Source organism: Nicotiana sylvestris, chromosome 9, assembly GCF_000393655.2.
Source record: "Nicotiana sylvestris chromosome 9, ASM39365v2, whole genome shotgun sequence".
In the NCBI taxonomy this organism is placed as follows: domain Eukaryota; kingdom Viridiplantae; phylum Streptophyta; class Magnoliopsida; order Solanales; family Solanaceae; genus Nicotiana; species Nicotiana sylvestris.
In genome coordinates this window covers 65,516,140-65,588,228 of record NC_091065.1, presented here as the reverse complement: position 1 = coordinate 65,588,228, position 72,089 = coordinate 65,516,140, and the positions used below count along the sequence as shown (strand labels likewise).

Genomic DNA, 72,089 nt, shown 5'->3' with positions numbered 1-72,089 from the left:
TCATCGCCGGCTGTTTCATGTAATGCTATATTGTGCCATGTGAGTTGTTAACGGCTCAATAATTTTCTATGTGTTGAGATTCTGCGTAACGATGGTGTTATGTGAGCAGGATGACTCTTTAGTTTCAGAGCATACATCGCACCTCAGTTGTTCTTGAGTTTGTGGCTTATGACGCTATATGTCTCCCTAGGGATGGTATTATGCACTTAGCATGCTTGGGACCAATATTCGGTATTTTGTTGTAATGAGCAATTTAGCTCGGTGTGTATCTTCTTATGTGAATTTTATGTGTTGATCGGGTGGCACGCCGCCATGAATGTGTTGTTTGGATCGGTTTGCACGCCGCAACAGTATGATGTTGAGTACATTTTTTTGTATTCTAATTTTTGTGTGTTTTGTTTTCCACTTTCTGAGGAAAGTCCATATTAGCAGCGTGAGTTACGTAGTCCCTTCAGGAGTTCGGGTTCCTTATGTATCACGTTCGAGTTGGTAGCCTGTTGGCATATTGTGGCATCATATAAGACTTTTGATCATGACCGAGGTGGCTTGTTGCCTGAATAGTTCGTAATGGGTGAGACAGGATTATTGGATCTAGGATCAGTGCAGTCGGATTGTATGAAGTATATTAAAGAGCAAAGACCATTAAGTAGTTCAGAATGAGGTAATGGTTCTTATCAGAAGTATAGCCTCAATGTTTTGTTGACTTTGCAGTTGGTTATGAATTTCTACAAGTCTCTTTCATCGTGGCAATATTGTAAGAATTGGAACGAGACTTATACATGTCATGAGGTGCATTGTGAGCATCAGATTCGAGGAATGTCAGTTATTATGATCAGAGAATGTTAATATGGTCCTGTGGAGGATGTGGTGCATGGTGAGAATTCGGCAAAGGTATGCAGTCATGTTCTGGCACACCGTGTAGTGATTGATACGGTGTTCAAATATTGGAAGTAGGCCTCGCAGAGAATTTCGGATGTTGAAACTGGGTTCTAAGCTTATTTGTTGAATAAAGGAGAATATCTTTAGATTTGATCAATTTAATGTGCTCAGCTGAGCTGTGGTAACACGGTTAGGTGCTCAAGGTGTTAAACACTGATTTCGGATAGCTCCAGTACAATACTCAGCACGTTCGAGGATGAACGTATGTTCAAGTGGGAGAGAATGTAACGACCCGACCAATCATTTTGGGATCTAGCACGTCGTTCGACAGTTTGAGGCCGTAAGCAGCTTCACATCAGGAATTATGACTTGTGCGCATGGTCGGAATTGAACTTCGGGAAGTTCAGAGTTGATTTGGAAAGAGAATTCCCATTTCGAAAGCTTTTAAGTTAGAAGAATTGACTAAGATTGGATTTTTGAGTAAACGACCTCGAAATCGGGATTCGAAGGTTCCAGCAGGTTCGTATGATGATTTTGGACTTGGGCATATGTTCGGATCGGGTTTTGGAAGACCCGGGAATGTTTCGGCACCTATTGTGGAAGTTAGCATTTTTGGAAGAATTTCATAAGTTGGGTTGTAGTGCATTTTAGTGTTATCGATGTCTGTTTGGGATTCCGAGTCTGGGAATAGCTCCGCATGGTGATTCTGGTATTGGAAGCATGATCGGAAATGAATTCGGAGGTTTGTAGGTCATTTTGGAGTCATTTGGCTAAAGATGGAAATTTGAAGGTTTTGAGAAGTTTGACCAAAAGTGAACTTTATAATATCGGGGTCGGATTCCGATTTCGGAAGTTGGAGTAGGTCCGTAATGTCAAATATGACTTGTGTGAAAAATTTGGGGTCAATCGGACGCGATTTGATAGGTTTTGACATCGAATGTAGGAGTTTGAAATTCTGAAGTTCATTAAGCTTGGATTGGAGGCCGATTCATGATTTTAGCGTTGTTTATAATTTGATTCCTCAAGCAGGTCCGCATTATGTTATGGGATTGGTTGGTATGATTGGTTGGGGTCCCGGGGGCCTCGGGTGGATTCCAGATGGTTAACAGATAAAATTTGGAATTTGAAGAAGGACTGAAGCAGCTGGTATCTGGTGTAACCGCACCTGCGAGGTTTTGGCCGCAGGTGCGGAGCTGCAGGATCGACCTAGGTGCCGCAGGAGCGGAAGTGGCTGGGTTTAGGCGGGGACCGTAGATGCGGTCATCTTGCCGTAGAAACGGGACCGCACCTGCGTAAGGAAGGACGCAGACGCGGAAGTTGGGGGCCTGGAGGAGAACCGTCGAAGCGGTTAGTGGGTCACACCTGCGCAAGCACAGAAGCGGTCAAGTGACCTCAGGTGCGAAAATGCTGGAGGCAATGAGGTTTTTTTAAATCGGGGGTTGGGTTTTTTTAACCCCATTTCTTCTATTGGAGCCGATTTTGGAGCAACTTTGAGGTGCCATTTTCACCACCAAGCATGAGATAAGTAGTTTATGTTAGTTTTGAGTTAAATACATGATTGTATATGGATTTGAGCATGAAAACTTGTGGAAAACTTGGGGTTTGAGGGAAGACCTAGAAAATTAGTAGTCATGAATTTTGACCACGATTTTGAACATGAAATTGAGAGTAAATTATATATTTGAGTTCGTGAGGTTATGGGTAAACCTTATCTTCGAAAAATTTCGGAATCCAGGCACGTGGGCCCAAGGGAATTTTTGTCAACCTTTCGATCGGTGTTAGGAATTGTTATAAATTGGATTATAATGAGTAATTGAACATATATTAATGGGTTTACATAATTATTGGCTAGTTTTGAAGCGTCGTGCGTCAATTTGAGTCTTCGGAAGGACGTAGAATGCCGGTGATGGATCTTCGGAGCGAGGTGAGTCTCCTTTCTAACCTTGTAAGATGGAATTGTCCCCATAGGTGAATTAATTGGATATGTGCTTCTATTTGTGGGGGTTACATACGTACGAGGTGACGAGAGTCCGTGCGTAGCTACTATTATGCTTAAGTCCGGGTAGTTTAGGACCCAAAAGCATGCTTTACTTGCAATATTTGAAATCTTGTTGTCAATTTAAAAATGCTTAAAACATATCGAACGTGTAAATGAATTTATGAAAGACTAGTCATCGTTTCTATATTTTTAGAAGAGAAATTGCCTTTTGTTGGATAATTGCTCCTTGATGAGTTCTTGATTGATTGTTTGAATGTATTTATATATTGTGGAACGGGCCGAACGCCTCGGTAGATTAAATAGATGCATATATGGTTCGCGCTATTCGACCCTTTAGCAGTGCACAGTTTAAATATTTCTTGGATCGGGCTGTACGACCTCGACATGATTTGTGCATGCTTGTATTGCTTGCCTTGAAATTCATAGATGTTGATATTTGGTTTCTCCCTGGCCTGAGATAAATGTATAAATGATGAAAATGAATTTGGAAATTTCTTATAAACAAAAGAATTGTTTACTTGCCTCATGCTATTTGTGTTACCGTCATTTTTATGAAAATCCTCGATTTAATAAATTATTGGTACACTATCATTGGACCACTAGTAAGTGTCGAAGTCGACCTCTCGTCTCTACTTCTTCGATATTAGACGGGATATTTACTTTGTACACGTTGTTTTTGTATTCATGCTACACTTGCTGTGCATTTTTTGTTGTACATGAACATGTACCTCTAATGGCCTAATGGGCGTAGTAGCATGGATGATACGGAGACTTAGGCAAGCTTCATCTCTCGAGGCGACCCGCATCTAGCATAGTCTCTTTCAGTGTATTGTATTTACTTCCTGTCCAAATCTGTATTCCGGACAGTTATTGTACTTTATTTGATTTCCTAGTGATTGCTCATGCACTTATGACATCGGGTTCTGGGATGATTATGGGATATTTAATATTAAAAGTTGTAAACATTATTATTTATTCAGTGATGATTACCTTTTTACTAGTTAAATTAAAGGAAATTATGGTTCCTAAAAATATTAAAATGAGAGTTTAATTAATTACTCAATGCTGGCTTGCCTGACCGAGGTGCCCGGCGCCATCACGAACTTTGATGGATTTTGGGTCGTGACATGTCTACTCAATAAGTAATGTGCCACGTTAAAACCTTAACTAAAATAAAATCCAGTGGGAAAAAAATCTAGTAAAGGAAAAAGAGTACACATGTTTAATAATACGCCTTTTGGTTGCCTCGTTAAAATCCTTGCAAGGAAAAACCAGTGGGACAAAACCTTGAAAGGGAAAAAGAGTGCAACACGTATTAAACTCTCCCTGATAAGAGAACCATTTCACATCCTTGAGCCTTCGCATCCCGATCTTGTACACTAGCTTCTTGAATGTTGACGTCGGTAGAGACCTGGTGAACAAATCAACTATATTATCACTTGAACATTGATATCACCATTCTTTTGAAGATCATGTGTGAAAAATTACTTTGGTGAAATGTGCTTAGTCCTATCTCCTTTTATAAATCCTTCCTTCAGTTGGGCTATGCATGCTGCATTGTCTTCATACAAAATCGTGGGTAGTTTGTCATATTTCAAACTACATTTGTCTCGAATAAGATGTATTATAGACCTCAACCACACATATTCTCGACTTGCTTCATGAATAGCAATTATCTCAACATGATTAGATGAAGTAGATACAATTGATTGATTAGTCGATTGCCAAGATATGACAGTGCCTCCACAGGTAAATACATAACATGTTTGAGATCGAGCCTTGTGTGGATCGGATAAATACCCAGCATCGGCATAACCAACAGGATCAGGACTGCAATTATTGCCATAAAATAAGCCCATATCAGTAGTTCCTTTTAGATACCGCAATATGTATTTGATTCCATTCCAATGTCTCTTTGTAGGAGCATAGCTATATCTTGCTAAGACATTAACTGAAAAGGTTATGTCAGGCCTTGTAGTATTAGCAAGATACATTAGTGCACCAATTGCACTAAGATATGGTACTTCAGGACCACTCTTCTTGAGGTCGGAATGGATCCTTATTCACATCAAGTGATCGAACAACCATCGGAGTACTTAATGGATGTGCTCCATCCATGTAAAACCGTTTTAATACCTTTTCTATGTAGGCAGATTGATGGACATTTGCTAAATGTTCAATTTGCAAACCGAGACATAATCTTGTGTTTCCGAGATCTTTCATCTCGAATTCTTTTTTAAATAATCAATTTTCTTTTGGAGTTATGTAGGAGTTCCAATAAGGTTTATGTCATCGACATATACAGCAAGTACAATAATTTCCGATGTTGTTTTCTTTATAAAAACACATGGGCAAATGACATCATTTAAGTAGCCTTCCTTTAATAAATACGCACTAAGACGATTATACCACATTCATCCTGATTGCTTTAGACCATACAAAGATCTTTGCAATTTGATTGAAAATATTTCTCGGGACTTTGAATTATTTGTGTTAGGCATTTTAAATCCCTCGGGAATTTTCATGTATATCTCATTATCAAGTGAGCCATAAAGGTAGGTAGTAACCACATCCATTAAATGCATGTCAAGCTTTTCATGGACAACAAAACTAATGGGATAACAGAACGTTATAGCATCCATAACGTTACACCCCAAGTTTTCATACGTGAGAGTACATCGTAAGTCATTGATGTAAGCTCGGAAATGAGATTCTATTTGGAAGAAAATAAAGTAAGTTAATAATGTTACCTTGGAGGTTACAAATATTTAAGATCATGAATAACGATTACCAAGAGGGTTGGAAATCTTAGAAGCTAAACCAATTGAAGAAAATAAGTTTCGTCGAAAGTCGACAAGTTTCGAATGTTATAACATGTACTTTGGGGTGAGACTAGGGTTATTAACATGATAAGGAGGTTATTCTATGAGTTATTTTAGTCGTATGATATTCATTTTCTACATTTTGAAGGCAAGCAAGTTGTGGAACAAGAGTTGGCAAAGGTCATCACAAGTTACATTCATAAATTTGCTGAAATTTAGGTCAAATATATCTGAGAATTTCTCCAAATATACTTGGAATAATGGGGTGTTCTACCTACCAAATTGAAGGTCTACGAGTCTAGTTTCTAACGCATTAAACCGTTTGTCAATACGACATCGGAGTAGAGAGATATTCGCATTTTCGCGAGACCGCGCAAGCAGCTCCCAATGGGACCCACTTAGGCGGTGGTTGACCTACTTCAATTTATAAACGATTTGGACGCCTATTTTTGCTCATTTTTCAACTAAAGTTCGTCTCCAAACTTCTCCTAACCCTCCTAAACATATATCACAAGGGTTTGAAGTGATTCCAAAGTGATTACACCATATTTCAACATCAAAACTTAGTTCTAGTGAAGAACAACACCTCTTTGAGGTTGTGTTGTCATTGAGGATTGTTGTGGGCTGTATTTGGATGAAATTCCAAGTTGTTGCTGCTGTATAAGGTGAGTATAACAACCTACTAATTGTGCTTAAGCTTGCTTGTATGTTGGTTAAGTTGTTAGGATGATAAACTATAAGATAATACTTGGACTAGCTTAAGTCACTTCTATGGTGTTGTATTGCTATTAAGGGTTGTTGTAAAATGAATATAACTTGGATTTTGACTTGAAGTTACTATAGGAGGTATGTATATTGTGTTCTTGCTTGTGCCTAAGGTTATCTTGATATTGATTAAGTTAAATGGATGGGCTAGACCTGAACTAGTGAATAAAGTTGCTAGTTGGGGATAGTTGAAGTTGTGGATTATTTTCGTTGTTATAAATATATGGTATAAGGCTGGAATCATTGATTAATGACTTCATTATCAAGTTAATGATACTTTTATGTTGAAGTAAGAAGTCTATAAGGATTGATAAGGGGTATACGGATTCCAATCGGAGTTTGCCGCTCGTCGTAATGTAGTTGTGACTTGTTGTGGTTATATGGTGTCTTGATATTGATAATTATGTATTGATGGATTGCTCTGGTCATTGTTGTTGGTATATGGTATTGGAGGAGGCCCTTGTTACAATGGAGATGCTGCCCAAATTTACGTAAACGAGCTACTAGCTTAAGTTATAGACTTAGCCTTTGCTCAGCACTGATTTTGAATCTCCTTATACTATGATAGATTGAGTTGACTTGTTTGAAGAGTTGCTTGGAAGGGATTAAGGACTCAACGGGTTTAAGGTATGTTAAGGCACTTTCTTCTTTCTTTTGGCATGGTCTAAAATGAAATGAACATAAACGATACGCTATTTCATAATGACTCTACTCCTAGCAACTAAGGTTGTCCATGTTGTTCTTTCCTTATAAAATTATTCTAAACAAGTGTGTATGATCCTTAAATCCTACTAAGGTTCATATTGATGGTAGGGATGTCCATAATGTTCTTAAGTCACTCCAAAAGGTTTAGAAGATGATTCCATGAGTCTAGCATGCATTATATATAGTATCTATTTTACTCTACCGAGCCGCGCTATAGTCGGCCGGGTACGGCACCTATTGTGCAACCACTGATCAGTTGGGTTTACCGAGCTCCACGTGGCCGGGTACGATTCTACCGAACCTTATGATGGTCGGGTACGCTTTTACCGAGTCCTCTTTGAGGCCGGGTACGATATGATGATGATGCCCACAGAGGCGAATGTTTTAAAAAGTTTATGTATATATATGTATTATGCATTTCATATCAGTAACCCCCAGAGGCACTCTGATGTTACAGGTTGTATCTCCTTTATCTCTCTCTTTACATTACTGTTCTTGTTTATGCTTTCCTGCCTAACATACTCGGTACTTTATTCGTACTGACGTCCCTTTTGCCTGGGGACGCTGCATTTCATGCCCGCAGGTCCCGATTGATAGGTTGACAGTCCTCCTAGTAGGCTATCAGCTCAGCGAAGGTGTTGGTGCACTCCACTTGCTCCGGAGTTGCCTATTTGGTCAGTATGCTTTGGATATGTATTGATTGATATGGCGGGGCCCTATCCCGACCTTTATGATTTTATGTACTCTTAGAGGCTTGTAGACATATGTCAGGTGTATGGATAATTGTATGGCCTTGTCGGCCTATGTTTCGAGTTTACTAATGGTCATGTCGGCCTTATAGGCCCGTATGTCACATATATTAGTTTGTATATCATGTTGGGTCTTCATATGTTGACTATTCCCTTATGTTTTATTCTTGTTATCTCAGGACGAGTTTTCTAGCTCATTTACTCATGATAACATGATAAGAAAGATATGTTACGTTGGTACTCGGTTGAGTAAGGCACCGGGTGCCCGTCGCGGCCCTTCGGTTTGGGTCGTGACAGAAGTGGTATCAGAGCAGTTCTGTCCTAGGGAGTCTACAAGCCGTGTCTAGTAGAGTCTTGTTTATGGGTGTGTTGTGCACCACACTTATAAGCAGGAGGCTACAGGGCATTTAGGTCTGTCACTCTTTCTTCTTACTCTAGATCGTGCAGTAGAGCTCAGTTGTAAGAATTCAAACTCCTAAATTCGACTTTAGTCATAATACAACGATACCTACTTCCACAAAGATAGTTGGTAAGAGATTACATGTGGATGTGAAAGAGTTGAGTCAGAGGAACTCGATTTCACATCATACTTATGATGAGTAAATATGAGGTCTTCAACAGATCGTGTGTGTACTAAGATGTGTATGCTTCTTAATAAGGAGCCTTAAGGCAAGGATATCTATTCACGAATATGGTGAAAATCTATGAGGGATTCAGAAGCTAGATACAAGTTTCAACAAGTAAAAGAAGTAAGGTGAAGAGGGGTACAAGGCACCCAGATAATGAAGATTATCAATATTTTCAAATCAGGCAGAGAAATATAAGCATTTTGGTACCTTCATCAATGATAGAGGTAAGTACAATTGGCCACACCCATCTCAGTTATGTTCTATGGGAGCTAACAAATATTATTTAAGAGAAAGATGGGATATCAGGATCCAGTTGGAGTTAGAGTAACCCAAAAATTGTGGATAGGTTGTTATTATTAACCAATGTTTCCGAAAGATGGTACAAATGTGGTAAAAGATATCCTTCTAAGACACCCAGATGGTGAACTCTAGAGTAGTACAATCAGATACGAATACTGGAATATTCAAAAATTTCAGAATATAGGCAGTGGGATCCTAGAAGGGACAAATATTTACCTTAGTATGACTCTAGCCCCGAGTAAAAAAAAAGAATGTTAGGCATTCTAATGAGATGAAGCTAGGGGAGCTTATAGGGAAAGAACTTTTTGTTGAAGTTTTCAGAATAAAGTGATAGACAAAAAGAATATTATCCGGAGAATAAGAAGAAAATAAATGAAGCATCATGAGTAAGATGTGATATAGGGGTGATAACAGTAAATCAAAATATGACACGATGACAGAGTCTATAGTCAAAGTGAAGGAAAATACAAGAGGTGACAAGCCTTAAGGCAATAAAAGAGTATAAGCCATAAAATCATATTTTTATTTCGAGAAATGAGTTGGTGACTTCAACGTGATTACCAGGAGGAAAGGTTAGACCCCAGAGTAATAAAAATCAGTATGGGCTGGTGAACAAGATAAAACCGAACATGAATTAGGGCCCGGAGGATTTGATAATGGTCGACATCGTGAGAATTTCAAAGATCGTGCTCCAAACAATAATAGAATAGACAACAGACGAATAACCTTTAAAGGTTATTTAGGAAGTCGCTTACCTAAAGCAAGCACTCTGAGCAGAGTTAATCTTAAGGGACTAAATGTGCCAGTTACCGTAGGTGTCACCTTCGTGCGTAAGAAATTTAGTTATCCCTGGTACAGAAGGTTACCATAAGGTGATTAAGGTTCATTGATAATGTGAAAAGACGCCGAATATGAAAAGGTAAAACAAGTATAGGTAGATCGTCGTAGTACTAAATCTTAGTACTCCCCTGAAGGGGGGAATATGGTGTGATATGGTATTAAGTCGGAGTTAAGCGGTTCAGTTAACTATGGAATGGTAAAGGAAGAATGTGGTAAAAAGGAGAAAGGGATGATGTTGCATTTATTCAGTTCCTGCAGATATGTTGCGAATCCAGAACATTATACAAGCACGACACCGGGGAGAGGCAGTAAAAGTTTCCGGCCAGGATGTTATTGATAAATAAGTATGAATGGACATTTGATACATCTGGAGCTAGTGGTGAGAGATAAGTTAAGACAAAGGATATATCCCAAGAGGGATTATGCAGAATATATATATATATATATATATATATATATATATATATATATATGAGAATGGACCAACGAGTAATTAGTAGTTGATTTAGGAAGAGCCCAGTTATGGCTAGACAAGAGGTCACGGATAAATCAATAGATCATGCAAGATAAATGTAGTGAACTGCAGCATAATGAATTTAGTCTCGCAGATACAAGATCGCAATCATTTGAAAAAAATTCAGATAGGAGTTGAGGCAATTAAAGGTACCACTTTTAAAGGTTTATGAAAATAAGAGAGAGTGTCACTAAGGAGACAATAAAAATTTGAGCTTAGAAGTAACCCTACGAGCACAAAGGCATAAATTTATGTAACTAAGGATTATTATAGGCAAGTAAGAATAACGAAAATTACCTTCGGGTGTACGATATATCAAGCTCGCAACTTTACAAGAGCCAGAAGGTCTCCCTAAGTACTACAATGAAAGACTAGTTGAGGAAATAAGGAAGAAGGTTTCCACCTAAGCATAGTGAGCTAGAGAGTAAATGATCCTGTAACAACAGTCTCACTACAATATTGTATACACTCCATAAGAAAGTGGCACCTATCATGGCTAATGAATGGTAAAAAAAGAAGCTATCAAAGGTGATGTTTGAGATCATATAAGGTACAAGAAATTATAGTATTCGTGGGCAAAAAGGACAAGCCAAGTATTCATGCAACAAGTGATAGAACGACCATCAAAAGTAATTGCTTACATTTAAGGACAACTGAGAAGGCACAAAAGGAAATTTATGGTGCTATCAAGTTAAAGGAAGGTTGGGAGTAGTATAAATAGATCGGTGTAGGTCCTAAGGTAAAGTATTGTAGAGCAACAAGGTTTTAGGTAGATAGGAGTAAGGATATGAAAAGATGAGTGAGAAGGTGACGAGAATATGTATGTCCTCGGGATTAAACCCATCAAAACAAGGGAGCTGATGATTTCCATATGAATAAAAAACTCTATACAGCCTGAATGAACCCAGAGGAGTCTAAGACTAGGTGCATTTAGAAGAGATGGAATGTTGCCCTGGCGGTAGAATAAGGGTGTAATTGTGATAGATAAGAGGATGATTCTTAGGCCTTTGATTGAGTAATGATTTAACGAGAAAGGGATTTCATTAATTGCACGGGATTAGAATACCCCCATAAGATGAATCGCGTTGGGATGCAATGAAATATGGTTATTGAAGTATAGTATTATCCCTAGGTGGATCAGGAAAATCACTTCAGATGTTCCCCAATAAGATGTGAGCCCTAGTGACAGTGTATTACGTAAGAGGTTGCAAGTTATCAGTGATAGATTATAGATCAACATTAAGGTGAATAAACAATAGATGGGTACAAGTTCCAAAGTATGAGATGAGATTTGTTTGTTATTCTTAAGATGAATAAAAATGAGGAAGCACTAAAGGACTTAGATTTATACATATAGGATAAGCAGCGAGAGAGTAACCTGGAGTTGGGTAGCAAGTCTCGGTAATTATAAAACGAAGTAAGTTTTATGGTATAGTATAACCTGCCTAGATGTAGTAAATCCATAAGGATAGATATGCAAGGCTATGAAACAAGAGATAAGCAATAGTCTTAAGTTCGATAAAGTACCAAGCGAAAGACATCAATACACCTATAGATGCCTAGAGGGACAGCTTTTCATAATTCTGTATATGTTCATACGGTGAGGCTTATAGATTGGCTAAAAGATGGAGGAAAAAGGGAAGACGAGTCGCTAGGCACTCATATAAGGACACAGTCGTACATACTGCATGATATAAGGTAGCAAATGTTACGATGTTGGAAAAATTCCGACCACATGTCATGGCGTGACAAAGAGGCCTAAAAGGGGGGAATGCCCAAGCGTTTGGATTTATTCACAAAACTGTTGCTTAGATGGCAAGATGAACATTAAAGTATTCGTAAGAGCCATAGTTTATGAAATTGATAAGTGCATCAGTCAACATTCGAGGACGAATGTTCCAAAGGGGGGAATGATGTTACACCCCAAGTTTTCATACGTGAGAGTACATCGTAAGTCATTGATGTAAGCTCGGAAATGAGATTCTATTTGGAAGCAAATAAAGTAAGTTAATAATGTTACCTTGGAGGTTACAAATATTTAAGATCATGAATAACGATTACCAAGAGGGTTGGAAATCTTAGAAGCTAAACCAATTGAAGAAAATAAGTTTCGTCGAAAGTCGACAAGTTTCGAATGTTATAACATGTACTTTGGGGTGAGACTAGGGTTATTAACATGATAAGGAGGTTATTCTATGAGTTATTTTAGTCGTATGATATTCATTTTCTACATTTTGAAGGCAAGCAAGTTGTGGAACAAGAGTTGGCAAAGGTCATCACAAGTTACATTCATAAATTTGCTGAAATTTAGGTCAAATGTATCTGAGAATTTCTCCAAATATACTTGGAATAATGGGGTGTTCTACCTACCAAATTGAAGGTCTACGAGTCTAGTTTCTAACGCATTAAACCGTTTGTCAATACGACATCGGAGTAGAGAGATATTCGCATTTTCGCGAGACCGCGCAAGCAGCTCCCAATGGGACCCACTTAGGCGGTGGTTGACCTACTTCAATTTATAAACGATTTGGACGCCTATTTTTGCTCATTTTTCAACTAAAGTTCGTCTCCAAACTTCTCCTAACCCTCCTAAACATATATCACAAGGGTTTGAAGTGATTCCAAAGTGATTACACCATATTTCAACATCAAAACTTAGTTCTAGTGAAGAACAACACCTCTTTGAGGTTGTGTTGTCATTGAGGATTGTTGTGGGCTGTATTTGGATGAAATTCCAAGTTGTTGCTGCTGTATAAGGTGAGTATAACAACCTACTAATTGTGCTTAAGCTTGCTTGTATGTTGGTTAAGTTGTTAGGATGATAAACTATAAGATAATACTTGGACTAGCTTAAGTCACTTCTATGGTGTTGTATTGCTATTAAGGGTTGTTGTAAAATGAATATAACTTGGATTTTGACTTGAAGTTACTGTAGGAGGTATGTATATTGTGTTCTTGCTTGTGCCTAAGGTTATCTTGATATTGATTAAGTTAAATGGATGGGCTAGACCTGAACTAGTGAATAAAGTTGCTAGTTGGGGATAGTTGAAGTTGTGGATTATTTTCGTTGTTATAAATATATGGTATAAGGCTGGAATCATTGATTAATGACTTCATTATCAAGTTAATGATACTTTTATGTTGAAGTAAGAAGTCTATAAGGATTGATAAGGGGTATACGGATTCCAATCGGAGTTTGCCGCTCGTCGTAATGTAGTTGTGACTTGTTGTGGTTATATGGTGTCTTGATATTGATAATTATGTATTGATGGATTGCTCTGGTCATTGTTGTTGGTATATGGTATTGGAGGAGGCCCTTGTTACAATGGAGATGCTGCCCAAATTTACGTAAACGAGCTACTAGCTTAAGTTATAGACTTAGCCTTTGCTCAGCACTGATTTTGAATCTCCTTATACTATGATAGATTGAGTTGACTTGTTTGAAGAGTTGCTTGGAAGGGATTAAGGACTCAACGGGTTTAAGGTATGTTAAGGCACTTTCTTCTTTCTTTTGGCATGGTCTAAAATGAAATGAACATAAACGATACGCTATTTCATAATGACTCTACTCCTAGCAACTAAGGTTGTCCATGTTGTTCTTTCCTTATAAAATTATTCTAAACAAGTGTGTATGATCCTTAAATCCTACTAAGGTTCATATTGATGGTAGGGATGTCCATAATGTTCTTAAGTCACTCCAAAAGGTTTAGAAGATGATTCCATGAGTCTAGCATGCATTATATATAGTATCTATTTTACTCTACCGAGCCGCGCTATAGTCGGCCGGGTACGGCACCTATTGTGCAACCACTGATCAGTTGGGTTTACCGAGCTCCACGTGGCCGGGTACGATTCTACCGAACCTTATGATGGTCGGGTACGCTTTTACCGAGTCCTCTTTGAGGCCGGGTACGATATGATGATGATGCCCACAGAGGCGAATGTTTTAAAAAGTTTATGTATATATATGTATTATGCATTTCATATCAGTAACCCCCAGAGGCACTCTGATGTTACAGGTTGTATCTCCTTTATCTCTCTCTTTACATTACTGTTCTTGTTTATGCTTTCCTGCCTAACATACTCGGTACTTTATTCGTACTGACGTCCCTTTTGCCTGGGGACGCTGCATTTCATGCCCGCAGGTCCCGATTGATAGGTTGACAGTCCTCCTAGTAGGCTATCAGCTCAGCGAAGGTGTTGGTGCACTCCACTTGCTCCGGAGTTGCCTATTTGGTCAGTATGCTTTGGATATGTATTGATTGATATGGCGGGGCCCTGTCCCGACCTTTATGATTTTATGTACTCTTAGAGGCTTGTAGACATATGTCAGGTGTATGGATAATTGTATGGCCTTGTCGGCCTATGTTTCGAGTTTACTAATGGTCATGTCGGCCTTATAGGCCCGTATGTCACATATATTAGTTTGTATATCATGTTGGGTCTTCATATGTTGACTATTCCCTTATGTTTTATTCTTGTTATCTCAGGACGAGTTTTCTAGCTCATTTACTCATGATAACATGATAAGAAAGATATGTTACGTTGGTACTCGGTTGAGTAAGGCACCGGGTGCCCGTCGCGGCCCTTCGGTTTGGGTCGTGACAGAAGTGGTATCAGAGCAGTTCTGTCCTAGGGAGTCTACAAGCCGTGTCTAGTAGAGTCTTGTTTATGGGTGTGTTGTGCACCACACTTATAAGCAGGAGGCTACAGGGCATTTAGGTCTGTCACTCTTTCTTCTTACTCTAGATCGTGCAGTAGAGCTCAGTTGTAAGAATTCAAACTCCTAAATTCGACTTTAGTCATAATACAACGATACCTACTTCCACAAAGATAGTTGGTAAGAGATTACATGTGGATGTGAAAGAGTTGAGTCAGAGGAACTCGATTTCACATCATACTTATGATGAGTAAATATGAGGTCTTCAACAGATCGTGTGTGTACTAAGATGTGTATGCTTCTTAATAAGGAGCCTTAAGGCAAGGATATCTATTCACGAATATGGTGAAAATCTATGACACTGGAAGATTGTCCAATAGGGACATCAATACGGATCAGAACATTCTCTGTAGGGATATGTGATTTTGTTATTCTTTTCAAATCCGTAAATGCATCTGGCATTTGATTTGCTATTCTCTGCAAATGAATAATATTTTGCACCTCGTTTTCACAAATAAAGGCACGTGGATCAAGATGAGACAATGATGGATTTTTTCACAAAATTTTCCATTTGGTTTCACCATTTTCTCCCCTAATTTTGGGAAAAGTGTCTCATCGAATCGACAGTCTGCAAACCGTGCAGTAAACAAATCCCCCATTAATATTTTGAGGTAGGGAATAATGGAGGGTGATTCAAAACTAACATATATTCCTACCCTTATTTGAGAGCCCATTTTGGTGCGATATAGTGGTGCTACAGGCACATATACTGCACATCCAAAAAAATTTAAATGGGATATATTATGTTCATGATCCAAAACTAATTACAATGGGGAATATTTATGATAATTTGTTGTTCTGAGATGAACTAGCATTGCTGCATGCAAAATGGCGTGACCCCAAACAGAAGTGGGCAACCTCGTTTTCATGAGTAACGGTCTTGCTATCAATTGTAGATGTTTAATTAAAGACTTTGCGAGACTATTTTGAGTGTGACCATGAGCTACATGATATTCCACTTTTATCCCAATTAATAAGCAATAATCATTAAATTCTTGGGATGAAAACTCAATGACATTATCAAGTCTAATAAACTTAATTAGATTATCGGGAAATTGCACCCGTAATCAAATTATTTGTGCCATTAATTTTGTAAACGCAAGGTTGCGAGATGACAATAGGCACACATGAGACCATGTAGAAAATGCATCTATTAAGACCATAAAATATCTAAACGACCCACTAGGTGGGTGAATAGGTCCACAAATGTCCCCTTGTATGCGTTCTAAAAACGCAGGGGACTCAATTCCAACCTTTGTTGGTGATGGTCTAATAATTAACTTGCATTGATAACAAGAAGTGCAAGAAAATTCATTATTTAAAAGAATCTTTAAATTCTTTAATGGATGCCCATTTGAGTTTTCTATAATTCATCTCATCATAATTGATCTAGAGTGTCCCAATCGATCATGCCAAAGTACAAAAGTATTGGAATCAGTAACCTTTTGGTTTACAATAGAATGTGCCTCAATTACACTGTGATGACCCGACCAGTCGTCTCATGAGTTACCTCTCTGTTTTCCCCATTTCTACTTCTTATTGCTTTGTCTATCGGTTCTATATGTGATCGGGTTGGTTGGCTCGGGTTCGGAAAGGATTTGGTAAGGTTTGAGATGCTTAGTCTCTTTTGAGGAAACTTAAGTTGGAAAAGTCAACTAGATGTTGACTTATGTGTTAGAGGGCTCATATGTGAGTTCATATTATTTGGTTAGCTTCGGGAGGTGATTTGGGACTTAGAAGCATGATCGGAATGAGTTTTGGAGGTTCAAAGTAGATTTAGGCTTGAATTAGCGAAGTTGGTATTTTGGCGGTTTCCAGTTGATAAGTAAGATTTTGATATATGGGTCGGAATGGAATTTCCAAAGTTGCAGTAGTTTTGTTGTGTCATTTGGGATATGTGTGCAAAATTTCAAGTCATTCGGACATGGTTTAGTTGGGTTTTTGATCAAAAGCGTAATTCGAAAGATTTTGAAAAACTTAGGCTTGAATCCGATGTGTTTTGGTTGATTCGATGTTGTTTGATGTGTTTTGAAGATTGGTACAAGTTTGAATAAGGTTATGGGATATGTTTGTGCCTTTGGTTGAGGTCCCGGGTGCCTCGGGGTGATTTCAGATGGTTGACGGAGAAGTTTGGAATTTTGGTGAGTTGCAGATTTTTGTTGCTTCTGGTATTTCCACACCTGCGGATTGGGGACCGCAGGTGCGATCTTGCAGATGTGTGGAAGGGAGCCACAGAAGTGGAATGGAGCTAGGGAGGTAGGAAACCGCAGAAGCTGTTAGTGGACCGCACCTGCAATGGCACAAGTCCGGCTGGTGCATCGCAGGATCGGGGCAGAATAAGTGAAAACCGCAGAAGCGGTTCTTTGGCCGCAAATGTGGTACCGCAGAAGGGGGTATATGGCCGCACATGCAAAAATGCCTGGTCTAGAAGGTATAAAAGAAGGTATAAATTGTGTCCTTCGCAATATTTGAGCTATTTCACCATTTCTAAGTCGGCTTTGGAGCTTTTTGGACGATTTTGAAGAGGGATTTCAAGTGAACTTTCATTGAGGTAAGGATTTTGGACCTAAAACTCGTTCCTATGGTATTATTTCACAGATTAGAGCCATAATTAATGGAAATTAAGGGTTAAAATTGGGGAAACTTGGGCTTGGTATTGGAGACCTAGACTTGAGGATTTGAGGGACCTATTGTGGTCGGATTTTGGTACTTTTGATATGTATGAACTCGTGGGGAGATAAGGAACCCATTGATGTGAATTTTATCGAATTCCGAGGTGTGGGCCCGTGGGTCGAGTTTTTGTAATTTCAGAATTTTTGTTGTATATTGATTATTATCGCTTGGGCTTCGTTCCCTTAGCATATTTTGACGCTGTGATTATAGAATCTGGATAGATTCGACGCGAGTGGAGGCCGATTTGAGGGGCAAAGGCGTCGCGGGCTAGAGTTTGGACTGGATTGAGGTGAGTAATGATTGTAAATGATGTTCTGAGGGTATGAAACCCCAGATTGCATATCGTTTTGCTATATTGAGGTGACGCACACGCTTGATGACGCGTGTGCGGTCGTGCACTGTTGGGGTTGTGACTTAGTCCATCCCAAATGACTATTTTACCACGTATTTGACTGAAATCTATTTGCTATCATCATTATTTGGGCTGAATGCCATATTTGGGCCTCGCACCAACTATTTGAACCCTTTGGGGATTTTTATTGATATTTCCTCACTGTTTTGACTTTTTACTTGAACTCAGTCATGCTATACTTCACTGTTTTCATACTCAACCATGTTTACTATATTTTAACACTTAAATGATATTTTAAATGATAATTGACCTGAGAATCATGTTTTACTACTTCCGAGTGGCTTGTGAGGTTTTTGACTGAGTAAGTCCGATGACCTATTTGTGAAGAAATACTGATTATGATTATGAGGCCGAGGACCTGAGATATGTACGCCACGAGGTGGCTTGTTGGTATGAGGCTGAGAGCCTAGTGACGACGCCATGAGATGGCTTGATATTGCGCTTGGGCCGTAAGGGCCCCCTCCAGGAGTTTGCACACCCCCAGTGAGCGCGGGTACCTATTGTGATGTGAGATATAGCCCGAAGGGCTAGTGTTATTCTATGATATTGCCCGAAGGGCGGATTTTGTTGACATTGTGCCCGAGGGGCGAACCTTTATGTGTTTATCTTCCCTTAAATGCCTGTCATTTACATGATTAATTGTTCAAAAAGTCTTTCATGAAGTTTAATTTGAACTAAAATGACTTTTACATATCTTTTACTGAGTTATTGTTTTTACTGGTTTTACTGCTTCATTATAGCCTGTAATGTGCCTTGCGTGATTTTCTGCTTTCAGTCTTTATTTATGATTATTACTCACTCAGTTGGAGTACTCACTTTACTCCCTGCACCCCATGTGCAGATTCAGGCGTTGCTGATCCTACCAGTGCGAGTTGAGAGTTCCCGGCAGACTTCGGAGTCCATAAGGTAGCTGCTTGGCGTCTGCAGTCCAGTGTTTCTATCTCTTTACCATTCTATCTCTCATCAGACATTTCGTAATAGCTTATAGACTTTTCAGACTTGTATTAGGATTGATAGATGCTCATGACTAGTGATACCCCGGTATCAGACTGTGTGGGGTTGTATTCTGCAAATTATGCTATTATCTGCTACTTTGAGATTCTATTTATTATGTTTTAGACTTATTTCTTATGGTTTAACTGTTAAAAATTAAAATAAGAAGTGTCAGTTGGCCTTGTCTTCACGAGAGGCGCTATCACGACCGGGACCGAGTTTAGGGTCGTGACATGCACTAATTCTTGTCCAATACAGGCCACAAGATAAAGATGGGAGCTTCTCAATAACCCTCTTTTGGCCAGAGACATTCTTGGTAATGACGAGATATTCAAAATTATTCTCATCTATTATCTCAATATGATATCCATTTCGTCTTTAAAACTCAACAAATTCCTCTTGGACTTGGAGGAGAACATTGCATTCTTTATGATAAGTATTGTTCCCTTAGGCAGAGTTATAGTAGCTCTTCCGGAGCCTTCAATTAATTTACTACTACCAGAAATTGTAGTAACATCTGCCTTATACATACTTAAATAAGAGAAATATTTCTTCTCTTTGAATATTGTATGTGTCGTACACGAATCAATTAAACAAATATTTTTACAATTGAACTTTGGTCCAAGTTTACTTTGAGAGATATCCACATTTGTTTGATCCATTGAATAAAGACTGTTGAATGTTTTCTAATCTTGATTCACAGTTGAAAGGTCTTCTAGATCTTGATCAATTGTTGTTTGCTAATTCTTCTCTAAGAGGTAAGGGAAGACAACGAACACTACTGACTTACGTACACAACCTTTCAGCATAGGCGCAATTGGATATTGAAAACATAAAACATGTTTCTATACATATAAAGCCAATTGTCAAACAATGTAATATTGTAGTCAACTGGATATTGAAAACTTAAACGTGTTATTTATTAACCAAAATTATACATAGAATGTTACAACTTCTATTGTTCAACTCCGGTAACCTTTTTTTTACATCACAATTACTTTAATAAATAATATATTAATCCTTGAAGACTAAATAAATTGAAACATCGCTTGCAATGAATACTAGAACTACATTTAATCAAAACGAACTAACACTATTCCATAAAATAAATAAAACTAATGACTACTACTCATGTAAAGAACTGTGATTACATGATGTTTATTCACTAACTACTACGAATAGGCAAAAATAAAATTTAAACTATTCAATCATCTTTAACCGCGGATCCATCACTTATCAAGTGGTCTATTTTCCCATCAGGGTGCTCAAAGAAGTCTGCCACATCCAAGTGGGTGATGTTAAAATCATTGTCAGCGACAAAATTGGCTTCAGGGTCTTTAGTCTTTAGAGATGCTTGATAAAGCTCAACCAAATATCTTGGTACATGACAAATATTTGCCCAATGCCCTTTTCCACCGCAACAATAACATTCAGTTTCTGAACCATTTGCCTTTGGCTTCTCATCTTTCCCTTTCCACTTTTAGTGGTTATTTTTCTTTGGGGGTGATTAACTCCAGGAAAATTTCTTCCTTGTCCACGGCCATGACCACGACCACGAATAGGGCCACGACCTTTTTCACGCTTAGCATAATGGGAATATACATCATCCACTTCAGGCAATGGTGTAGACCCAGTGGGTCAATTTTCGTGATTTCTCATGAGCAATTCGTTATTTCGTTCAGCCACAAGGAGAAGAGAAATCAACTCAGAGTACTTCTTGAAACCTTTCTCTCTATACTGCTATTGCAGGACCATATTGGAGGCATGAAACGTTGTATACATTTTTTCAAGCATGTCATAGTCAGTGATAGTATCTCCATAGAGTTTCAATTTAAAAGTAATTCTGAACATCGTAGAATTACATTCAAAAATAGACTTAAAGTCTTGAAGCCTCATGTGAGCCCAATCATATCGTTCTTGTGGAAGAGTGACCAATTTTAAGTTGTCATATCTTTTCTTTAATCCATTCCACAAAACAAGTGGATCTTTTGACTGTGAGACATTCTATTTTTAACCCTTCATCAAGGTGATGGTGCAAGAAAATCAAGGCCTTAGTACAGTCTTGGGTGGATGCTTTATTTTTGTCTTTAATGGCGTCTCCAAGACCCATTGCATCTAAATGGATTTCAGCATCCAACGCCTATGTCATATAGTTCTTGCCCAAAATTTCAAGGGCAACGAACTTTCTTTTCATAATATAAGTTATAATTAAAAAGAGGAGAAAAGTTATACCTTAATCTTCTCAAAGAGCTTCTTGAGACGGTAGAGTCTCGTGCTGATAACGTGAAATAAAACAATAAAGAAAAAGAACAATATTACAGAGAAAGAGGGAGAGAGAATTCATATTGAATTTTGGAATGATTTACAATGGGGTAAGACCTCTCTATTTATAGGAGAAAAATAACTTAGTCACAAAGTAAAACTCTCTAAAAGATAGACATTCACTCTAATTATAATTCTATCCATAACACAAATAATAATATTAAGGGAAGTTAAACGAACAAAAAAAAAGAGTCAAGATTTACACTTAATTTTTCCGAAATGGGTGCCAATATGTATTCGTTATTTTAATCTTTTTATAAGTTTAGTGGAATAAATTTTTCTGCAATAAAAAAAAGAGAATTAAGGGAAAATATATAAGTTCCCCTTAAACTTGTTCCGAAAACTAGGTTATACACTGCAACTTTACCGAAAATTATACACCCCTATTCTTATTTGAAATGAAATAAATGCCACCCTAAAATTATAATACTAGTATTACAATATGAGGTGCTTTACACACGCGCTACATCATTGCCACATCAGCGCCACGTTAGAGCCACATAAGAAATTATCAAAATTTTGATTTTTAACCTTTTCGATTCTTTTTGTCTATTCACATTTTTTCCTCACTCTTTATTTAATACATAAATAATCTCTAATTAATTATTAAAATTCCTCTTAATTATATTTTTGTCACAAAATTCTCATCTGCAGATACGCTACAAATTTAAATCCCTTCGATCTTGGTTTATTCTCCTCCTTTTTTGTTTCGTTATTGTATTGGTAGAAAAAGGACATGACACGTGGACTGTCAACAAGCTAACGGGACATGACACATGGAACGTCGATGAAAGGACAAGTGGCATTCTCAATTAGGCGAGTTAAGAATGCAGAAAAGGCACAGGAGAAATACCCACGGGTTTAGGTTGAGGACAGAACCGGATTTGACAGCTGTTAAAGGAGAAACATGAACGAAATGAATGAAGGCTGCAAGAAGGGAAGATACACGAACCAGAAGTAAATAAGGAAGGAAAATCGGTACGGTTACAATGAATCTTTAGTCATAAATATATGTAACGACCCGACCGGTCATTTTAAGAATTAACGCCCTGATCCCCTATTAATTGCTTTCCCCGTATTTATTTCTACTATTTTGATATGCCGGGATGTTCGATTTTGAGTTTTGGAGAGTTTTGGGACACTTAGTCCCTAAATGAGAGCTTACGTTTTGAAAATTTGACCGTAGTCGGAACAATGTGAAGACAACCTCGGAATGGAATTTTGATAGTTTCGTTAGCTCCGTTGGGTGATTTCGGGCTTAGGGGTATATTCAGATTGTGTTTTGGAGGTCCTTAGCTAATTTAGGCTTGAAATGCTGAAAGTCAAATTTTGAAGTTTCCGGTTCGATAGTGAGATTTTGATCGGAGGGTCGGAATGGAGTTCCGGAAGTTGGAGTAGTTCCGTAGTGTTGAATGTGACATGTGTGCAAAATTTTAGCTCATTCAGACGAGGTTTGATAGACTTTTTGATCGAAAGCGTAAATTTAGATTTTTGGAGTTCTTAGGCTTGAATCCGTGGTTGATTCATCATTTCGATGTTGTTTTAGGTGTTTTAAGGATTGGTATAAGTTTGGAAAGTGGTATTAGACTTGTTTGTGTTTTTGGTTGAGGTCCCGGGGGCCTCGGGATGGTTTCTGAAGGTTGTCGGAAGAATTGGGAGTCGTTTGAGCAGCTTCAGCTGCTCATCTTCTGTCATAACCGCACCTACGGTTGGGTCCTGCAGGTGCGTAGCCGCAGAAGCGGCGGTATCATTGTAGAAGCGGAAAACGGGAGAACCAGTAGGAGTCGCAGAAGCGGGAACTTCATCGCAGAAGTGGTACCGCATCGGCGTATAAGGAGTTGCAGGTGCGGAAAGCTGAGTTTAGTGATTTGTCGCAGATGCGACCTTTGTTCAGCAAAAGCGGCACCGCAGGTGCGGTTCCATGACCACAAAAGCGGATTAGCTGGGCAGAACATATAAATAGTTGCCTTCGTGAATTTGCGTTATTTTCACCTCTTTTCAAATGGGAAGAAGCCTTGGGGAGCATTTTCAAGGGAGATTTTAAGAGGAATTCATTGGGGTAAGGTCTTTGGTGCTTAAAATCGTTATTGAGGTGATTTTTATCATTATAAGCATGAAAATTTATGGAAAATCAGTGGTAATTTGGGGGTTAGGGCTTGATTTATTAGATACATTTGAGTGATGATTTGAGGGACCATTTGAGGTCTGATTTTGGTACTTTTGGTATGACTGAACTCGTGAGAGTGTGAGGATTCTGAAAATGTAAATTTTACCCGATTCTAAGATGTGGTCCTGAGGGACGTTTTGGTCATTTTACCTAATTTCGCGTATTACTTAAAGCGCTATTTATATTATGAAATTGAATTGAATAGATTTTGGCCATTTGGAGTTGAGTACTCGAGGCAAGAGAGTGGTTTCACATTGATTTGAGCTGGTTCGAGGTAAGTGACTTACCTAACCTTGTGTGGGGGACATTCCCCTTAGGATTTGGTATTTGTGGTAATTGAAATGCCTTGTACGTGAGGTGACAAGTGCGTACTGTGATGACTCAGCCAGTCGTCTCATGAATTACCTCTCCGTTTTTCCCCTTTCTACTTCTTTCTGCTTTGTTTATCCATGTTATGTGATATCGGGTTGGTCGGATCGAATCCGGAATGAATTTGGTAAGGTTTGAGACACTTAGTCTCTTTAGAGTGAGTTTAAGTTAGAAAAGTCAATCGGATGTTGACTTGTGTGTTAGAGGGCTCGGATGTGAGTTCCGATGGTTCGGTTAGCTTCGGGAGGTTATTTGGGACTTAGGAGCGCGATCAGAATGAGTTTTGGAGGTTCGGAGTAGATTTAGACTTGAATTGGCGAAGTTGATATATTGGCAATTTCCGGTTGGTAAGTGAGGTTTTGATCTAGGGTCGGAATAGAATTCCGAGAGTTGCAATAGTTCCATTGTATCATTTGGGATGTGTGTGCAAAATTTCAGGTCATTCGGACGTGGTTTGGTTGGGTTTTTTATCAAAAGCGGAATTCGGAATTTTTTTAGAAACTTAGCTTGAATCCGATGTGTTTTAGTTGATTTGATGTTTTTTGAGGTGTTTTGAAGATTTGAACAAGTTTGAATAAGGTTTTGGGATGTGTTGATGCCTTTGGTTGAGGTCCCGGGGGCCTCGGGTGAGTTTCGGGTGGTTAATCGGGCCAATTCATGAAGTTGGAACCTGCAGAAAATTGCAGGTCAGTGCTGCAGAAAAGTGACCTTCGCGTTCGCGAGAGGGCCCTCGCGTTTGCGAAGAGTCAGCCGAGGAAGGTGGGAATTAAGCCTTCACGTTCACGATGAGGTCTCCGCATTCGCGAAGGGCTGGGCATAGGTGCATTGCATTTGCAGGTGTGTAGTCGTGCTCGCATAGAAGGAAATGAGAGGCTGAGCTTCAGTGGAATTAACTCATTGCGTTCGCGAAGGTCCGTCTGGGTAAAGCATCGCATTCGCGAGGGTTTAGTCGCGATCGCGTAAGAGGAAAATTGGTTAAAGTTAATTTGTGCTTCGCGAACACGAGGCTATGACCGTGTTCGCGAAGAAGGAAATTAGGCTTGGGCAGAAGGTTTAAAAGGTCGTCTTGTCCGCGAATGTGGGGTTATTTCCTTCCATTGTTGGTCGTTTTTGGAGATTTTTGAAGGGGATTGAACAGGGATTCAAGGGGAATCACTTAGAGGTAAGATTCTTGGACTCAAAACTCAATTCTAATGTGAATTCCACCTAAATAATCATGGAAGATAAGCCAAAAATTGAAGAACTAGGGCTTGGAAATTTAGACATTTGATTGAGGATTTGAAGGACCATTTGATGACGAATTTTAGAACTTTTGATATGTATGAACTCGTGGGGAGATAAAAAATCTATTGATGTAAAAATTATCGAATTTCGAGACGTGGGCCCGGGGGTCGGGTTTTGGTAATTTTGGGATTTGTGTCGTATTTTGATTATTTTTGCTTGGGATTCGTTCCCTTAGCATATTTTGACATTCTCTTCTGATTTTGGATAGATTTGACGCGAGTGGAGGTCAATTCGAGGGGTAAAGGCGTCACAAGCTAGAGATTTGACCGGTTCGAGGTGAGTAATGATTGTAAATGAAGTTCTGAGGGTATGAAACCCCGGACTTGCACATCGTTGTGCTATATTGATGTGAGACACACGCTTGATGACGAGCGTGGGGTTATGCACTGTTGGGAATTGTGACTTAGTCCGTCCCGGATGACTATTTTACCGTGTATTTGACTAAAATCTATTTGCTATCATCATGATTTGGGCTAAATGCCATATTTGGGCCTTGTGCCAACTATTTGAACCCTTCAGGGATTTTTACTAGTATCTACTCACTGTTTTGACTTTATACTTGAACTCAGTCATGTTATATTTCACTATTTTCGTACTCAGCCATGTTTACTCTATTTTAATACTTAAATGAAAGATAATGCTTGGGCTGAGAAACACTTGTTTTACTATTGCCCGAGTGGCTCGTGAGGATTTTAACTGAGTAAGGCCGAGGGCCTATGTTGTGAGGAAACATTTGATACCGATTATGAGGTCGAGGGCCTGAGATATGTAAGCCACGAGGTGGATTGATTGATATGAGGCCGAGGACCTAGTGATGATGCCACGAGGTGGCTTGATATTGCGCTTGGGCCATAAATGGCCCCTCCAGGAGTCTGTACACCCCAAGTGAGCGCGGGTACCCATTGTGATGTGAGATTGCCCGAGGGGAGGATTTGTTGATACTGTGCCTGAGAGGCGAGCCTTTATGTGTTTACTTTTCATAATTGACTGTCAATTACTTGCTTAATTATTGAAAAGGCTTTTCATGAAACTACATTGAGTTAAAGAATTTTACCTATCTTTCACTGGTTTACTGTTTTAATTGTTTTAGTGCTTTATTATAGAATGCTTTGTGCTTTACGTGATTTTTTGCTTTCAGTTTTTATTTACATTTGTTACTCACTGAGTGGGAGTACTCACTTTACTCCCTGCACCCTGTGTGCAGATTCAGGCATTGCGAATCCTGCAGTGCGAGTTGAGAGCTCCTGGCAGATATCGGAGTCCACGAGGTAGCTGCTTGTCGTCCGCAGTCCCGTGTTTCTCCCTCTTTATCATTTCTATCTCTTATTAGACATTTGTAATAGTTTGTAGACTCTTCAGATTTGTATTAGATTTTATAGATGCTCATGACTAGTGACACCCCGGTTTAGGGTTGTGTTGGGTTGTTCTTCCGCACATTTATGATATTATCTGCTACTTAGTATTATTAAATCATGTTTTAGGCTGTTTTTCTTACTGTTTAACTATTTAACATTGAATTGGGAATAGTTGGGTGGCCTTGTCTTCACGAGAGGTTCCATCATGACCAGGTCCGGGTTTAGGGTCGTGACAAGTTGGTATCAGAGCCTAGGTTACATAGGTCTCACGAGTCATGAGCAGGTTTAGTAGAGTCTCGCGTATCGGTACAGAGACGTCTGTATTTATCCTCGAGAGGCTACAAAACCTTTAGGAAAAACTTCATATTCTTGAAATTCTTGTCATGCGAATTTGTTGATCCAAGAACTAAACTTCTAATATTCTATTCTCTCACAGATGGTGAGGACATGTGCTACTGGTCAGGATGGACGACCACCAGTACCACCAGCTGTGGCCACCAGAGGCCGAGGACACTGCCGTGGTCATGGTAGCGGCAGAGCATCTAGGGCAGCACCTGCAGATCCACCAGCTGCCCCAATTCAGGATAAGGTCCCAGTTATGGACGCTCCTATAGCACCATCTCAGGCACCAGATGTGCCCATTGTGATTCCAGGTCTTCAGGAGGCCTTGGCTCAGATCTTATCAGTTTGCACTGGCCTAGCTCAGGCGGTTTCAACCACTACAGTAGCAGCTACTTCTCAGGCAGGGGGAGGCAATCAAACTCCTATCGCTCGCACACTTGAGCAGGTCGTGTAGGGACTTCAGACGCTGGGGGCACATCCAGCCCAGCCGGTTGCAGCTGCTCAGGACTATGTAGTTCCTGCTATGCCAGAGGATGAGCAACGTAGGTTGGAGAGGTTTGGTAGACTGCAGCCTACAACCTTCAGTGGTGCAGAGGGCGAGGATGCTGCGGGTTTCTTAGATAAGTGCCAGAGGATGCTTCGTACAGCGGGTATTCTGGGGACCAGCGGGGTCTCTTTCACTACTTATCAGTTTTTGGGAGCTGCCTTTACTTGGTGGGAGGCTTTTGAGAGGCATAGACCTATTGGTGCAACACCCCTTACCTGGCAGCAGTTCTCCATTCTCTTTCTGGAGAAGTATGTGTAGTAGTCCCGCAGAGAGGAGCTGCGTAGGGAGTTTGAGTGGTTGTATCTGGGAGAGATGACAATGATGCACTACGAGATGAGGTTCTCTGAGTTAGCTCGTCATGCTGTTTGGATGGTCCCGACGTATAGAGAGAGGATTAGGAGGTTTGTTGATGGCCTCACTTATCAGCTTCGTATTCTTAAGACCAGGGAGAGGGTGATTTGTGCTACTTTTGAGGAGGTTGTGGATATTGCCCGTGAGATTGAGTCTGTTTCTCACTAGGAGCGAGAGGAGAGGGAGGCCAAGAGGCCTTGAGGAACTGGTAGTTACAGTGGTACTCCTTCGAGAGGTCAGTTTCAGCACGACAGAGGCCGTCCATTCAAGCATGCTCAGCCAGCTCACCCAGGTGGATTTCGATGTCATTTTGGGCATGGATTGGCTATCTCCGTGTCGTACTATTCTGGACTGTCATGCTAAGACAGTCATATTGGCTATACCTGGTGTGCCACAGATTGAGCGGCGAGGCGTGATTGATTATGTTCCCAGTAGAGTGATCTCATTCTTGAAAGCCCAGCGTGTGGTTGGGAAGGGTTGTCTTTTATATCTAGCCTTTGTGAGGGATGTCGGTGCTGAGACTCCTAGTATTGATTCTGTTCTAGTTGTGAGGGATTTTCCCGATGTGTTTCCTACAGACCTGCCGGGCATGCCACCGGACATGGATATTGATTTTGGTATTGACCTGGTGCTGGGCACTCAACCCATTTCTATTCTGCTGTATCGTATGGCACCAACGGAGTTGAAGGAATTAAAGGAGCAACTTTAGAAACTCCTTGATAAAGGGTTCATTTGGCCTAGTGTGTCACCTTGGGGTACGACGGTTCTATTTGTGAAGAAGAAGGATGGCACTATGAGGATGTGCATTGATTATATGCAATTGAACAAGGTAACAATTAAGAATAAGTATCCTTTGCCTCACATCGATATTTTATTCGACCAGCTTCAGAGAGCGAGAGTGTTCTCCAAGATTGATCTCCGTTCAGGTTATAACCAGTTGAAGATCAGGGACTCGAATATTCTTAAGACAACTTTCAGTACCCATTATGGTCATTATGAGTTCTTGGTGATGTCTTTTGGGCTAACTAATGCCCCAACAGCGCTCATGTATTTGATGAATAGTGTGTTTCAACATTATCTTGACTCGTTTGTCATAGTCTTCATTGATGATATTCTGGTATATTCGCGTAGCTAGGAGGAGCACGCAGAGCATTTGGGAGTTGTGTTGCAGAGATTGAGAGAGGAGAAATGTTATGCAAAATTCTCCAAGTGTGAGTTTTGGCTCAGCTCAGTGGCATTCTTGGGGCGCGTGGTGTCTAGCGAGGGTATTCAGGTTGATCCGAAGAAGATAGAGGTGGTTTAGAGTTGGCCCAGACCATCTTCAGCCACAAAGATTCGTAGATTTCTTGGTTTGGCGGGTTATTATCGCCATTTTGTTCAGGGATTCTCATCTATCGCATCGGCCTTGACCAAGTTGACTTAGAAGGGTGCTTCATTTGTATGGTCGGACGAGTGTGAGGAGAGCTTTCAGAAGCTCAAGGCAGCCTTGACCACAGCTCCAATGTTAGTTTTGCCATCAGCTTCAGGTTCATATACCGTGTATTGTGATGCTTCGAGATTTGGGATTGGTTGTGCATTGATGTAGAAGGGTAGCGTTATTGTTTATGCTTCTCGTCAGTTGAAGCCCCATGAGAAAAACTACCCTGTTCATGATTTAGAGTTGGCTTCCATAGTTCACACATTGAAGAGTTGGAGACATTACTTGTATGGTGTGTCTTGTGAGGTTTTTACTGATCATCATAGCCTCCAGCACTTGTTCAGGCAGAAGGATCTTAACTTGAGGCAGCGGAGATGGTTGGAGTTGCTAAAGGATTATGATATCACCATCCTGTACCATCGGGGAAAGGCTAATGTGGTGGCCGATGCTTTGAGCCGAAAGGCGGTGAGTATGGGGAGTTTGGCATATATTCTAGTTGGGGAGAGACCTCTTGCAATTGATGTTCAGGCCTTGGCCAATCGGTTCGTAAGGTTAGATATTTCAGAGCCCAGTCAGGTATTGGCTTGTGTGGTTTCTCGGTCTTCCTTATATGATCGCATCAAAGAGCGCCAATATGATGATACGCATTTGCTTGTCCTTAAGGATAGAGTTCAGCATGATGATGTAAGAGATGTTACTATAGGTGATGATGGGGTGTTGAGGATGCAGGGCCGGATTTGTGTGCCCAATGTGGATGGGCTTTGGGAGTTGATTCTGGAGGAGGCCCATAGCTCGCGCTATTCCATTCATCCGGGTGCCGCAAAAATGTATCAGGATTTGAGGCAACATTATTGGTGGAGGAGAATGAAGAAAGACATTGTGGGATTTGTAGCTCGGTGTCTCAACTGTCAGCATGTAAAATATGAGCATCAGAGACCGGGTGGATTGCTTCAGCAGATGGATATTCCCGAGTGGAAGTGGGAGAGGATCACTATGGAATTTGTAGTTGGGCTTCCACGGACTTTGAGGAAGTTCGATTCTATTTGGGTGATTATGGATCGGCTGACCAAGTCCGCGCACTTCATTCCTGCGTGTACTACCTATTCTTCAGAGCGGTTGGCAGAGATTTATATTCGGGAGATTGTTTGGTTGCACGGTGTCCTAGTTTCCATCATTTCAGATAGGGGCACTCAGTTCACATCGTAGTTTTGGAGGTCTGTGCAGCGAAAGTTGGGTACTCAGGTTGAGTTGAGCACAACTTTTCACCCTCAGACAGACGGGCAGTCTGAGCGCACTATTCAGATATTGGAGGACATGTTGCGTGCTTGTGTCATTAATTTCGGAGGGTCATGGGATTAGTTTCTACTGCTTGTAGAGTTTGCTTATAACAACAACTACCAGTCGAGTATTTAGATGGCTCCATATGAGGCTTTGTATGTGAGGCGGTGTAGATCTCCAGTTAGTTGGTTCGAGCCCGGTGAGGCTAGGCTATTGGGGACAGACTTGTTGCAGGATGCCTTAGAGAAGGTGAAGGTGATTCAGGAGAGGCTTCGTACAACGCATCCAAGGCAAAAGAGCTATGCTGATAGGAAGGTTTGGGATGTGTCCTACATGGTTGGCGAGAAGGTTCTGTTGAAGGTTTCACCTATGAAGGGTGTTATAAGGTTTGGGAGGAAAGGGAAATTGAGTCCGCGGTTCATTGGGCCTTTTGAGGTGCTTCGTAGGATTGGGGAGGTGGCTTATGAGCTTGCTTTGCCACCCAGCTTGTCGAGTGTGCATCCGGTATTTAATGTTTCTATGCTCCGAAAGTATATTGGGGACCCGTCTCATGTTTTGGATTTCAGCATGGTTCAGTTGGATAATGATTTGATTTATTATGTGGAGCTAGTAGCTATTTTGGGTCGTCAGGTTTGAAAGTTGAGGTCGAAGGATGTAGCTTCAGTGAAAGTGCAGCGGAGAGGTCGGCCCGAGGAAGAGGCTACCTGGGAGACCGAGCAGGAGATGCGGAGAAGATATCCTCACCTGTTTGAAGCTTCAGGTATGTTTCTTGATTCGTACACGAACGAACGTTTGTTTAAGTTGGGGAGGATGTGACGATGTGGCCAGTCGTCTCATGAATTACCGCTCCGTTTTCCCCCTTTATGCTTCTTTATGCTTTGTTTATCCATGTTATGTGATATCGGGTTGGTCAGATCGAATCCAGAATGAATTTGGTAAGGTTTGAGACACTTAGTCTCTTTAGAATGAGTTTAAGTTGGAAAAGTTAGCCGGATGTTGACTAGTGTGTTAGAGGGATCGAATGTGAGTTCCGATGGTTCAGTTAGCTTCGAAAGGTGATTTGGGACTTAGGAGTGTGATCAAAATGAGTTTTGGAGGTTCGGAGTAGATTTAGGCTTGAATTGGCGAAGTTGATATTTTGGTGATTTCCGGTTGGTAGGCGATATTTTGATCTAGGGGGTCTAAATGGAATTCCGAGAGTTGCAGTAGTTCCGTTGTGTCATTTGGGATGTGTGTGCAAAATTTCAGGTCATTCGGACGTGGTTTGGTTGGGTTTTTGATCAAAAGCGGAATTCGGAAGATTTTTAGAAACTTAGGCTTGAATCCGATGTGTTATAGTTGATTTGATGTTGTTTGAGGTGTTTTGAACATTGGAACAAGTTTGAATAAGGTTTTTGGATGTGTTGATACCTTTGGTTGAGGTCACGGGGCCTCGGGTGAGTTTCAGGTGGTCAATCGGGCCAATTCATGAAGTTGGAACCGGCAGAAAATTGTAGGTCAGTGCTGCAGAAAAGTCACCTTCGTGTTCGCGAGAGGGCCCTCGCATTGGCGAAGAGTCAGTCGAGGAAGGTAGGAATTAAGCCTTCGCGTTCACGATGAGGTCTCTGCATTCACGAAGGGCTGGGCGTAGGTGCATCGCGTTCGCGAGTGTGTAGTCGCGTTCGCATAGAAGGAAATGAGAGGCTGAGCTTTAGTGGAATTAACTCATCGCATTCGCGATGGATGGAATGCATTCGCGAAGGTCCGTCTGGGTAAAGCATCTTGATCGTGAGGGTTTAGTCGTGATTGCGTAAGGGGAGAATTGGTCAAAGTTAATTTGTGCTTCGCGAATGTGAGGCTTTGACCACGTTCGCGAAGAAGGAAATTAGGCATGGACAGAAGGTTTAAAAGGTTGTCTTGTCCGCGAATGTGGGGTTATTTCCTTCCATTGTTGGTCGTTTTTGGAGCTTTTTGAAGGGGATCGAAGAGGGATTCAAGGGGAATCATTTGGAGGTAAGATTGTTGGTCTTAAAACTCAATTCTAATGTGAATTCCACCTAAATAATCATGGAAAATAAGCCAAAAATTGAAGAACAAGGGCTTGGAAATTTAGACCTTCGATTGAGGATTTGAAGGACCATTTGAGGTTGGATTTCAGAACTTTTGATATGTATGAACTCGTGGGGAGATAAGTAATCTATTGATGTAAAAATTATCGAATTCCGAGACGTGGGTCTAGGGGTCGGGTTTTGCTAATTTCGGGATTTGTGTCGTATTTTGATTGTTTTCACTTGGGCTTCATTCCCTTGGCATATTTTGACGTCCTCGTTTTGATTTTGGATAGATTTGATGCGAGTGGAGGCCGATTCGAGGGGCAAAGGAGGCGCGAGCTAGAGATTTGACCCATTCGAGGTGAGTAATGATTGTAAATGATGTTCTGAGGGTATGAAACCCCGAACTTGCACATCGTTGTGCTATATTGAGGTGAGACACACGCTTGATGACGAGCGTGGGGTCGTGCACTGTTGGGGATTGTGACTTAGTCCGTCCCGGATGACTATTTTACCGTGTATTTGACTGAAATCTATTTTCTATCATCATGATTTGGGCTGAATGCCATATTTGGGTCTTGTGCCAACTATTTGAACCCTTCGGGGATTTTTACTGGTATCTCCTCACTGTTTTGACTTTATATTTGAACTCAGTCATGTTATATTTCATTGTTGTACTCAGCCATGTTTACTCTGTTTTAATACTTAAATGATCTTTTAAATAATGTTTGGGCTGAGAAACACATGTTTTACTATTGCCTGAGTGGCTTGCGAGGATTTTGACTGAGTAAGGCTGAGGGCCTATGTTGTGAGGAAACATTTGCTACCGATTATGAGGATGAGGGCCTGAGATATGTACGCCACGAGGTGACTTGATTGATATGAGGCCGAGGGCCTAGTAATGATGCCACGAGGTGGCTTGATATTGCGCTTGGGCCGTAAGGGCCCCTCCAGGAGTCTGTAGTCCCCCAGTGAGCGCGGGTACCCATTGTGATGTGAGATTGAGCCTGAGGGGATGGTACTGTTCTATGTGATTGCCCGAGGGGTTGGTACTATTCTGAGATGTTGCCCGAGGGGTGGATTTGTTCATACTGTGCCCGAAGGGCGAGCCTTTATGTGTTTACTTTTCATAATTGACTGTCAATTACTTACTTAATTATTTAAAAAGGCTTTTCATGAAACTACGTTGAGTTAAAGAATTTTACCTATCTTTCACTGGTTTACTGTTTTAATTGTTTTACTGCTTCATTATAGAATGCTTTGTTCTTTACGTGATTTCTTGCTTTCAGTGTTTATTTACATTTGTTACTCACTGAGTTGGAGTACTCATTTTATTCCCTGCACCCTGTGTGCAGATTTAGGCATTGCGGATCCAGCCAGTGCGAGTTGAGAGCTCCCGACAGATATCGGAGTCCACGAGGTAGCTGTTTGACGTCTGCAGTCCCGTGTTTCTCCCTCTTTATCATTTCTATATCTTATCAGACATTTGTAATAGTTTGTAGACTCTTCAGACTTGTATTAGGTTTTATAGATGCTCGTGACTAGTGACACCCCGGTTTAGGGCTGTGTTAGGTTGTTCTTCCGCACATTTATGATATTATCTGCTATTTAGTATTATTAAATCATGTTTTAGATTGTTTTTCTTGCTGTTTAACTATTTAACATCGAATTAGGAATAGTTGGCTGGCCTTGTCTTCACGAAAGGCGCCATCACGACCAGGTCCGGGTTTAGGGTCATGACACGTACTTGTGCTAATTGTTGAAAATCCTATTTCCACTACAGTAGCTTTAATTGTGTTTTCCTTTCCTACTTATTCTACTTGAAATTTAAGCCTGCTTTTAGCTTAGAGAAGCATGTTTAATTGATTTAATTGCCTTATTGCTTGGACTTCCTTATTTGTATTATGTGAAGCATGTTAGGTTAGAATTACCTGTTTTACTTTGGTACGAAATTGAGTATTTTTTGTGTTATTGCTGTGTGTTTTACTTTGGGACTACGAGACGACATCCCGAGAGATCCCCTGTATGTATTTATGATTTAATTTGAGGTGTGGGATATCGAGAGATCCCCAGCACGTATATTGAGGATACCAAGAGATCCTCGGGATACCAAGAGATCCCTAGCATATATTGAGGATACCAAGAGATCCTAGAGATACCAAGAGATCCCTAGCATATATTGAGGATACCAAGAGATCCCTGACATAGATTGAGGGTACTAAGAGATTCTCGGTATAGTGAGAGATCCTCGGTTATTTTCTTTGCGAAGAGTGGTATTCCTGGCGATTGTTTTGCCTTTGTTTCAGTTGTAGCTGTCCTAATTATCCTGTATTAATTCTTATTGTTATCTTTCAACTGTAATGCTTTATCTTATACTGTCACACCTTATATTTCATTTAATCTCAGTAGGGACCTAACCTTCCTTGTCACTATCCGACCGAGGTTAGGCTTGGCACTTACTGAGTACCGTTGTGGTGTACTCATGCCCTTTCTTCATGTTTTTCATGTGCAGATCCAGGTACCTCCACTCAGACTTATCACGCTTGAGACGAGGCATTTGTAGAGACTCTGAGGTATATCTGCCGCATCTGCAGACCGAAGAGTCCCTTTCTACTCTCCCTTTTAATTATTAGCCCTTCTGTACTATCTTTCCTTTGTTAGATATTCTGGAGTTAGATACTTGTAGACATTCAAAGGCTTGCGATCATGAGATTCCGGGTTTTGGAAAATGTATTAGTTTTTGAGAGTTGATATTGTGTATGCCGAGCGACACTTTTAAATGCTGTTTTATTTCACTATTTTGGTTTTTAATTGTTTCTTCCACAAATTGGTTTATTTTACGCATTGTTAGGCTTACCTAGTTGTAGAGACTAGGTGCCATCATGATGGTTCACGGAGGGTGAATTGGGATCGTGACAAGTTGGTATCAGAACTCTAGGTTCATAGGAGTTATAAATCACAAGCCGGTTTATTAGAGTCTCGCGAATCGGTTCGGAGACGTCTGTACTTATCTACCTATGTAACTGTTAGGAAAATTCCATTTCATTTGATTTCCTTGTCGTGCGAGATTGATGTCACAATTCTAATGCTTCTGTATTCTATTCTCTCACAGATGGTGAGGACACGTGCTACCCGAGATGATCAGGCACCCGCGCCCCCTACTGCAGCCGTCAAAGGCCGGGGCTAGGGTAGAGGCCGAGGACGCGCACGTGGTGCAGCTAGAGCACCTGCGCGAGCTGACACTGAGGTACCACTAGCAGTTCCAGCTGGAGTCCAAGCACCCGATACGCCTACTGCTACTACTACTCCAACACTTCAGAAGACTCTGACACAGTTCATGAGCATGTACACCACTTTGGCTCAGGCAGGATTGCTTCCCTTGTTGCAGCTACATCTCAGGATGGGGGAGGAGCACAGATTCCCACCGCCCGCACTCCTGAGCAGCAGTGCATGTCGAGCAGGTTCCCAAGATTATTCCTGTACTGCCTGCAGTTCGATATCAGCCGGAGGATAGAGTAGCGGTTTCTGAGGATGAGCAGTTGAGGCTTGAGAGGTTCAAGAAGTACAAGCCTCCTATATTTAGTGGTCTAGCATCAGATGATGCTCTGGGATTTCTAGATGAGTGTTACCGTATTCTTCGTACCATGGGTATATCATGATTGAACAGGGTTTCCTTCACTACTTTCCAGCTTCAAGGAGCCGCCTATGAGTGGTGGCGCACCTATGAGTTAGACAGTTCAGATGAGGCTGCTTTACTGACTTGGACTCAGTTTTCATATCTGTTCCTGAGAGAGTATGTTCCTTAGAGCCTTAGAGATGCATGGCGCGCAGAGTTTGAGAATTTGCGCCAGGGTGCTATGATTGTGCCAGAGTATGCTGTCTATTACACTAGTTTGGCTAGACATACACCAGCCTTGGTTTCTACTGTTCGCGAGAGGGTTCGCCGGTTTATTGAGGGGCTTATTCCCATCATCAGGTCTAGCATGGCTTGTGAGTTGGAGATGGATATTTCTTATCAGCAGGTGGTGAGCATTGCTAGGAGGATTGAGGGTATGCATGCTAGGGAGAGAAAGATAGGAGAGGGAGGCCAAGAGGTCTCGAGAGTCGGGCCATTATTCTAGTGCTCGTGCCCAGCTATAGGTCGTCATGGTAGGGGTTATATGAGTCGCCCAGTTCATTCAGCTCTTCCAGCAGCCAGTGTTATTCTAGCTCCTCCTAGGCCTCAAGAGCCTTATTATGCACGTCTGGTATCTAGCGCGCCTCCTGCGCGGGGTGCTTTCAGAGGTCAGTTTGGCAAACCTGGCCTGAGCCTGTCACAACTGCCACATCCTCCCAGAGCTTGTTTTGAGTGTGGCAACACACGCCATATGGTGAGGGATTGCCCTAGACTTGGTAGAGGTGTGCCTCCACAGGCTTCTCAGCCACAGCGCGCCTTACAGAGTTTTCAGGCTATGGTTACAGCTCCAGTTGCTACCCCACCTGCTCAGCCAGCTAGAGGTGAAGGTTGGGGAGGTAGAGGTCACCCTAGAGGGGGTGGCCAGGCCCGATACTATGCCCTTCCTGCCCGTACCAAGCCTGTTGCCTCTGATTCTGTCATCACACGTATTATACTAGTTTGTCACAGAGATGCATCGGTTCTATTCAATCCAGGCTCCACTTACTCTTATGTGTCTTCTTATTTTGCGATGCATTTGGGTGTACTCGGGGTTCTTTGAGTTCCCCTATTTATGTTTCTCCTCCTGTGGGAGATTCTCTTGTTGTGGATCACATTTATCGGTTGTGTTTGGTTGTTCTTAGTGGTTTTAAGACCAGAGCCAATTTATTGTTACTCAGCATGGTAGATTTTGATATTATCTTGGGCATGGACTGGTTGTCACCCCATTATGCTATTCTTGATTGTCACACCAAAACCGTGATGTTGGCTATGCTAGGTGTACCGCGTGTTTAGTGGAGGGTACTTTAGATCACACTCCCAGTAGAGTTATTTCTTTCCTTAAGGCTCAGCGAATGGTTGAGAAGGGGTGTGATGCGTATTTAGCTTATGTGAGAGATGTCAGTATTGATACCCCTTCAGTTGATTCAGTCCCAGTAGTATGGGATTTTCCTGATGTGTTTCCAGCTGATCTTCCGGGCATTCCGCCTGATAGAGATATTAATTTTGACATTGATATGTTGCCATACACTCAACCCATTTCTATTCCTCCGTATCGTATGGCTCCTCCTGAGTTGAAGGATCAGTTACTGATATTGGGCTAGATTTATGTCATTTGACGATTGTTTTGCCCTAGCTTGATTATGTTTCAATGCTCTAATATAATCAAATGATGAAAAATGAGCTCTAAATTGTATTGTAGGAATTAAGAGCTTATATAAGGCCTTAAGGATGTGATTGGAGCTACATTGAAGCAAGAAAGACCCCTAGAAGTTGAGTAAGCAAGACGACGAGAAAAAGAATCGACCAAATGAAGGCCTGTACTAGCACGACGATTAGCGCTTCCACTAGCGCGACCGCACTAGCCCAGATGGTCGAGGCAGAATGGTAAGGCTACTAGCGCGGCCATTAGCGCGCCCACTAACGCGGCTGCGCTAGCCCAGTCCCGGAAAATAATTCCTAGGGGTAAATTTGGAAATATGGGGGGCAAATTCACTTAACCTATAGAAGGTCAAGCTCGCCCAAGGGGTGTGTGTGCAGCTTTTGATAGCTGAGAGCAAGAAAAGGAAAGGTAAGAGGCAAGGAGGAGTATTCTACATCAAGTTCTTTTCTTCTTCCTTTTGTTTTTATGATTTGTAATGAATTTAATTATTGTGATGAACATCATTATTATGAGTAGCTAACTCTTTTAATCTATGGTTTTGGGTGAACCCGTTGTGGATGAACTTGATGTTATATTAATATAGTTTGAATTGGTTGTTAATCTCTATTTGTTCAACTACGTTTTGATTTTGGTTAGTTGAAAGGATCCTCAATTAGCCGTTCCTATTTATTATATATCTTCTTGAGAGAGAGTGCATATTTAGGTAATTATTTGAACAACATCACTCCCGGAGTATAGGCGAGAGTCATAACCGAGGGTTTGGAGGTTGTAGTAGAGATAACGATACCTCGGGTGCGATCTAAGTGAACTGTAATGCGAATCTCGCTAGTGTAGCTTGAGAGAGTGCGTCTAGTAAATTATCATAATTACTTGAGAGAGAGTTATGATAGCTGGAGAGTTCATGATTGATAGAGACAACTAATTCATAACTATAAGAAACATACGACTAAGGAATTTAACAACGGGGGAAACCATTACCTTAGACCTTTATTCCAATTGTCTACAACTGCGTAGTAGTTAATCTTTGTTTTATTGATTCTGTTAGTTGGAGTAGTGACCATAACACCACTTGTTATTTACAAAGTTTGACAAGGTCGACTCATAAGAATTTAGTACTTTAAAGGCTTCTCTTGATACGTTAATTCCCTGTGGAATTCGACTCGGGGCATAATACCCCGGATTATATTTGCAACACCCGCTTAGTCTTTTAATAGACACAGTTGAGCATGATCAAATTTTGGCGCCGTTGTCGGGGAATTAACGGTATTATCAATTACGATTGAAAGAAGTACAAAAATTCTTAGTGTAGTTAGTTCTCTCTATACCCAACTTTTACATTGAAATTTTTAACATTTATCGACTTAGTTGCACAGGTGCATGCCTAGAAACTCATCGAGAACTGGTGAAGTATTTGAAGCATTACCAGATCCCGAGATATTTTTCAAGGCCTTGAACCGGGCCAACCAAAAAAAACAAACAACAACAAACAACTGACCCATTAGAAATAGAAATGGGAGATCACGAAGAACACCCAGCTGTACCAATAGCGCCAATGACACCTCTTGTGCCAGAGGCAGCTCTCTATGACTGGGCATAACCCACAACTAAAAATCTGGCCACCTCGATTTTAGCCCGCAGATACAAGCTGAATCCTTCCAAATCACGAATAATATGCTGCATTTGTTGCAAAACAAGGGATTATTTTCGGGGTCACAAGTCGAAGATCCTCAACAACATTTGAAATATTTTCTGTCAATCTGCAAAACCCAAAGGCAGCCCAATGTAACTCCAGAAGCTATCAAGTTGCTATTATTCCCGTTTTCAGTGACAGGAGCTGCTCAGACCTGGTTAAACTCACTCCCCATAAATTCCATAACAACTTGGGAGGAGTTAGTCAGGCAATTCGTGAACAAGTTCCACCCTCCAACAAAACCGCGCAACAGATTGATGACATTTTGAGTTTTAAACAGATACCAATGGAAATATTGCTTGAAACATGGGAGCATTTTAAAGGGATGCTGGTCATATTTCCGCACCATGGCATTCCAGATTTGATGTTAGGATAGCGGTTTTACATAGGATTGTCAGATAGCGTGAAGAACATTGTTGATGCTTCAGCCGGTGGAGTATTTTTGAGTAAAACATGGAGAGAAGGTCAAGGTCTGCTTGACAAGATGGCGCTGAATTCGGATGGATAACAAGAAATGCACCAATCACTCCAGTGGTGCACTCAGTGCTATTCAATGGCTAAAAATATGGCCACCTTATTGACACAGATGAGCATAATCACCAAAAAGGTGGAAAAGTTAGGGCAAAAGAAGCATTTACATATTGTAGATACTACTAATGGGGGCTTGTGCACATCTTGCATTAGTCAGCCAATTGGTAACCAGTGGAAAGCAGAACACGATCATCAGTATTACCCTGAAGATATGAACTATGTGACTAATTATGGGGGCTAGAGACAGGGTAGCCAGAGTTGGGGCCATCAGAATCAACAGTACAGGCCATCCCAATCATAGTTCAACAGTGGGAATGTGGAGGGTATGAGACCCCCCAACAATATAGCACCTTACCCAAGGCCACATGGATACAGTAATCAGAATCAATAGTAGGGGTATCACCCTCCTCAGCAGCAGTATAGTAGAAGGCAGGAAGATGAGTTTGCTAGACTGGAAGCAATGATGCAACATGTTATTGAGTCTAATGCAAAGATTAGCGAGAGAGAAGATGCACATGATTCAGCGATCAAAAATATTGAAATGCTGATGGGCCAAATTTCGATTTTCTGAACAATTGCCCTCATGGAACACTACCTGCAGATACCCAGGTAAATCCAAAAGATCAAGTCCCGAAGCAGATGATGGCGATGAGCCTACGGAATGGCAGAGATTTGGATGTCGAGCAAGAAAGGGCTCGAGAAGCCAGGGAGGCTGAGATACTTATATCAGTGCCCATAGAGTTGGATGAATCAACGAAATTGACAGAGGTGATAGTCCAGCCTGCCCAGGAAGAAAGTAGCATTCAAATGGAGACCAAGAAAGAAGCTGAGATAGCACAGGAACAAATGGTTGATGTGGCAACTGATAAAGATCGAAGCCAAATGATTGGAAAGAAGAGACCTCCTACACCATTTCCTCAGAGGCTAGCTAAGTACCAAAAAGAGGAGCAATACAAGAAGTTTTTGGAGATGCTAAAACAAATCCAGGTAAATATTTCCTTGATTGATGGTTTGAAAAAGATGCCTGGGTATGCAAAAATGATGAAGGACTTAATGTCCCGAAAATTTGATTTCCAAGACTTGGCCACAGTTACTCTTACTCAAACCTGTAGTGCAGTGGTGACCAGACCAATTGCGGAAAAGCTATTTGACCTAGGGAGCTTTACAATCCCATGCACTATTGGTGATTTTGCCTTTGCTAAAGCACTGTGTGATATAGGGGCCAACATTAATCTTATGCCCCTGGCAATTTATAAGAGGTTGGGTATTGGAAGAGCTAGACCCACCTCTATGTTGTTGCAGCTGGATGACAGGACGGTAAAGTGACCCTCTGGTATTCTGGATGATGTGTTGATTCAGGTAGGGAAATTTGTGTTCCCTACAGATTTTGTAATCTTAGACTGTAAAGTGGATGAAGTGATTCCCATAATTTTGGGAAGACCGTTCCTGGACACGGGTAGAGCTTTAATTGATTGTGAAACTGGGGAGTTAAAGATGAGGTTGAACGATGAAGAGATAACATTCGGCGTGTAGAAATCTATGAGGCGACCAAGTGAATTCGCCAATTGCTCTCTTATTGATGCCATGGATGTAATCGTAGGGACCGATGATGAACTGCTGACTATTGAAGACCCCCTCGCTGCGTGTTTAATGAATTTAGATGAGGTAAAGGGAGATAAACTGGCTGGATGGGTGATGGCATTAAAGGGTAGAGGGTTCTGGGATAGAACTCTCGAATTTGAGCCCTTGTACCTGGAAAACAGAGAAACTCCTCCAGCCAAGCCATCAATCGGAGAACCACCAAAGCTGGAATTAAAGCCATTGCCAGCCCATCTCAGGTATGAGTTTCTTGGACCTAACTCCACATTACCTGTTATTATCTCATCTAGTTTGTTAGATGTGCAGGCTCAACAACTCTTGCAGGTACTTAAGGAATACAAGACTGCCATTGGGTGGACCATGGAAGACATAAAGGGGATCAGCCCTGCATACTGTATGCACAAAATTTTACTGGAAGAGGGATACAAACCTTCCAGGGAACACCAAAGAAGGCTGAACCCCAATATGAAGGAGGTAGTGAAGAAAGAAGTGACCAAGTGGTTAGATGCAGGAATCATTTTCCCAATTTCTGATAGTAGCTGGGTTAGCCCAGTTCAATATGTACCTAAAAAGGGTGGTGTGATGGTAGTTAAGAATGATAACAACAAATTTATCTCTACAAGAACCGTCACAGGCTGGAGAATCTACATGGATTATAGAAAGCTAAATCTAGCCACCCGGAAGGACCACTTCCCACTTCCTTTCATTGATCAGATGTTAGATAGATTGGCAGGGATGTCACACTTTTGTTTTCTGGATGGATACTCGGGCTACAACCAGATTTCTATTGCCCCGGAGGATAGGGAAAAGACTTCATTTACTTGCCCTTACGGAGTGTTTGCCTTCAGGAGAATGCCATTTGGTCTTTGTAATGCACCTGCAACATTCCAATGGTGCATGATGGCCATTTTCACAAACATGGTGGAAGACATTATGGAGGTCTTCATGGATGATTTTTCAGTGGTGGGAAATTCGTTCGATGAATGCCTAGCAAATTTAAACTGTGTACTGAAGAGGTGCATCGAGATGAATCTAGTGTTGAATTAGGAGAAGTGGCACTTCATGGTCCAAGAAGGAATCGTCTTGGGGCACTTAGTGTCGAGTAAAGGGATTGAGGTGGACAAAGCCAAAGTCGACGTGATAGAAAAACCTCCACCTCCCACATCAGTCAAAGCTATTCGTAGCTTCCTGGGACATGCCGGCTTCTACCGGCGATTCATCAAGGATTTTTCCAAGATCACCAATCCCCTCTGTAAGTTGCTCGAAAAGGATAACCCATTTGTGTTTTCTGATGATTGCAGGGTGGCTTTTGAGGAACTAAAGAAGCGGCTAGTCACAACACCGATTATAATTGCTCCCGACTGGGAGCAACCGATTGAACTCATATGTGATGCTAGTGACTACGCTGTGGGAGCCGTGTTGGGATAGTGCAAGAATAAGGTAATGCACCCTATTTACTACGCAAGTAGGATGTTGAATGGTGCTCAGCTGAATTACACGGTAACTGAAAAAGAAATGTTGGCTGTCGTGTTCGCCTTTGATAAGTTTAGGTCTTACTTGATCGGTTCAAAGGTGATCGCGTACACAAATCACGCAGCCATTCGGTATTTAGTTGATAAAAAAGAGTCCAAGCCGTGCCTAATTCGTTGGATGCTACTTTTGCAAGAGTTTGACTTGGAGATTCGTGACCGTAAGGGCACGGAGAACCAAGTTGCTGATCATTTGCCACGCCTTGAAAGTGTTGAAAATGCAATTCAGTCTGAGGATATTTTGGAAACCTTTCCAGACGAGCAGCTGCTAGCCACAAGTGTGGACGATGTGCCATGGTATGCTGATATTGCAAACTATTTGGCCTGCGATATTGAACCATATGAACTCTCCTATGCTCAAAAGAAACGATTTTATCGTGACTGCCGAAACTACTAGTGGGATGAACCGCATTTGTTTAAAATTTGTATTGACAACATGTTCCGGAGATGCGTCCTCGAGATAGAACAATGTTCTGTTTTGTAGGCTTGTCACGCTTCACCTTATGGAGGACATTTTGGAGGAGTTCGGACAGCAGCGAAGGTGTTAGAGGCCGGGTTCTACTAGCTAACAATCTTTAAGGATGCTCACCAATGGGTAAAGGGCTACAACAAATGCCATAGAATAGGAAACATATCCCGTAGACATGAGATGCCCATGAATCCAATTTAGCAAGTTGTGGTGTTCGATGTCTAGGGAATTAATTTCATGGGTCCCTTCGTCAGTTCTTACGGCAATAAGTACATACTTGTTGCAGTAGATTATGTATCTAAATGGGTGGAAGCTGCAGCATTCCCCACCAATGATTCGAGGGTAGTGGTGGGGTTCTTAAAGAAGAATATATTCACCCGATTCGGGATTCTGAGAGCCATCATTAGTGATGGAGGCACACACTTTTGCAACCGTGTCTTTGAGAAGTTACTAGCCAAATATGACGTGCACCACAAGGTGGCAACCCCGTATCACCCTCAAACAAGCGGATAGGTAGAGGTCTCAAACCGTGAGATCAAGAGTGTTCTCACTAAAACTATAAATGCCACAAGAACTGATTGGGCGAAAAAGCTTGACGATGCGCTCTGGGCCTATAGAACTGCATTCAAAATACCTATCGGTATGTCACCGTACAAGTTGGTATTTGGGAAGGCCTGTCACTTGCCTGTAGAGCTAGAACATCGAGCTTGGTGAGCACTAAAGCAATTGAACATGAACCCTGATGAGCCTGGAGAAAATCGACTGACAAAGTTGCATGAGTTGGAGGAATTCAGATATCACGCCTTTGAAAGCACGAGACTTTACAAGGAAAGAATGAAGAGGCTGCATGACAAACACATTGTGGACAGAAATTTTAAACCCGGAGACAAGGTATTATTGTACAATTGGAGGTTGAGATTGTTTCCTGGTAAGCTTAAGTCCCGATGGTTTGGGCTGTTCAGGTGATTGAAGTGTTCCCGTTAGGGGATGTGGAGATAACCAGTGAAGGTAACACTAACACCTTCAAGGTTAATGGACAACGACTCAAACTATATGTGGGGATGGATGAACCGAAAGAGCTGTCCGTCGTACTTCTCGTTGAACCACAAAGGTCGAGTGAGCCTTAAATGTGATTGATCTACATCATGCCACGACGTTAACTAAGGCGCTGGTCGGGAGGCAACCCGATGGTAGTAGTAGTGGTTAATTGTGAGTTTTTGAAAATGCTAACCAATGCAGGTGACAATGGGCGGGTGATAAGGCAATCGAAAAATGGAAAAATCAGGTGAAAAGTTTAAAAAATTTTGAAGCCTCCTAGCGCGGCCGCGCTAATACACGCGCTATTGGCCGTGCAACTAGCGCGATCGCACTAGTGAACGCGCTAAATTGCCAAAACTTTCTTCCTGGACTGCGCTAGTGAACGCGCTACTGGTCGCGCTACTAGCGCGATCGCGCTACTAGCCGCGCTACTAGCGCGATCGCGCTACTGGCCGCGCTACTAGCGCGATCGCGCTAATGGCCGCGCTAGTGAACGCGCTAAATTGGCAAAACTCTCTGCCTTGGACGTGCTAGACTAGCGCGATCGCGCATCTGAATGCGCTACTCAGGGACTTTTTTTTAAAACGTAAATTTACACATGTTCTTATTTTTTGTATCATTCAATTTTTTTTTTCTTTCTTCAGTCCAAATTCCCCCCCTCATCTAATAACCCACATCTAACAAACCCCCCACACACCAAAACACACGCCCTAAAACAATTCACAAAACCCTCCCCAATTTCTCACAACTCAAATTATTTTCTTCTTCCACGCCCTTCTTCCAGAAAATTTTCATCTTCATCTAAGTCTCCAACAACATTCCCCTTTAACCCTATTATATACTCCTCACTCTCACTACAGGTATGTTATTCTTGTTTCAATTTTCTTTCTTTGTTTTCGCATAATCTTTGCAGATTTTTATGTAATTAAGTGTGCTTTATTTTATATAGTTATTTCTTTATTTGTTTATTAGTAGTAGATTTGGTAATAATTATTATAGTATTTGTGGGGGTGCGAATTGTAAAGTGTTGTTTTACTTGAATTGGGATCTTTGGAAGAATTGGTGGTGGGTTTATGTTGTATATTACTTGAAATAAGTTGTGAGTACCTAATGCCCACAAGGTGTTTGTAAAAAGGCCTCAGTGAGTGTCGTTATGTAATTGTGACCACATATGCGTGTGAAGTCTGAGTAACCGCAGTGCGTCACAATTTTTGGTGTTGGGAATTACTTATTTGTTACCGTTCTTCAGGTACAGTGGCTCCAGCGAAGAAACAATGCACAACCGGTCCATATTCTAGCAGACAAGCAAGCTCATCCAGGACACGTAAGGCTTCCACTGAACGCCCTTTCGATAATACCAAATTTGTCTCGGCTAAAGCTCAGGACCGCTTTGCTGAGAAGGCTTCTAAAAAGCCAATTCCTGAGAGGGGTATTGACGTCCGATTGCTCCAACAACATTGCCCTCACATGTACGACGAGCTGATGAGACGTGGGCTACAAACTTTCATAAATGAGCCCGGTGAGGGTAATGTAATGGTTGTGAGAGAATTTTACGCCAACACACCTGAAAATGACAATGGAATCGTCACAGTACGACGGAAAGCGGTGAATGCCTCTGTTGAGGCGATAAGGACGGCATACCAGTTACCCCCTCCTATGATTGATTATGACGACTTCTATGAGTATGGCCATAACCCCACACAGGAAAAGTGGCCAAGATTCTTTGAAACAATCTATGCACCGGGGAAAGATGTAGTTTGGATGCAATATGGTGCGAAGTTCCATTCCTCCGCGCTCACTTTTGAAGTGAAATGCTGGTTGTATCTGATCAACAACCATTTGATTCCATCCCACAATACTATAGAGGTAAATGGGCCCAGAGCTGCTTTGAATTGGTGCTTCGTCAATAGGTACAACTTCGACGTCGCTAAAGTAATACATGACGAGATGTTCATCCGCAGCCGAATAAAAAGGTATGGATTTATCTTCCCTTCTTTAATAACTCAACTTTGCAGGTATGCTCGAGTGCCCGAAAATCTAGCTGCGGATGGGCTCGTGAAAAAGGACCACAAGTTCCGAGCGGACAAAGTAACCACGGGAAAAGAGCCAGCAACAACAGAGGAAGAGAGTAGTGGAAGCTCTAACGACTCAGACATTGAGGATGAAGAAGAGGAGAATGTGAGGATCGAACCCCAGTCCCCGGAGCACCCTGTAGTAGCTGCAGTGACATCTAGGGCATCCACATCTTCACAGCCATGCAGGAGCACCCGCATGACCAATTTGGAACAAGAGATGGCTGGGTTACGTACTTCAGTCACAGATTTAGGTACCCGTGTTAAGGCCGTGGCTGATAGACAGGTGAAGTCTGAAAAGAAGTTCTTGGGCTGGTTGAGAGCTCTGGGTCGCGCGTGCAACATGAACCCAGACACCATCTCCAACCAGGAGTGAGCCATCAGGGAAGTACCTCTACCTCACTACTCTTTAATTTTTAAAGCCATGGGGACATGTCTTCATTATAAGTGTGGGGTGGGGATACTTCATTGTATATATGTAATTGTAACCTTTGACTAGTTGATTTTGGTTGGTTTTGTTTTGTTTTGATTGTTTTGGTGGGTTAGCTTTGATTGCTTTAATGATTAAGTAGGAGTTGATTAGTTTAAAATAGGTAAGTAGCTTGAACTAAGTCGAGCATAAAAAAAAATTGAAAATGAAGACTCTTCCTGATGACGGATCCTTTAGATAATTTTCTTGGGGGAAGTTAGTATATAAAAAAAAACAATTTAAAATTACAAAAATATTTTTTTTATTATTATTTTCTCTTTTTTAGGTAGTGTAGTAACTCCCCCTTGATTTTTCTTTGGGCCACGGTTCTTTTCCAAGGGTTTAACTTGAACCGGGTATAGGTAGTTTTGTATTCATTTTGTTTTCTTTTTAGTTTTTAAATTAGGATTCATGGGCTAACGAGCTGAATTCGAAAAGAAAATCCTCTAGGGTTATTACACCTGAACACAATAGACACTAGAGTGTAACGCTTATTCTCAGTAGTTGATTCTTGCTAAAGTGCCTTAAATTGTATATTCGTCACTGACTTGAATACTCAAAAGAGAGTGTGTTAATAAGCCAATCTTGAATGAGTCATGTGCCATATGTGTGAGTTTTATTGTATTCCATGATTTACATTTGATGCCTAGAACTTGCCCTGTGTGTTTGCAAAGCAAAATAGTAGCTTCATTCAGTCTTAGAAGTGATATAGACAATTTCTTATTGAGCCAAACTTATAAAATAAACCCACCTAACTGCAATACATCTTAGTTAACCCCGTTGATCCTATAAGCCTATTTCTTTGGCAACCACATTGCAAACCTTACCCAATTGTTTGAATAGCCTTCTATTGAACCCTCTTTCCTCACATAAGCACTTGAATAGTATTGAGAATTATGCAAAGGCAAAGGTGTGGGGTGGGGTTTGGTTTTTGAGTGGAACCACTGAATTTGAAAAAGGTGTAGAATTTTGTCGCATATGAAATAAAGCACCACCATTAAAAAAAGAGAGAATAATATAGTGGTTGAGAAGTGGTGGTTGGCTATAATTGCACCTAATGGATGGGGTTGTGGTAAATAAAAGAACGGTGGTAAAATGTTTGGTTGACAAAAGTATGGTTTTGAATGTTAATGTAATTGTATTAAAAAGTGCTTAGGGAGGTTAGTCACTACACCAAATATATCCTACCCGTCCCTTAACCTACATTACAACCAAGTGAAGTCCTATTGATCTTAGACTGAGTGGCTCAATTAGTAGAGTAGTACACTACGGGCAAGCTTATGGTGCATCTTTGTGACATGTGAATGTTCTTTTTGAGTGTGAGTGAAGTTTATCTATCTAAGTTCATAATTGTTCTAAATATCATTATATGTGGAACTACTCTCTTTGTGTGAAAGTGAGGGCATGTGATTCATGAAGGAAAGGCACGTCCTGACTTCTGTGTAGAGTAGCTTGAGAAAGTATGAATATTGCACGGCACGTGAGAGTCAACTTTTGAGGCTAAGATTGTTCACTACTAGGTGTAACTCATGTGATATGTTAGTGGTGTAATGCGTTAGGGAAGAATGCATAGTGAAGGAACCTTCATAAAAGGTGGTGGATTGCTCGAGGACTAGCAAAGATTTAAGTGTGGGGTGTTGATATTGGGCTAGATTTATATCATTTGACGATTGTTTTGCCCCAGCTTGATTATGTTTCAATGCTCTAATATAATCCAATGATGAAAAATGAGCTATAAATTGTGTTGCAGGAATGAAGAGATTATATAAGGCCTTAAAGATGTGATTGGAGTTGCATTGAAGCAAGAAAGACCCCTAGGAGCTGAGTAAGCGAGACGACGAGAAAAAGAATCGACCAAATGAAGGCCTGGACTAGCGCGACGATTAGCGCGTCCACTAGCGCGACCGCGCTAGCCCAGATGGTCGAGGCAGAATGGTAAGGCTACTAACGCGGCCATTAGCGCGCCCACTAGCACGACCGCGCTAGCCCAATTCCGGAAAATAATTCCTGGGGGTAAATTTGAAAGTCTAGGGGGCAAATTCACTTAACCTATAGAAGGTCAAGCTCGCCCAAGGGGTGTGTGTGCAGCTTTTGATAGCTGAGAGCAAGAAAAGGAAAGGCAAAAGGCAAGGAGGAGTATTCTACATCAAGTTCTTCTCTTCTTCCTTTTTTTTATGATTTGTAATGAATTTAATTATTGTGATGAACATCATTGTTATGTGTAGCTAACTCTTTTAATCTAAGGTTTTGGGTGAACCCGTTGTGGATGAACTTGTTGTTATATTAATATAGTTTGAATTGGTTGTTAATCTTTCTTTGTTCAACTACATTTTGATTTTGGTTAGTTGAAAGGATCCTCAATTAGCCGTTCCTATTTAATATGTATGTTCTTGAGAGAGAGCGCATAGTTAGGTAATTGTTTGAATAACATTACTCCCGGAGTATAGGCGAGAGTCATAACCGAGGGTTTAGAGGTTGGAGTAGATATAACGATACCTCGGGTGCGATCTAAGTGAACTGTAATGCGAATCTAGCTAGTGTAGCTTGAGAGAGTGCGTCTAGTAAATTATCATAATTACTTGAGAGAGAGTTATGATAGCTGGAGAGTTCATGATCGATAGAGACAACTAATTCATAACTATAAGAAACATATGACTAAGGAATTCAACAACGGGGAAACCATTACCTTAGACCTTTATTCCAATTGTCTACAACTGCGTAGTAGTTAATCTTTGTTTTATCGATTCTGTTAGTTGGAGTAGTGACCATAACACCACTTGTTATTTACAATGTTTGAGAAGGTCGACTCATAAGAATTTAGTACTTTAAATGCTTCTCTTGATATGTTAATTCCCTGTGGGATTCGACTCGGGGCATAATACCCCGGATTATATTTGCAACGCCCGATTAGTCTTTTAATAGACACAGTTGAGTGTGATCAGTTACAAGAATTGCTTGATAAGGGTTTTATTCGGCCCAATGTATTCTGTGGGGGTGCTCCTGTCTTGTTTGTGAAAAATAAGGATGGTTCTATGCGTATGTGCATTGATTATCGCCAGTTGAACAAAGTTACAGTGAAGAACCGTTATCCTTTTCCTCGTATTGATGATCTGTTTGACCAGCTTCAAGGTGTACGAGTGTTTTCTAATTTGACTTGCGCTCAGGCTACCATCACTTGAAGATTCGGGAGCCAGATATCCCGAAGACTGCTTTTAGGATTTGATATGGTCATTTTGAGTTCCTTGTTATGTCATTTGGGCTGACCAGTGCCCCAACAGCCTTTATGCATTTGATGCACAGTGTAGTCCGGTCGTATCTTGACTTGACTCATTCATCATTTTCTTTATTGATGATATTCTGGTGTATTCCCGGAGACGGGAAGATCATGAGAAACACCTGAGGACAGTGCTTCAGACTTTGAGAGAAAAGAAGTTATATGCTAATTTCTCGAAATGTGAGTTTGGTTGGATTCCATGTCATTCTTAGGCCATGTGGTATTGAGTGAGGGTATTCAAGTGGATCTGAAGAAAGTAGAGGCTGTGCAGAGTTGGCCTAGACCATCCTCAGCTACAAAAATCTGCAGTTTTTTGGCTTGACGGGTTATTACCGTCGTTTTGTTGAGGGGTTTTCATTGATTGCAGCCCCTATGACCAGGCTGACTAGAAGGGTGCTCCGTTCTAGTAGACATAAGATTGTGAGGAGAGCTTTCAAAAGCTCAAGACACCTTTGACTACAACCCCAGTTTTGATATTGCCTACAGGTTCAGGGTCTTATACTGTCTATTGTGATGCCTCGAGGATTGGCCTTAGAGCGGTTTTGATGCAGGACGGTAGGGTGATTGCCTATGCGTCCAAAGAGTTAAAGGTTCACGAGAAGAATTGTCCTGTCCACGATTTTGAGTTAGCTGGCATTGTTCACGCCCTGAAGATCTGGTGTCAATATTTGTACAGGGTTCCTTGTGAGATTTATACTGATCATCGGATCTTGCAACACCTGTTCAAGCAAAAGGATCTAAATTTGTGCCAGAGGAGATGGTTAGAGTTGCTGAAGGACTATGATATCATTATTTTGTACCACCTGGGCAAGGCCAATGTGGTGGCCAATTCCTTGAGTCGCCGGGCAGAGAGTTTGGGGAGTTTGGCTTATTTACCAGCATCGGAGAGGCCTATGGCGATGGATGTTCAGGCCTTAGTCAGTCAGTTTGTGAAATTGGATCTTTCGGAGCCCAGTCGGGTTCTAGCTTGCGTGGTTTCTCGGTCTTCCTTATCTGATCGTATCAGGGAACGTCAGTATGATGACCCTCATTTGCTTGTCCTCAAGGGCAAGGTTCAGCATGGTGATGCCAGAGATGTGACTATTGGTAATGACAGGGTATTGAGGATGCATGGTCGGATTTGTGTACCCAATGTGGATGGGTTTCAGGAGCTGATTCTAGAGGAGGCCCATAGTTCGCGGTATTCCATTCATTCAGGTACCGCGAAGATGTATCAGGATTTGAGATAGCACTATTAGTGGAGGCGGATGAAGAAAGATATAGTTGGATTTGTAGCTCGGTGCCTCAACTGTCAGCAAGTGAAGTATGAGCACCAGAGACTGGCTGGGTTGCTTCAGCAGATAGAGATTCTGTAGTGGAAGTGGGAGCGGAACACCATGGACTTCGTAGTTGGGCTCCCACGGACTTTGAGGAAGTTCGATTCCATTTGGGTGATTGTGGATTGGCTGACCAAGTCCGCACACTTCATTCCTGTGTGTACTACCTATTCTTCGGAGCGATTGGCGGAGATTTATTTCAGGGAGATTGTTCGTCTGCATGGTATTCCAGTTTCCATCATTTCAGATAGAGGTACTCGGTTCACATCACGGTTCTGGAGGGCCGTTCAACATGAGTTGGGTACTCGGGTGCAGTTGAGTACATCATTTCACCCTCAGATGGACGGACAGTCCGAGCGCACTATTCAAATTCTTGAGGATATGCTCCGTGCGTGTGTGATTGAGTTTGGAGGGTCTTGGGATCAGTTCTTGCCATTGGCAAAGTTTACCTACAACAACAACTATTAGTCCAGCATTAAGATGGCACCGTATGAGGCTTTATATGGCAGGCAGTGTAGATCCCTGGTGGATTGGTTCGAGCTGGGCGAGGCTAGATTATTGGGCACAGACTTGGTTCAGGATTCTTTGGAGAAGGTTAAGGTGATTTAGGATAGACTCCGTACAACCCAGTCCAGACATAAGAGTTACGCAGACCAGAAGGTTCGTGATGTTTCCTATATGGTTGGAGAGCGGGTTCTGCTTCGGGTTTCTCCTATGAAGGGCATCATGAGATTTGGGAAGAAAAGAAAGTTGAGTCCAAGGTTTATTGGTCCTTTTGAGATATTGCGGTGTGTTAGGGAGGTTACTTATGAGCTTTCCCTACCTCCCAGCTTGGCAGGAGTCCATCCAGTATTTCATGTTTCGATGCTCTAGAGGTATCACGGTGATCCGTCGCACGTGTTGGATTTCAGTTCTGTCCAGTTGGAGAAGGATCTATCCTATGTTGAGGAGCCAGTGGCAATATTGGACAGGCAAGTTAGAAAATTGAGGTCAAAGAACATTTCATCAGTAAAGGTTCAGTGGCAGGGTCAGCCGGTCGAGGAGGCGACCTGGGAAACCGAGCAAGATATGCGCAACCGCTACCCTCATATTTTCTCTACTTCAGGTATGTCTCTATGCTCGTTCGAGGAAGAATGAATGTTTAGGTGAGGGAGGATGTAACGGTCCAGCCGGTCGTTTTAAGAATTAATACCCTGATCCCCTACTTCAGGTATGTCTCTATGCTTGTTTTACCGGGTTTTGAGTTTCGGAGAGTTTTAGGACACTTAGTCCCTAAATGACAGCTTAAGTTTTGGAAATTTGACCATAGTTAGAACAGTATTAAGACGGCCTCGGACTGGAATTTCGATGGTACCGTTAGCTCCATTGGGTGATTTCGGGCTTAGAGGCATATTCGGATTGTGTTTTGGAGGTCCGTAGCTAATTTAGGCTCGAAATGTCGAAAGTCGAATTTAAAGTTTTCGGTTTGATAGTGAGATTTTGATCTGAGGGTCGGAATGGAATTCCAGAAGTTGGAGTACCTCCGTAATGTTGAATGTGACGTGTGTGCAAAATTTAAGGTCATTCGGACGAGGTGTGATAGACTTTTTGATCGAAAGCGTAAATTTAGAGTTTTGGAGTTCTTAGGCTTGAATACGTGGTTGATTCATCGTTCGATGTTGTTTTAGGTGTTTTAAGGATTGGTATAAGTTTGGACAGTGGTATTATACTTGTTTGTGTTTTTGGTTGAAGTCCCGGGGGCCTTGGGATGGTTTCGGAATGTTGTCGGAAGAATTGAGAGTCGTTTGAGCAGCTTTAGCTGCTGATCTTCTGTCATAACCGCACCCGCGGTTGGGTTCCGCAGGTGCTTAGCCACAGAAGCGACGGTATCATTTCAGAAGCGGAAAAGGGGAGAACCAGCAAAAGCCGCAGAAGCGGGAGCTTCACCGTAGAAACAGTGCCACATCTGCGTACGGGGAGTCGCAAGTACGGAAAGCTGAGTTTAGTGATTTGTCGCAGATGTGACCTTTGTTCCGTAGAAGCGGATTAGCTGGGCAGAACATATAAATAGTTGCCTTCGTGAATTTGAGTTATTTTCACCTCTTTTCAAACGGGAAGAAGCCTTGAGGAGCATTTTCAAGGGAGATTTTCGGAAGAATTCATTGGGGTAAGGTCTTTGTTCCTTAAACTCTTTATTGAGGTGATTTTTATCATTATAAGCATGAAAATTTAAGGAAAATCAGTGGTAATTTAGGGGTTAGGGCTTGATTAATTTGAGACTTTTGAGTGATGATTTGAGGGACCATTTGAGGTCCAATTTTGGTACTTTTGGTATGACTGAACTCGTGAGAGTGTGAGGATTCTGAAAATATAAATTTTACCCGATTCCGAGATGTTGGCCTGAGGGGCATTTTGGTCATTTTACCTAATTTCACGTATTAGCTTAGAATTTCTTTGTAGAATCAATTACTTGAAGTTTTATTTATATTATGAAATTGAATTGAATAGATTTGGCATTTGGAGTCGAGTACTCGTGGCAAGAGCGTGGTTTCAGATTGATTTGAGTTGATTCGAGGTAAGTGGCTTGCCTAACCTTGTGTAGGGGACATTCCCTTTAGGATTTTGTATTTGTGGTAATTGAAATGACTTATACGTGTGGTGACGAGTGTGTTCTTGTGCTAATTGTTGAAAATCCTGTTTCCACTACAGTAGTTTTAATTGTGTTTTCCTTTCCTGCTTATTTTACTTGAAATTTAAGCCTGTTGTTAGCTTAGAGAAGCATGTTTAATTGAATTAATTGCCTTATTGCTTGGACTGCCTTATTTGTATTATGTCAAGCATGTTAGATTAGAATTACCTGTTTTACTTTGGTACGAAATTGAGTTTAATTGAGTATTCTTTGTGTTATTGCTGTGTGTTTTACTTTGGGACTACGGGACGGCATCCTGGGAGATCCCCTGTACGTATTTATGATTTGAGTTGAGGTGCGGGATACCGAGAGATCCCCAACACATATATTGAGGATACCAAGAGATCCCTAGAATATATTGAGGATACCAAGAGATCCCGATCATATATTGAGGGTACTAAGAGATCCTCGGGATACTGAGAGATCCCCGGTTATTATCTTTGCGAAGGGTGGTATTCCTGATGATTGTTTTGCCTCTGTTTCAGTTGTAGCTAACCTTATTATCCTGTATTAATTCTTATTGTTATCTTTCAACTGTACTGCTTTATCTTATACTATCGTACCTTATATTTCATTTAATCTCAGTAGGGCCATGACCTTCTTCATCACTACCCGATCGAGGTTAGGGTTGGCATTTACTGAGTACTGCTGTGGTGTACTCATGCCCTTTCTGTGCATGTTTTTCATGTGCAAATCCAGGTACCTCCACTCAGACTTATCACGCTTGAGACGAGGCGTTTGTAGAGGTTCCGAGGTATATCTACCTCGTCTGCAGACCGAAGAGTCCCTTTCTACTCTCCCTTTTAAGTATTAACCCTTCTGTACTATCTTTCCTTTGTTAGATATTCTGGAGTTAGATACTTTTAAACATTCAAAGACTTGTGATAATGAGATTCCGGGTTTTGGAAATGTATTAGTTTCTGAGATTTGATATTGTGTATGCCGAGCGGCACTTTTAAACACTATTTTATTTCACTATTTCGGTTTTTAATTGTTTCTTCTGCAAACTGGTTTATTTTCCGCATTGTTAGGCTTACCTAGTCGTAGAGACTAGGTGCCATCACGATGGTTCACGGAGGGCGAACCAGGGTCGTGATAATGTATCAGTTACGGTAACATATATTAACGAAAAATCAATACAATTAAAATCATTAGTGAGCCCAATTAAGTGTAGAACCGTTATAACTGTATGATCTTATATAAGGACAAAGATCTCATTTGTAATGACACTGTAGACAACAAATTTGCATCAGGAAAATAAAATCAAGATCAAAAATACTGCAACAATCATAGTATTTTGTTTTAAATATTTGAGTGTTACAATCTTTAAGATTACTCTAATTCTACGTTTCCAATATAAATTCAAGGGGCCTTTGAGCTTGATCTTGAATTGTAATTTGATTTATCCATCACGAACACTTTGATTGTTGCCACAAATTTTATGACGAACAAGTAGCCTTGATCTTGAATGCCTTGTATTTGATTTGACTTCGTTCTTAATCTTGAATACTTGATTTGTTCTTCGTTCTTGAGCTTGAACTTGATTGTTCTTCGTTCTTGAGCTTGAACTTGATTGCTTGAAGCTTGAAACTTGTCGAGGAATTTGCAACGTTTGATCCACGAGCTCTTTCTTGCTTCTTGTTATAACTTCTGGTATCTTTTATGAGTTACGAAGACCCCTATTTATAGTTATGGAAGGGAGGAGTCATGATAAGAACAAACTCTTTCCGACCAATCAAATTGAAGTGTGACATGGCCACATTTGATTGGCCAAAACATGTCACTTGCACACGTGGCGTGATTTTATTGGCTTTTTAGTGTGACTTGGCATGCCTTATCATTTTGACACGTGGCATGATCCTATTGGCTCTTTCGTTTGACTTGGTGCGCGACGACATTTGACACGTGGCACCAAACTAGGCCTCTAGGAAGATGTCATCTTGGACTTAATAAAATGAGCTCATCACTTTAGCCCACTGAACTTGGACTAATTTATTAAGTCCATCTATATATAGTTAATTCAATTATATTAGCCCAATAAATTTATTTGGACTAATACATCATGAATTTAAAATATAGTCCAAATTAATTTATGAATTTAATTTTGCAAATTTTATATGCCTACAAATACCCCGTAATTTAAGATTTGTTAGGATTTGTTAGGATGTAAATGTATTGAACTCCAAAAACAAGGCTTGAAGTAACACGTTAAAGCAACCAGACTTAATACACTTAAAAATCTTTCATTCTTTTTGAAAGTTTCACGTGTCTCCCTAAGTTGATGAGCTAATAGCTTTAAGCTTCAAGTAACTTTGTCCTTTTTATTTAAAAAAAAGGAAAATTAAAATCATTACACCATTGTAATGAAAATTATTGCCAAGGTCAAAGTTGACTAGTCATGTGCCACGTGAGTTTGGTCACATGGTGCAAAGTCATAATTCTGTTATTTCAACTAAGGAGACAGGCGTCGCATGGGAAAGAAATAAAGAAGTCCAATTCCCACAACAACTCTATGTCCACTTTAAATCCTATTTGAAATTGGAAAATTTTGACCGCCTCAGAGTAAACACTTTCTATCCCTCGAGATAACTCCTCCAACCAGCCGTCATTCAATTAGTATATATAGCAGCATCGTCTTCAACCATTAACATCAAGACGCATTCTTTGCATCAACTCTCAAGTCCGATTTGCGAAGACCGGAGAGGTAACAAACTTTTTTTTTTTCTGCATTTTTTTGTCCTTTTTTTTGTTTTTTTGTTTTTTTTTTGTAGGCCAAAAAAAGAAAAGCCGTTGAGTGCCAAGTTGACTGGCAACTCCATGACGTTCCATCGAAGGATAAATCCGCAACAACTTATAAACAGTTAAATCCGCAACAACTTATAGACGGACGGATCTTGCAACAATTTATAGATAGATTAATTTGCAACAACTTATAGACAGATAAATTCATAACAACTTATAGACGAACAAATCTCCATCACCATATAGACGGACACATCAACATCAACATCAACATATAGACGGACACATCCACCTCAATATATAGACAGACAAATCCACATCAACATATAGACGGACAAATCCGTATCAACATATAGACGGATAAATCCTCATCACCATATAGATGGATAAATTCATATCAACTTATAGATGATTAACCCCATGACAATATATAGAAGGAAAAATTCTTAATCACATCTAGAAATTTGCTTAACGCACAAAGCACTAGAATTTTCGCCTCTTTTTGTCAATTGTCGTTGACTTAATATTTACCAATCGTTTTTTTAATGCAGTTTTGAAGAGATGGTTCACTTCAGAAACTACACATCTCCATCCTCCAAGCGCAAGTATCTCATAATCGATGCTAAGAATGGAGGGGCTATAACCAAGTTGTTGACTTACCCTCCACTAGTTGGTCGATATGCAAATTTGTAGCCTCTGCATAATTCCTTCCATATGGTAGATTGGACTTCAGAGCACAACCAAAAGCTAACCAAAATGTGGTCCCTTCAAACTCCTTACCAACAAAAACTCAATATCGCGAGTACCCTTCCTTGTCTGGGACGAGGTATGATTCAAAGGGAGATACGTTGGGGAGATACTTTGAGAATTGACGGTGAATATCATCATATCCCAGGATATTGGGAATGGACCGAGGACATACTTGGCAGAAGTCAACGGGCTTTAGAGACATCAAGAATTTATGATGCCGTCTATGCTTCTTTATTTACATATGATCGAAATTCAAACATCTTGCGGGCATTTCTTGAAGCTTGGTGCCCCACAACAAATACTTTACTTACATCAGCCGAAGAACTATCACTATCTCTTTGGGATTTACATACCATTGGCAGTTTACCTATTGGAGGTTCTCCCTACGAAGAAGTTGTGCCTGAAACTATCGAACTCACAAGTGTTAATGAGAAGAATGATAGATTTACTCCTCGAGCTTGTGGATACCTATTTATCGCCTTTAACCATCATCAAGAAGGGGAGAGTCACGATCCAAAGGTCTCATTTAGTGAGTGGATTGAATTTTGGTGCAAGAGAAACTTGAGATATAAACCTACTCCAGCAAGGAGGGAGAAAAAAATATACCGGTTTGAAGTCAACGCACAATCCCACTGAAGCTATACTAGAAGTAGTTTCATGGTCTAGCGCGGATGACACGATGTTTGCTAACCTTGGGGTTCGACATGAAAAGAGAGAATGAACGTATTTGGCGGCATTCTTATCTTGTTGGTTGTGTGCATTTGTATTTCCCTCTCAAGATGGTGATTTCATTCGACCCGAGACCTTTAAAACAGCGAGCATGATGACATATGGATGGAAATTCAGCCTTGCAATCCAAGTTCTAGCAAGCATCTACTATGGTTTGAACAAAATCTCCAAGTCCTCGCAGCTCGAGCATATCAAAATCTCTTTTCCCATTCATTATGTATACGGTTGGTTTGCTCACTACTTCAGGACACACTATGGGCTTCCAAAAGGACCATATGTTCCATTGACGGTGGCGTATTCTGGGGAAGGCGCTGCTAGGTATTTGGATGATACAAATGCAAGAAAACATATCCATCAAGCAGATAATGCGTCTTGGACTTCTACTATGCCGGAGAGGTCCGAACCTTACTATTTTGAGGATAATGATAAAGCATCGAAACTGAAACTCAATTATTTTATGAGTATCCGTTTTAATTATCTTCCTTTGAGGTGTGGGAACTCTTTCATTTTTGAACCATATAGTCCACATAGATTCAGTTGTCTATTTGGATTTTATCAGACCAGTCCTGGTGTTTTGGAAAATGACTTTCGCAGCGCCTCATTAGAAGAAGGACTCAGATTTTGGCGAATTTGTGTGTCACATAATTCCACCAACATGAGGGTGGCCTTTCCCCCGGCTATATCCATAGCAAAAAAGCTATTTTCATCAGAGTACAGATCCTGGTGGACAAGAGTACATTGGAACTTTCTTGAAGATCATTTAGAATCTTTGGTGACTTTGGTTGGGCCAATCATTGTTGCGCCTTTAGAGATCACGCTTCAAGAGCCTAACAAGGAGGACAAACCTCCTACTTTGAAATCCAAAGTGGTTGCACCATAAGAAGTCAAGGGACCTCCATAGAAAGAAGTTTGTAAAAAGAAGGGACCTTCTCAGGCTCACCAAATCCATGAGGGTTCCTCTCCATTAGGAACCGTTGTCCCTACCTCCAACAAATGCCCACCCTAAAATGAGAGCGATAGTAGTCATGGAGATCAAAACTTTAAGTGGGTGAAGCCATATTCAAACAAACAGGAGATGCTAATTTGGGTGTAGTTGAGATTACTGACAACATCGGCAGTGCTTCAAGGACTTTGACGGCTATCAAAGAGGTAATAATTAAAACTTTCATATTATCTTATAATATCCAAGTAATTTCTCTAATCATATATTCTTTTTTATGCAGCCAAATGGTGTTCATAATTCAATGGTGTCACCGCAAAGCAAGCCACAAGGTAGTAGCGAATCTGTGGCGGAGCCAGATTTGAGGAAATCACTTCCAATACCTAAGTCAGACCTAGAGGCGACTTCCAATCCTAGTCTTGGAGCAAAATTGGGGCCTAAGTTTTCCCAACAATTAGCACTAACAATGTCTATCTTTGATGGAAGAAAGGTTGTCTTGACTCTTCGCAAGGATTTTATTTTGAATGCCTGGGCTAAAATTCAGGCCAAACTCGAGGATGCTACCACATACAATGCTTCTTCTCTTCAATTCGCGATCTAAGTGATTCTCGAGGAGATGGACGGAAAGGGTGTGGATATTTCCCCTCTAAAAGACCTATTGACGTCTTTATTCGAGCTTGCCACTTCATATGACCTGGCACGATTAACTCTTTCTGACAAGGATGTGGATGTTGAAAAATCTGAGTCATTTTTAAATGCCAAGGAACATCTTGATCTTGTCTTAATTGATAAAGGAGGGAAGGTCGAGAAATTGTCTGCCACCAGTCAGTCTCTCAAAGAGGTCAAGGAGAAAGTGAAATAGTTAAGAGCTCTTCGAGTTATTGCCAAGAAAGAGGTAGAAGAGATTGAATCTAAAGTCTTATCTGCTGAGGAGGAGTACCGTAGATGTTCTGATGTTTCCTTGACAACTGTTGATGACTTGGCCAATGTGGAGATAAGGAAATAACACTTAGAGGCCACCCTTAAAGACTTAGTAAATTACAAGTTGTGTTTAGATTAGCCTATATAGAGTATTTTATTTGCCTTTTTTTTTTCTTTTTTGCATTTAGTTAACTAGCGACTATCCTTGAAACTGAAAACTCCACCTGTTTTACTTTACATTGCACATTATTTTATTGATGTTTCCCCTTTTTTATCACTACCAATAGTTGCTTGCTTAGAACAATGCATTGATGTTTAAGTAACAAAACTTGGCTTTCTTTGAAACAATATTTTGAAACCAACTTTATACTGCACCATGTTGTCAATTCCAGATTTGTGCATTCTTACCAAAAAATTCATATCTTAGTGTAGAAATGTCAAAATTAGGAACCGTTTAATTTCTTGAAAACTAGACTTACAAATCTAGAACATATCCAAAATTCTCAATCAAACAACTTGAGAATCGTCCCAGATAATATTTTGAAATTAACTTTATATTGCCCCACGCTATCAATTCCAGATTTGTGCAGTCTCACCAAAAAATTTCATATCTTTGTGTAAAAACATCAAAATTGCAAACCGTTTGATTTTTTGAAAACTAGATTAAAGATCTAGAATATATCCAAAATTTTCAATCAAACAACTTCAGAATCGTCCCAGATAATATTTTGAAATCAACTTTATATAGCACCACACTGTCAATTCCAGATTTGCGCAGTCTCACCAAAAAATTCATATCTTGGTGTAGGAACGTCAAAATTATGAACCGTTTAATTTTTTATAAATTAGACTTCAAGATATATAAATATCCAAAATTCTCAATCAAAAACCTTCAAAATAGTCTCAGATAATATTTTGAAAACAACTTTATATTGCACTATGTTGTCAATTCTAGAATTGTGCAGTCTCACAAAAAAAATCACATCTTGGTGTAGAGACATCAAAATCACAAACAATTTAATTTTTCCAAAACTAGACTTCCAAATCTAGAACATATCCAAAATGTGAAATTTAATAGCTCAAGGATAGTTTCGGATAATATTTCGAAATTAACTTTAGTTTTTGATATGCCGACAGTTCTAAATTAGCACGACTTCGCCAAAGTTTTCCGTCTTGGTATGGAAGCCTCGAGATCGGAAGACGTTTTACTTGCCATTAATCGAAATTCAAGAGCTACATTCTCACAAATATCTTGGGCTCAAGTCTCACTGAATTTGAAACGTTGTGCCACACAATCTTTCTTCTTATACTTGTGTTCCCTTTTGACGCCTCTCTTCTCTTCCCCCCCTTTTTAGGGCAGAGGGAGGACTTGGAGACCAACAAACTTGAAGGTTTGGTGAACCTGAAGACATAGAGAATCCCTAGATTTCAATGCAAATACTTGGAATCCTCCTAAATTGTCCCATTAAAGGTACCAATTTACCATGGAGGGTTACCCCTTTTAAATCAAATCAGATCCAAAGTTCAACAGGAGGATGGCGTTTCAGCTTGATTTTACATTCCTTCATACTTCACTCAGATATCAATTGGGGCACTATGTATCTTTTGAAATCATGCGACTGAACTTAGAATGAAACTCTAAGCTGCCTACGTACCTCGGTGAAGAGGATCAAGTCATACCGTAGTTCAGACTAGGTGATTTTATTAATTTTTTTTTATGTTCTAACTTTTACCTAGGCCGCATTTTTTGAGGTTTTCAAACTAGCGGACTCTTTTTTTCTTTTTTTTTGTTAGGACCGTACACATTTTAGACTCATGCGGGCCAGGAGTGTAGCAACATGTAGTTTAGGCTCATGCGTCAAAGAGATTTGCAACTTCAAGGATAATACTTCTTAAAAAACTTGCCATTTATAGGGTCGATTCTCATGCCATCTGCATCAACCAACTTGTAAGCCCCACATGAGTAAGCTTCTTGTACGATATATGGCCCATCCCATTTTGAAGTGAACTTTCCTACAGGTTTATAAGAAGTAATTATGGGTCTTCGTACGACAAAGACTTGATCTCCTACTTGAAAGGATCTCGGGTGAACTCTTTTATTGAAGGTGCGATACAATCGAGCTTGATAACATTCAAGACTCTGTTGAGCTTCCAACCTCTTCTCATCAAGAGCCTCCAACTCTGCTAATCGAAGTCGAGCATTTTTCTTCATCAGTGATCCCTTCTTGAATAGCCAGTCATAATGAAGGTGTTTGACGCTCAAGTGGCAAGACAGCTTCAACTCCATAAACGATTTAATAAGGAGTCGCTTGTGTTGGCGTGCGGTGAGTCATCCTATATTCCCATAGAGCTTCTTCCATACGTCATTCCAATCTCGTTTGGATTTGGAGACAACTTTCTTTAACAAATTGCATAGAGTTTTGTTGATGCCTCAGCTAGACCATTGGGGGTAGTATTGTACATCGAAGAGTTACGTTGCTTGAAGCCAAAGAGATCACAAATCTTGTTCAACAACCTATTATTGAATGGCTTTCCATTATCCGTTATTATGTAACGAGGAATGCCAAAGCGATAAATAATGTTTACTCGGATGAAACTTGCAATATTTTCCTTCTTTGCTTCCTTAAGAGCAACAACTTCAGCTCATTTTGAGAAGTAGTCAATTGCAACCAAGATGTATAGGCGCCTGTGAAGTACCCACGCTGCTCAAGTAAGGTCAACATCACATTGGTTATCTGAAAGTTGCCCGCCCAGATTCGGGGTGGGACAATAGCACTTGCGTATCCCTGGTTCGTAATACTTTGGGAGCCGCTCTTGGAGGAACCGGGGGAGGGTCTGGAATATTGTCATTTGGATTAACATTGGCATTTCTGCCTCTCCGTTGACCTTGAGGTGCAAGAGGCACCTCATCTTGCTCAAGATAATCTACCTCCTCCCCCGCTATCACGTTTCCAAGAGGGTCACATTGTTTAAAGCCATGTTGGCACCTGAGTAGTGACATAAACAAGTAAGTAACAAAGAAGGAAAGAAGAACAATACACAAAAATAACTAAATAGATAGCCAAAAACCGTTAGCTCCCCGGCCACGGCGCCAAAAAGTTGATTGCAGCCTACTCCGCACTACTAAAAAGTAAGAAGAGAGGGTCGCAATAGCTTTTACCCGATTTGTGGGTCAGGATCGATTTCCACAGGGAGCTAGGAATGGAGTCGAGTATCTATTTAGAGTGGAATTGTGTATTTGTTCCAAATATCACTTCCAATAATTTTTGTTTTTTCTTTAACAAACTACTATTATCAACTACTAATTATAAATGCAACTGGATTATGCTAAACGAGAATTGCTTAAAGTTGTATCTAATGGATAAAAAGACACTAGGGTAGTGACTTTCACCTAGGTGGCTAATTGACGGGTAATTGCTTCTAAGGCACGATTGACATGATTGGGGAAATATGCTATAACCGTTGCACGATTTTACCCACTCTCACACCTCTCGGTAGGGAGAGTGATTTTGCCCAATTGATTTTCTCAAGACCAAATGGGTAGGCAAATTTGCTCAAGCAACTAGGGTTCAAGTCGGGTAATTACTCTCTCGAGATTTAACCCTTTAATTGGGACTATCAATTTTCTTGAGTCCATCCCAATTCCTTGTAGGGTCAATTTTGGAGACTTAGGCTCTCTTTCTCAAGAAGAGCCAAGTCAACTTAGCATAAACCAGTGTTTGCAACCACCAATTCATAAATTAAACCATAAAATTGACCCAAATAACAAACACCCATAGTCAATCTAGCCCTAAATCACAATACCCATCAATTACCCACTCTAGGGTTGAGCCACAACCCTAGCTAATGAGTTTAGCTCCTCATGCTTGAAAATAAAAAAAATAGAAATAGATGAAGATAAAGACATATTAATTAAATACTAAAGTAAATACAGAGATTCTATCGTTAAAACTAAGTTAAAATGCCCAAAATGGCTACAGATGGTCTTCTCACGAGCGCAGCTAAGTTTAGAAAATAGCTGATACCCTAAAAATGGAAAAATGTTCTATTTATACTAAGCTAGAAAAATTGGACTAAAATGCCCCTGCGGGGTCAGTGCGGACCGCACAAAATGGTGTGCGGCTGCACTAGGCTCTTGACTCTAAAAAATCAACTCTCTAAACCCAGGCTCCGAGGATCGCGCAGAATGGACCGCGGCCGCGGAGGCTTCCAATGCGGTCCACGCAGAATGGACTGCGGACCGCAGAGGCTTGAACCCCGACACTTGACATCTCTCTGAAGTTTGATTCCGCCGACCGCATAAAATGGTAGTGCGGCCGCGGTGTCTTCGGTGCGGACCGCACAATATGTACAAAGGCTGCACTGCTTTGATGCCTTCAAAACCAGCTCTCTGAATCTCCCTAGTGCGGACCGCACAAAGTGTAGTGCGACCGCACTAGGCCTGTTTGTCCTGAGTTGTCTTGTCTTTGGTACTAGTGCAGGTTTCACTCCTTTTGAGCCGATCTTTGACATCTCGTCACTTTGTTGATCAAACCTTTAATCAAGCACAACTTCTGAGCCTTTTGGGGCTATTTTGTAAGAATTTATAATCAAAGCGTAAGCAAGAAGGAGCATGAAACACGTCAAAATCCCTAGTTATCAGGTGCCCACAAGAGGACTTTGACAGTGGTCCAACAACATCCAATCCCCAAGTGTCAAATAGCCAGGATGCGACAGTCGAGTGCAACACTTCAGGAGGTTGATGAATAAATTTCGCATGGAATTGACAAGCCTTGCATCTTCGAGCGTAGTCAAAGCAATCTTTTACCATCGTTGACCAATAATATCCCATCCTTTTTATATGGAAGTGGAGCTTTGGTCTAGACTGGTGTGATCCACATACCCCAGAATGCGCTTCTTGCAAAGCTTGGAGTGCTTCATCTTCCCCTAAGCATTACAAGGGTATTCCCTCAAATGATCTTCTGTATAGGGTATCTTTGTAGTAAAGGAAGCGAGGTGCACAACGACGGATTCCAATTCTTCTCCGCGGATTTTTTGGAAGCATCCCATAGCATAAGTAGTCGATAATGGGTTGTCGCCATTCTTCTTTCTCGACTTCAGAAACAACAACAAGATGCTTGAGTTCATTTTCCTCACCTTCAGCTTCATTTGGCGGCGGTACTACCCATTTTTGGCAGACAGTAACTTGCGCTTGATCAGGCAGGAAAGGCAACTAAGGCATCAGCCTTCTTATTTTCTTTCCTTGGCATATGCTGAATAATCACATCACCGAGCCACCCTATTAAGTTTTTAGCATAATCATGATATGGGCATAGTTCAGGCTTCTTGACCTCGTAACTACCTAAAAGCTGACTGACCACTAACTGAGAGTCACCAAGGACTTGCAGTTGCAACCGCTTCATTTCGACAGCCCTTTCAAGCCCAAGTATTAGTGCTTGATACTCAGCGTATTTAGAGCAGAGTTGCGTTAACATAAAAGAGTAGGGTAGGACTTCACCTTGAGAAGTGACAAGTACCACACCAGCACCAGCTCTTCTGCGGTGTGCAACACCATCAAAGTACATTTTCCATAGAGGCTGAACTTCAATGACCATGGCGTCCTCATTAGGTAGTTTGTCAGTTAGCTCCCAATCATCAGGTATAGGGTGATCTGCCAAGAAGTCTGCTAACGCTTGTCATTTTATAGCCTTTTAAGGGATGTACACGATTTCAAATTGTTGAAACTGGAGGTACAGTCTTGCTAGTCGATCATTAAGAATAGGTTTTGACATCAGGAACTTGATGGGATTTGCTCTAGAACCCAAACGAACGACATGAGCTTGAAAGTAGTGCTTCAACTTTTGGATTGAGAAGACTAGCGCCAAACATAACTTTTCAATTGGCGAATAATTCAGCTCATTTGGTGTCATCATCCTGCTTAAGTAGTAAAAGGAGTTTTCTTTCCCTTCACTATTTTCTTGGGCCAACAACGCTCCAACAGACCTTTCTTATGCTGAAATGTATAGTATCAGTGCCTTTCCAAGTATATGGGATGCCAAAACTGGAGGCTTTATCAAGTAGGATTTAATTCTCTCAAAGACATTGCTACACTCTTGGTCCCATTTGAAAGGGACACCTTTATTCATAAGGCGATTGAATGGTTGGCACCTCCCAGCTAGGTTTGAGATGAATCTCCTAAGGTATGCTAACTTTCATTGTAGACTTTTTAATTCATGAATATTACGGTGCTCAGACATTTTCAAGATTGCATCTACTTTAGCTTGATCTATTTCAATCCCTCGATGTCGGACAAAGAAACCCAGGAACTTTCCGGAGGTAACTCCAAAGGCGCATTTTAATGGATTCATCCTAAGTTGGTATCTCTGGAGCAACTCAAACACCATTCTCAAGTCTTTCAAGTGGTCACTTTTCTTTCTTGATTTTACCACCAAGTCATCAACATAGCATTCAACATTCTTGTGGAGAAGGTCATCAAAGATTTTTAGCATAACTCTTTGGTAAGTAGCACCAGTGTTCTTCAAGCCAAAAGGCATTACCTTGTAGTAGTAAATACCCTTGGGGGTATGGAATGCAGTAAGCTCTTCATCTTTTGGTGCCATGCAAATTTGGTTATAGCCTGATGAACCGTCCATAAATGACCTTGCCTCGTACCCAGTAGTAGCATCGATCATCAGTTCTGGAATGGGAAGAGGGAATTCATCTTTTGGACACGCATTGTTAAGATCCCTAAAGTCAACGCACACTCAAATCTGGCCATTTTTCTTCCTTACAGGGACAATATTTGAAACCCATGTTGGGTATTTAACTTCACGAATAAAAGTAGCTTCGATGAGTTTGTTAACTTCGATTTCAATCAAGGGAACCAAGTTCGGCCTAATGCGACTTTGAGCTTGTTTAACAGGGCGAGTGCCATTTTTGATTGCAAGGTGATGGACTGCTACCTTTGGGTCCAAGCCAGGCATCTCTTTGTAACTCCAAGCAAAGACATTCCTGAACTCCTTGAGTAACTCCATATAAGTGCTCTCATTATCAACTTCTAGTAAAGCACTTAGGTAGGTGGGTCTTGGTTCTCCATTGGTGCCAATGTTAACTTCTTTTAAGGCATCAACTATCGTCTTCACTCCTTCTTCAAGTTCAGGTGGAGCATCTTTCGCAATTTCATCTTCTTGAGGGTCCCCATCGTTGAAAGATATGTGATAACACGGTGAAACATCCGCTAATTCTGCATTATCCTCCATTGAAGATGGAACACCATTCTCGCCTTGTACAATAACATGATACGAAGAACCCACACTTTCTCCATCTTCATCACGTTCATTAGTGTAGACCACAGTATATTGCTTTACCTTCAGTACTTCTTTACATGAAACCACAAGTTTTGTTTGTCGCCTCATTCTACAAGTAACCAAACTTTGGAAACCCTTAGAGATCTTCTGGATTTTGGGCGAAGCAAGTGTTCTTATGCTTTGAAACTTTCTCTGGAACTTGTTCCCCTTCTTTAATGGACCGAATCTTTCAAACACGGAGTTCCTCACCAGTGATTTTCCAAGTCTATCAAAGACAGAAGGCTTGTTAGAAGTGGCCAATTCATCTTCTACAATGATATAATTGCTGCTCGCCCTTCTTATGGAGATGCGCACTGGCGACGGTTGCTTGTATCCCAAACCTTCACGTGGTTGTCTCGTTATAGCTTCTGATGGTAGCTTCCCTAACTTTGATAGCTCATTAGGATTGTATCCAGCTTTTGCGAATAGCCTATAAGTGTTAGGATCAAAACCTTCATCTGTTCGCTTTGTAGGGAGTGCCATATTTAGCAAATGATTTTGGGCCACAAACCCTGCAAGTGACTTTGAGGACAACTTTACTGCCTCAATTCATTCTACTAGAAGAGTTATGCCCTTTAGCATGTTAGTTTGGAGATTAGATGACTCACCTTCATATTTCTTCATTTTAGGGACATATTCATGCATGACTTACTTTCTTGCCATAAGACGCAATATTCCATCTATAAGATTTATTCGCGTTGGGTTGTACCTCCTCTGTAACAGCTTTGGCTTCACCAGTAGTCACCTCTGCTATTTTAGTTGTGGGCTCGTCATTCTTGATTTTCATGCCATCATCAGCTTTTAGCTCCTTCATAATGCAGTTCTTCAAGAAGAACTTTGCATCAGCGAAGTGTGACTCAGCCTCAGTAAATAACTCATCACCAGCAACTATCTTCTTCTCGACTTCACCCTCGTAGTATTTTAGACATTGATGGTAGGTAGCTGGAACTACTTTATTCTCATGTATCCAAGGCCTTCCAAGCAAGACGTTGTATGAAGTCTTTACATCGATCACATGTAGCCATGGACTTAATTACATATCTTCAATGGTGATTTCTATCCTGATCGCGCCTATGGATCTTTTCCCCCCTTGGTTGAATCCTTGGATCATCACATGACTTTATGAGAGTTCGTTCTTGGGAATACCAAGTTCTTTTATAGTTCGAATTGGAAAAATATTCACTGAGGATCCTCCATCAACCAAAATTCGATTTACCCTTTCATCATGCATATAATCAACCAGGTACAATGGGCAGTTATGAAGAGTGTTCCCTAGCAGAAAATCATCATTTATGAACGTGACTTTTTCCTCACAAGCATTAACTTCTTGAGGAGTGGACTCGATGATCTTTTCCGAAGATGGTGCCAATGGTAGGTCATCACTCTTTTCTTCCCTTTTATCAGCATGGCAACAAGAGGCATCAATGCCCTCATGGGAAATCTTTGTGCAGAACCAACTTGGTAAGAACTCAATACATCATTTTCATAAAGGTCAGGACAGAGTTCCGCCATACCAAACAATACACGTCTAAATTATAATAACCAAACATGCAACTCCGAAGCAAATGGAGCGCACTAACATCTTCCACTGAGCTAATAGCCTACTTGGAGGGCTCTCGACCTGTCTATTAGGACCTGCGGGCATGAAACGGAGCGTCCCCAGGAAAAAGGGACGTCAGTAAAAATAATGTACCGAGTATGTATGGCACATAAATAAGTACATAACAGACATGGAAGAAATATAGAGTAAATGACTAAACCTATAAGTCTGGATAACTCTGTAATTCACGAAATAATTATAGTGTCATGCATATGCGTATGAATGTCATTTCGTGCATAGGTACATGTTTCATAACATCATCAGGCCTCTGAGGGCATCCCATCATATCATCTCGGCCACTATGGGCAAAATCATCAACGTATACCAGCTGATTAGGTGGTGGTGCGTATATAACGCCATAACCTTTCCTATATCCTATATAAATACATACATATATACATACATACATATATATACACACACACACACACACACACACACACACACACATATATATATATATATATACGCTTATGTAACGCCATCTGGTCATGGGTATGTACATGTATAAATGAATGAAATGCATGAAAATATGTTAATAATCTCAACATTCCTTTCGGATAAACTTTGTCAACTGCGTATTATTCTAAGACCTATGAATAGAATTTATAATAATATGTCACATGGGGAATCATGAACATAGAGACCCCTAGTATTTCTATGAATAGAGTCATTATGAAAACTGTGTGTTTGCTCATTTCTTTTTGTATCATTTGGATCATGCCAAAAAGAACGAAGGGATAACCATAACATACCTTAGTCGATCCTCTTTACAATCCCTCTAGCGCACGTTAATTGCAACAAAACACGTAACATTGAGATCAAAATTGGGAATAATCCGTATGATGTTCTTGGAAAAGGTTACACTGTACTCCTTTAGAATCGCAAAATTTTACGTTGCTAAGGTTCTAATAATTTTCGTTGGATTGGTTAAAGAATCACGTTGCTTAATGTAATATTTAGAATCTGTTTCAAGTATTTGAAAATAAAAAGTTGAAAACTTATAAGAATGGCCAATGTTCTCAACCTCTGATTATAGTGTCTTGAGAATGAAAATGTTGTTATTTAAAATCCTAGAATAAAATGTATTAAGTTGAAATTAATATAATGAAATGTGCCTTGAACTTAAGGTATTAGGTTGCCACCTAACCACAAATGACCAAGAATCATTTGTTTGGTTAGGGGATTGCTTCCACGTGGGGGTGGGGTGGGGATTTATAATCTTATCGTATAATCCACTTAATTAGTTGGGTAATATTTCGTTACCTGGTAAATAACCAATTACCCGCATAATTAAGAATTGTCTCAAATTATTTTAATATACTTTATACATCATAGTATCACAGTAATATGGTACCTTGTATGGTACTAGTCCATAAGTATCGAGTATTATAGCTCGGCCCATATTTTATCCAAAATCAATAACCTTCAACGAAACTCATTTTCTTTAATTTGTGTACCCTTTATCCTTCATGGCACTTGCTTATTGCTTGTTATAAATAGCATAAATATGCTAACCTCAAGATAATCTCATCCCCGAGACTATGTCAATTAACTTACGACAAAACTTTAACGTACGAAAATGCGGGGTGTAACATCATTCCCCCCTTTGGAGCATTTGTCCTCGAATGTTGACTGACACACTTATCATTTTCATAACCTATGGCTCTTACGAGTACTTTAGTACTCTCCTTGCCATCTAGGTAACTGTCCTGTGAATAAATGCAAAGGCCAGGGCATTCCCCCCTTTAGGCCTCTTTCCCACACCATGACTTGGGATCGAAATCCTTCCAATCTCGTAGCTGTTGCCACCTTCTATCATGCAGCCTTTACGATATTGACCTTGTAAGTGTGCCTATGCGACTCTTATCTCCTTTTTCCTCCAGCTTTTAGTCAATATCTAGGCCTTACTTTGTAAACATATATAGATCTTAATAAGATGTCTCTCTGGGAATCTATAGGTATACTGAAGTTCTTCGCTCGGTACTTTGTAGAGCTTGCGAATATTGCTATATCTTATTTTATAGACCTGGTTATCCATTCGTATGACTTTACTGCATCTACGTAGGTCATACTATGCCATAACTCTTACTTTGATTTATCGTTACTGAGGTCTGCAACCAACTTCGGGTTACTCTCATTTCTTACCCTTAAGACTGATGGTCTAATCTCATCTCATACTATTGAACTTTTATCCATCTATTGTTAATTCACCTTAATGTTGATCCATCATTTACCACTGATAACTTGCTCTTATGTAACACCGCTGCTAGGGTTCGCGTTTCATCGGAGGCATCTGAAGTAATTAGATTGATCCACCTAGAGGTGATACTATACCTCCATAACCGTACTTTATAACATCCCAATGTGACTTACCTTATATGGGTATTTTAGTCCCTTACAATTCATGAAATCCTCTTCAAGTCATTACTCAATCGAAGGCCCAAACATCATCCTTTATCTATCACAATCACACCCTCATTCTATTACAAGGGCAATATTCCATCTCTTCTAAATGCTACTAGTCTTAGACTCCATTGAGTTCATTCAGGCTATACTGATCTTTCTATAACTTAGAGGAACCATCAACTCCCTTATTTTCACGAGCTTAATCCCGAGGACTTATCCATTTTCGTCATCTTCTCACTTG

At 40.7% G+C, this 72,089-nt stretch overlaps 3 protein-coding genes and 1 non-coding gene across 4 annotated transcripts; 2 read left to right on the top strand and 2 right to left on the bottom strand.

Annotated features, from left to right (window-relative positions):
* Positions 1 to 4,362: 4,362 nt before the first annotated feature.
* Positions 4,363 to 4,872, bottom strand: LOC138877687 (secreted RxLR effector protein 161-like). Its single transcript, XM_070157315.1, has one exon. It carries the CDS (start codon positions 4,870 to 4,872, stop codon positions 4,363 to 4,365), a length of 510 nt encoding a protein of 169 aa, XP_070013416.1.
* A 34,842-nt stretch (positions 4,873 to 39,714) lies between these two features.
* Positions 39,715 to 39,821, bottom strand: LOC138878780 (small nucleolar RNA R71). The gene has a single exon (XR_011402556.1). It is a non-coding gene; the product is annotated as a small nucleolar RNA R71 (small nucleolar RNA).
* An 819-nt stretch (positions 39,822 to 40,640) lies between these two features.
* On the top strand, positions 40,641 to 41,531 carry LOC138877686 (uncharacterized). The gene is made up of 2 exons (XM_070157314.1): positions 40,641 to 41,315; positions 41,358 to 41,531. Exons 1-2 carry the CDS (start codon positions 40,641 to 40,643, stop codon positions 41,529 to 41,531), a joined length of 849 nt encoding a protein of 282 aa, XP_070013415.1.
* A 1,128-nt stretch (positions 41,532 to 42,659) lies between these two features.
* LOC138877685 (uncharacterized mitochondrial protein AtMg00860-like) lies at positions 42,660 to 43,025 on the top strand. The gene has a single exon (XM_070157313.1). The coding sequence runs from the start codon at positions 42,660 to 42,662 to the stop codon at positions 43,023 to 43,025; it is 366 nt and encodes a 121-aa protein (XP_070013414.1).
* Positions 43,026 to 72,089: the final 29,064 nt, after the last annotated feature.

What these genes read in the sequence shown, in the direction of transcription:
- LOC138877685 (XM_070157313.1), top strand. Translation starts at nt 42,660, where the DNA reads ATGGTCCAAGAAGGAATCGTCTTGGGGCACTTAGTGTCGAGTAAAGGG.
- LOC138877687 (XM_070157315.1), bottom strand. Translation starts at nt 4,872, where the DNA reads ATGTATCTTGCTAATACTACAAGGCCTGACATAACCTTTTCAGTTAAT.
- LOC138877686 (XM_070157314.1), top strand. Translation starts at nt 40,641, where the DNA reads ATGGCGATGAGCCTACGGAATGGCAGAGATTTGGATGTCGAGCAAGAA. An exon ending in TGCAGCTGGATGACAGGACG is followed by an intron (nt 41,316 to 41,357) that starts GTAAAGTGACCC and finishes GTGTTGATTCAG; the next exon opens with GTAGGGAAATTTGTGTTCCC.